This window comes from Lissotriton helveticus, chromosome 6, assembly GCF_964261635.1.
Source record: "Lissotriton helveticus chromosome 6, aLisHel1.1, whole genome shotgun sequence".
Classification (NCBI taxonomy): domain Eukaryota; kingdom Metazoa; phylum Chordata; class Amphibia; order Caudata; family Salamandridae; genus Lissotriton; species Lissotriton helveticus.
In genome coordinates this window covers 1956214449-1956286537 of record NC_136067.1, presented here as the reverse complement: position 1 = coordinate 1956286537, position 72089 = coordinate 1956214449, and positions in this window count along the sequence as shown.

Sequence of the window (72089 nt, the reverse complement as noted above, 5' to 3'; positions counted from 1 at the left end):
CCGTAACACGGCATTACATTTGCAACGTTTGCATGGTGTTCTCGCGAGGGCCCCGACGCTGCGTGAACCGGCCATCTTGGCGTCCTTGGATGCCACGATGGCCTTTGATACAATCGAGTGGTCTTATCTCTGGGCGGTGCTCGCCAAATTTGGATTCGGCGCTGGTTTTATTGGTTGGGTCAAACTCCTGTATGAAACGCCACTGGCACAGGTGGTGGTTAATGGCCGTGTCTCCGTGCCTTTTACTCTCGGGAGGGGCACGCGGCAGGGTTGTCGGTTGTCCCCGCTCCTCTTTGCTTTGGCATTGGAGCCACTCGCCGCTTGGCTACGGTGGGAACCTTCGATGAAGGGTATACGCTGGACACCGGAATTTGAAGATCGTATTTCTTTATACGCGGATGATATTTTATTGTACCTTACATCTCCCCAAAAATAGCTCAACGTATTGTTTGACGTACTTAACTCCTTCGGGAAGAACTCGGGCCTTATCATTAATTGGTCGAAATCCTACATTTATGTACTTGCGGGTGATGTCCCTCGTTTGCCGCGGGGCTGTCCCATCGAGTTGTCGCAGTCTGGCTTTAAGTACTTGGGTGTGTTTATCTCGTTGGATCCGGCGGTTCGCTATGAACGCAATTTACTCCCCCACACTCCAAAGGTTGCGCTCCGATGTAGCGCATTGGCGTAAATTACCATTATCTCCCCTAGGGCGTGCGGCCCTTTTTAAAATGATGTCCTTACCGCGGTTCCTATACGCGCTTCAGAATAGTTTTGATGTCATCCCGTCGAAATATTTTCGGGAAGTAGAATCGTTGCAGAGGCAATTAATATGGGACGGACGTTCACGCATCGCTCTTCCAAAATTGACACTTCCCTGGTATGATGGCGGTATAGCGCTCCCGGATATTCGTAGGTATTATTGGGCTCCCACCTTGCTGCCATCAACCACGGGATGTATGGCCCGGCGTTGAATCCAGCATTTGAAATGGATAAGTGGCTGCTCCCGGGTGGTGATTACTACAGGACGCTTTATTGGGGACCCTCGGGTTCACAACTCTCGGGACCTACCGCTATAGCCGTGCGGGTATGGCATAGCGCAACGGCGGCTATGGGCTGGAGTGATAAACTAACTGGTGCAACTCCGCTCTATGCCTCTGCGAAGTTAGGTGGCCTATGGAAGACGAAGGGATTTGATAAATGGGACACGATCGGTATTAGTAAAGTGCGTGATCTCTGGGTTAAAGGAGAGGTGAAGACCTTCTCGGATCTGCAAGTAGAGTATAAGCTGAGTGACAGGGAAAAATGTTGTTATGTCCAGGTACGCCATGCTCTGAACTCTGTGTTGCCAGTGGGTAGTGATATTCCGGACTCCTCCCCCCTCGAAGATCGTGTACTAGACGGTTATGTGCCAGACAGTACTATCTCATTGTTCTATAAGAAAATGATTAATGACCGATCGAGTCTGCTTGATCGCCTTCGTGAAGCTTGGATTGCTGATGGTATTGAACTGGATGATGAGGACTGGCAGTCTGCAATCTCCTCTCCCAGGGAGGTGGCGATTCCGGCCCACCTCCGTCTGGTCCAACTCAAGATCCTCCACAGGATCTATGTCACCGGTCCCCGTCTGATCCATATGGGCTACTCCACGGATGGCATGTGTAGGCATGGGTGTGGTCTCCTTGGCACCTATCTCCATATCATATGGGAATGCCCTGAGGTGGTGCGATTTTGGAAACGTATACATGAGGTGATGGATGAAGTAACGGGTGTTTGTGATGATGCCGGAAGCCCGACAATGTTTATTGAATGTGTGGGGTCCGAATGATTATGAAGTGTCGCAGCTTCGGTGGGTGACTCTTGCCAATATGGTTGCAAAGAGGGATATAGCACAGTTGTGAGGGTCCCCGAGGCCGCCTACAGTGACTGCTTGGAAAGAGAGCCTGGACTGGTGCATGTTCAGAGAGAAGACAGTGTATATGGCAAGAGGCAGACCCGAAAAATGGGGGAAGATTTGGAACCAGTGAAACTCATACCGTGGAGATATCTGTACGCCCCCACTCACTGCGATTCCTAGTCCTTCCCAGTCGCCCTGACCTACATTCCCTCTAGCTGTGGTATATGGTGCTGTTCATATGCAATTCTACCTTTGGCACCCTCCCCTCATCTGTATTCAAAAAATCTTTTCTGCTGTTGTCATATATCTCCCGTCCTCCTTGAGCACAGGCCTAATGGCTGTATTATTGCTGTATTGCCTTGATTGTATGTTTGATGTGTTGTTTCCTTTTGTTTTATATAATAAAAAGTTACCAAAAAAAAAAACAGCAAGGATGGCAAATTACTAGCCCATAATTGCTAACTGCCGTGAGTTTCGATCAGTTTTTCAGAGCGGCCTAATTAAAAGCGCAGAAAGTTCTGCACACCCAGACAGGAGAATGTGACCAGATGTTCTAATTTAATAGATCGGCTGGTGTCCCCATGTGTTCTGCCGGGACCCTGCATTGTCCCAGATTTTCCCCCTGTGACCACGTGCACCACGGAAGTTGTCTGTAAAGAAGAGGCCCGAGCCGCCTGAGATTGTTGCAAAAGGGATTAGAGGAAGCCGCTCCCTCGTGCAAGTTTAAGACTCTTCCACAGTGCTTGAGATTGACACAATAATTGCGAATTACTCCTTTGAATTTTTTTTTTTTAAATGTTCGTGGTGGCGTGGAGAAAACCATTAAAGACTCTTAACTGCGGAATTGTATCGTCAGGAAAGAAGACTTAATCACACGCCCGGAGACAGTTACAAAGAAACACCACCCCGCTTCAGTTTGCTTGATATAGCAGTGGGGCGGTGAGGGGAGAGCCGGGACGAACAATGTTCGAAGCCATACAGGGCTGCTGTATAAAAGTGCGGAGTGGAGAGTGGAGGTTTAAATCTATAGAGGAGGTAATTTAGCACATACGTGCATTGGGCGGCCTGGATGCGCACGCGGACGCTGTACTAAAAGCGTGCCATGTTGCCAAATAAAAACACAATTAATAGATAGCTATTTAACTTGCTTGCTGTTGCCGACCGCTCTTCATGCATCGCTGCTCCTGGGGTCGCTGTGTTCGGCGGCCTGTTTACGCATCCAATAATGAGGCTGATAACTAAAAAAAGCAACAACTTAATGAATCGCAAGCCACGAGAAAGTAAGAAGCAATGGGCGGAGTTTCAAAACCCATATGGATTACTAGATGTCTCGGAGAACCAGCGCATGTGCGCTGCCTAGGCCAAGACCTAAAAAGGCAAAAAAAAAAAAAAAAAATGAAATGCAGAATGGAGCAGTCAGGGCCAAGTGCAGCACACATCAACAACCCCCTCAAGCCACCCAACATCCAGGATGACCAGGATGAGAGCCCGGATGCCTCTCTGAACCTGCGCCTGGAGCCTGGGTGCCTCGCTGGACCTGCGTTTGGAGCCTGGATGCCTCGCTACACCTGCCTCTGGAGCCTGGATGGCTTGCTAGACCTGTGCCTGGAGCCGGGATGCCTCGCTGGACCTGCGCCTGGAGCCTGGATGGCTTGCTGGACCTGCTTCTGTAGCCTCGAGTGGGATGCAGAGTAGCTGTGGAGTCGTTGAGCCTTGGCGGTAGACATTGAGGCGCGGCGATCGCCCGTACCTGGTGGTGAAGTCTCGCAGGTTGCATGGAGACACATTGCTGACCTGTGTGAGAAGACCGCCTTGCGCCCCTTCGGGCTGTGAATGGTAGAGGTGCTCCTGCTTACCAACGCAGGGAGGTCTGTATTGCATACTACGATCCACCACTGCACTGGGGTGCACAGAGGGAATTGCCAACTGGGCGTCACCTCTCTGCATCAGAGGCCGGATGAGGTTGCACTGGCCGGACGATGTGGAGGGTGAGGCTCCTGAGCTTGTGTTGCGGGAGCGCTGCAAGTTCCTGCCTAAGGGGGCCCTGTTGCATCGACTGCATCTGGAGGTTCACCAGTGGACTTGGCTGCGACTGTTGTTCCCAGGCCTGGGAAATCCCACCTGGCTGAGGCTCCTGCTGGCCGAGTCACAGATTTGGAGAGAGTTTAGCGGATTGCGGCATGGAGTCAATGTCCAGTTAAGGAGTTGGGGAGTTGGTGGGACTCGTAGCGGAGGAGGATGGGATGTCGAGTTGCCCAAGTCTAGCACCTGTAGATGACGCACCCCCAGTGTCGGCTCATCCGGTATGGCAGAAGATCGTCACCCCACTGCTTTCAAGCAGTGCATGAAGAGAAACAATCATCACATGATGATAACTTCCTGATGTAATCGTGCCATGTTACCTTTGCAGGCGGGAGGGTGAGTAGGGCTGCTCCACTCACGGAGCTGGGCAGGGGCGGAGTGGCATGCCCACTCAAGTGCGCAGTGACTGTTTAGTCGGCCTGCTCAGGCCGCAAAAAGCAGTCATGTGCACTGTCATGTTCACAATGCAGGCTGCATTACAGCATGGAGACCATGCCCACACCTCCAGCCCCTGGCTGAACACCTCGTCCCGGTGCCAATGACCAATCACAATGCCGCATTGCAGCGTTGTGATTGGCTTAGGGGAGGGAGCCTGGCTGCCTAGTTCCTGTTCGTGGAAGCAGACTCAGGAGAGCAGGAGCAACGAAGACACAGGACCCGGCCTCGAGGTAAGATTTCTCTCATTTAAATATTTACAACACCCGCTCACACGCAACCCCCTCCATCCACGCCACAGCAAGTGTTCTTTTCCGGCGTTTCCCACCTCCCAGCTGTCCAGTCCCACCGCAGCACTTCTGAGTGGCCATGCACAGCGGGCATACCTCTGGTGTGCCAAAGGTATATATGGAGTTATGACGCATACCATTACATTGCATTCCATTACAAGGCATATTGCAACTGTAGGGAAGTTGTTGGATTGCAGAGATGTAAACATTACTATTCCCACTTCAATGAGTGCAGCCCTAAAACTAGCCTTTGCACCCCAAAGCAAATCCTGAAGCCTAAAATTCATCTTTGAGCCGCCAATACACACCATAAAAATCATATTTGACCCAAATGCACACCCCAATTTTCATATTTCATCCAAATGCACACCCCAAATTTGAAATTGTACCCCATAATACACCCCACACTTCATCTCCGTCACCCGAAATCCATACCCACCCTAAGAATGAAAAATACCCCATTACTGATCTCACAATGTGCTGTAATGGAATGTGATGTAAAGGCACCTGCGTTGTTAGATTTGCGTTGTAAAGACATTAAGATGTAATGTCTCCTTTCTAATGGACATCTCCGCCAAAGGCAAGCCATAGGCAAGCCTGTCTGAGTCTGTCTTTCCACGCTCAGCACCAAGGATCCTTTCTCTCGGACACTCCACCCCTATAGTGCCAGCACCCTCCTCGCCATCAACCCCAGATGCCACATCGCCTGTCAGGACCAACATCTGCTCCGGATCAGACATCGCCATCGCCATCACTGACGGCTACTGAATCACCCGCAAGTACCACCCCGACCATCCAGGAGGCGGCATTGCCATCACCTACAGAAGCACACTCCGACTGGCCACTCACTCTAATGACCCAACGGTGACCGTGGAACACCTCAACTTCCAGATCCGGACCAACCCCAAGCCCATCGTCTGCGGCACCCTAATCTGCAGGCCCCCCAGGGCCATGGATACCCATTCTCCGATACCATTGTAGACTTCATTGCACAGCAGGCTCTCCCATCCACCGACGACATCCTACTCGGCGAACTCAAGTTCCACTTGGACAACCCCGGTGACCAGAACACCACCCCCTCCCGGGGTAGCTCCCCAACATCAGACTCAAGCAGCTAGTAACCGTAGCAAGCCACATAGCAGGACACACGGTCGAGCATGTCTCCTCCGCCAGCGGTACCTTCAACTACAGCCACACCGCCAGACTCTCCTGGACCCACCATTACCATGCCCACCGTACACACCCGCCATTATCGCCCCCTCACAGCTGGATCAAGGCCACCGAAGGTCAACTCCCTCAGCACCCCCACTCCGCCAACCCGTACATACGATAACACCACAGCGTGCAACTGCCACCGATGGATCTCCAACTCCGCCGACACCCGGGCATCCCTCAAGAACGGCACTGCGTCAGTACCTTATGCCTGCATGATGGCAGGCATAAGGGGAACGCAGTGCCACAGGGAGAAGCTGGCCCCATGCATTGCTGGAGTTGCGCCATGGTTGTGACACGACTGCAGCAATGCGTAACTTTAGCGCAGACAGATACGTAAGGATTTCTGACGTATCTATAATTACTTGCATCATAGAGGGCTGTCGAGTGAATACATCGCATCAGTGGTGTCGCAAGAAGGGGGTAGTGAAAAGTGTTGCATCACTTTCTTTCTGCAGCGCTGCAACACTTTTCATGAGTGAGGCCCAGGAATGCACACTATCTTATTGATGGTGAGCAGTCCTGCCCTGTAGTTTTGTCGCAGGGCAGAGCAGCAACATTGCTTGTAGTGTGGTCCAGCACCAAAACCTGCTGAAATGAGGCCCCAAGTGTTATCTCCATTTTTAAGACCAACTATTTTCTGGTCTTGAAAAACTGCCTCTAACTGCAGTTAGAGGAAGTTTTTTTGGTCCCCCAGATGCAAACAATCCCCTTGTAAATATCGCGAAGCGGGGTTAGCGGCCGTTTTTACATGGGAACGCCTTCCTTGCATGTCATTATCGCTAACAGAAGTGGCGATCTTTATATTGGACGTTTTTGCTGGAAAACTGCCTCTAACAGAGGTTAGCTGCAGCTTGTAATTAAGGTGATAAAAATCTCACTGCAAAACCATCGGAGAAGTGCCGCTAATGCACCGTTAACTCCTTGTACATATGCCCCTTAGTATTTTACACCCATCTGTTGCTAGTGATGGGCAAATGTATCGGTTTCTTGTGTTGGATGGAAAGGTTGGTTAAACTACCTTTGATAGTCCTAGCTCAGCCATGATTCAGGCAGTTAGACCTGAACGGGAACCTGTTCCTGGGACAGATTTGCTAAATCTAGGACTATAAAATACTTACAATGGGTATTTGAAAGAATTCTGAGATCTTGTCTTTCCTTTGCGTAAATTCGTTAGCACATTCACAAAGCTAATGCAATAAGTCACTGGAAAAATAAATATTTGGATTAATCAATACAGAAATGTATTGTCTTTAGAAATTACTTTACCAATGGTAAAAAAAGATATCTTTCTCGTGCTGGCTGATAGTAGGATTTAAGTTATTTAATGATGAGGTTCGTCTCTTTAAATATAGAGTACCTGGGTCTTGAGGGATGTGATTAAACCCTGTGAAGTGACTCAAAGAATTCATTAAACTAATTAAAATAAATTAGAGATTTTATCTGTGTACAAAGAGCTGTAATTTCACAAAGTTACAGTTGATGCCTTACTGTCTGCTTTTCACAAGAAGATTTAATCTCTTCCCTTTGTTTTTAAACTATTATTCCCGTTCTTTTCAAGCACAATTGTTCTCTTGGGTGAATTTACTTTTCTAGATGTAGTAGTGCGTCATTTAAATAACGAATTGTAGTTAATTGCATTCATATGTGTTTTATTGTTTCTTTGCTCGTATTTTTATGGAATTGTGAAAGTTTTAAAGGCAGCTGACGTTTGAAACTTTAAACATTTGAACATTTTTATTTTATTGGGCACTATGTCCTGTGTGAGTTTGTTTCTGCATTTAAACACCATACAAACGCTCATAAAGGTTCATAGTTAGTTAGCAGCCTAAATGGCCGATTTATGGGCTATATACTGTAGAGCAAAAGTGGTAACCTCTGCATCGCCATCCAGACGTTTCCTTATTTTTGATACTTTGATTACCGAGTTTGACCTCACACCAGTATCTTAACAAGTAGATATTGAGGATGTCTGTTTCAATTTGCATCCGAAGTGCCCTACAGTGGAATCGATTGAAGAAAGAAGGGCCCATGTTCCCAAGTAAATAATGTCACCAGGCAGTTTAAGGGGGGATGTTCTCCTACGGTACAGACTCTTTTAGTACTGTTTGGGGGTGCAGGGCAGGCAACCTGCTGTAGAATGCACAGATGTCTAATATCCACCCTCTTTAAGTAAAATCCACATATTCTGCTCAATGAGGTTCATTTCCCTATCTTGGCTGTGTTAACCCGTATGAGTGGAAATGATTCACTATCTCTGTGCAGTCAAGATACGCTTTTTATGGGCAAAAATCGACTTTCTGCTCTCAACCTACCCTACAAAAGCCATAGCAACACCATGTCAGTTTCCACAAGGCATTTTAGAAGAACAGTAGCTACACTACAGACCACCAAGAACCATGGTTACGTAATGCATAAGCATCAGAGATTCACTGTGGAATAAATATTTTCAGTATATTAGGTTTGTACATCAATTTCATCAAAATCATGTTTCATATTAACAGTAACTACACAACCAATATTACAGTTTTCAAATGACACTAGCGTGCCAAGCAGGGGCGACTCCTCCACTAAGGCAGAAGAGCATCGCCCCACTGCACTCTAAGCAGGTGAAAAAGGTAAAATACTTTAAGTGTGCATAACAGACGGCCGCCAATAGAGTCCTGCGCACTTAGCATGTTCTACACCGGGCTGTGTGGCACAGCCCAGGCAGAGAACACGTCAGGCTCCCAGGCCCTCTCTGGGCGCCGAACCACAGTGCTCAGACGAATCACAAAGCTGCTATCAGCACCGTTGTGATTGGCTTGGGGAGTCTGGACGCCTGGGTGCTTCCTGTTCCTGCTTCGTGCCCCTGGAAGTGGACAAAGACGACCAAAAGGCGGCAGCTGACAGACAGCCGTTAAGTAGCAGCCGCCACTGATGACAAGCAGTCTTTTGAAAAATAATTACTCAGTTTATAGCAAAAGATATTGCAACATAAGTATGAGCGCTCAAGTGCTCACATGGAGAAATTGCTACATAACAAACGTGTAATTAAAAAAGAAACAGGCAAAAGAAAAATAGAAGAAGGGGACGATGAGGCCAATTTTATTGCACCCATCCAAAGGGTCTAGTCTAGACAGTAAATTATCTTATCTAATAGCAGACAGCCACAAAGCTGTTTCAGCCGCTCAATAAATGTTGGCTCATCCTCAGCACATTTAACATTTGAACATAAGCAACAGGAATCTAAAAGGATAAGAATATGGATATTTTAGGGAATTTCTGAATCGACATCTAAAAACTGTGAAATGTTTTCTGCATGGCCTGGTAAATCACATGTGAATTTCATGATGTAGGTAAACTATTTCTCTGTCATACGAACGATTTCCAAAGGTCACACAGATCAAAGGTCCTATGTAGGAATGAAAATTAGGTCTACCGAGCTATTCAGAAAGGTAAGTTACAATTGTGAGTCATTCACATGACCAACTTTATTATTACAATATTGAATAATTTTACTACTTTTGCTGACTCATAAAATCTGACTGTAGTTACTTAATACTGTAGACTGACACATCTGCATCCCCTGAAAAAGAGGGTAGAGCCTAATTTACAAGTGTAAATTACTACTAAACAATTAGTGCCACACATGGCCAACCCCTGGAACTGTAACTCCCTACCATAGAAAGCAATGAAGACAAGGACTTAAATGTAAGCCCTATTATAAATTATGTTAATTTAAACTGAATTATTTAAATAACTATAATTTAATGTTAAGAAACATGAACAATATTACATTTATTTAATGTAATTAAAAAATATTTTAATGCACTTTTTAATTTTAAATAATGAACAATAAATGATATTTAGAAATAATTACATTGCTTTTATTTAATTCTGTTCATCACATTTAGTAATTATTCATGTATCTTAAAAAATATATTTTTTACTTTCTTTTTTTATTTAAACTTGAGGAAAATAAGTTCAAAATAGTTTAATACATTTAGAATAATTAAAGATTTATTTCAAAATTGTTAGTAGTGCATGTCTTTAGCTCTAGATTTAAAATAAAGTATTACTTTACATTAATATATAACATAAAAATATTTTTACAAATGTTTTCCAACTTTAATAAACGTTTTTACTTTGCCCTATACTATATCTTATGGAGGTCTCCACTGCGACTGCAGAGTCTCCTTAGGGTAAAACAAAGGGGAAAGTAAAAAAGCTCTGAGTGGGAAACATTCAAATTTCAAACCTAGAGAGGTCTGCGGTTATTCACACCTTCACTTGGTCAATATTTCTTTATTTGGCCTTAATCACCTTTTTCGAGTCCAGAATATTCCAATAGGGCAAAGCTGCAGGCTATGTCTGGGAAGGTCCACTGAGCAGGTTTTTCGAGTAACAAAAACCTCCCCCATTACCGTCTGTCAGTTCAAATTATTTCCAAGTATCAGCTTTTCAGAGCTTATTGAAGAACAAGTCCAGCTAGACAGTCCCAAGAGTCCCGGGACGTCAGGGACAACACCTAAGGGTCAAAACTCACTCCAAGAGAAGTCACCAGTCAAGTCAAATCTAGGTCCATTTGCAACTGGTCAGATGGGCACTTCAGGAAAGAGGCCTCTTGGAGCTTGGTGGGTCTCTCTAGCCATGCACAAGGTCAACCAACTGACCCTGGGAGTCCACTTCTTTTCCTTGGGTACAAGTGGGAGGACGTCCAGCCCTTCAGGTCTCCTCTAAGGTCTCAAACTGCAGATACAGACATGCTTCCTTTCTTCCACAGGTCCAGAAAGTGTTCTCAGAAGCTTTGGGTGAGGTGCCAACTTTGTACGTAAAAGTAAAGTAAAGTCCACATTTGTAAAGCGCACAATCACCCGTAAGGGTCTCTAGGCGCTGGGGGGCCGTCGGGAAGATTAAGCGAGCTATTGCCCAGAGTCACATGGTGCTGGGCTGACCTGCCGCCGGAGCCGGGGATCGAACCGTGGTCCCCAGATTCCAGCGTCAGTCGCCCTGGCCGCGGCGCCACACCTCTTCCACAACGTTACACCATCCAGTGGATGGGGGTGACCCCTGAACTCTTACTAACCAAAGCGGTACAAGTTCCTGGGGGAAACCGTACCTACTTTAACAGCACATCATATTTGCCCTACTACAAACTATCCCAGAGTGCACAAGTCTAAAGGAAATCCAAGATGGCATAGCCTTCTGCCCTTTGAGGGAAGTTGTGTGCCAGGTTGGGCTGTGTTTAAGCAAGTGAGCATTGCCCTCCTAATTTACACCAATTTGGTTCTGGGGCCAGCTCTCCCTCCCAATGGATTGGTTCCCAACTGACTATCATGGGCATAAAGAACAAATACTTCCCCCTTTCTTGGGTTTCCCCTTACACTAAATTATGAATGGGGAGGTTTTGCCTCTGTGTAAGTTAATGAATTTCCTGGAACATCCCCAGCTGCTATTCCTGAGATGATGGGGATCACAAGTCCCACACCCAGCTCCTGTCACCAGGCCTAAGCCTTTGTTCTACTCTGGGGCATTTTTCACACCTCATTCAGGTCGAGCACTGGTAGGCAACTGCTATCAGACTAATTCAAATTATCCTCCAGGAGCTTCAGGCAGGGAAAGGTAACTTTCTAAAATGTAATTTCCCTAATATGTATTAAAAGTCTACCTTTATCATTACATTATTTTTAATGTATGTTAAAAATAATGGTTGAATCATTTCCCTGGCTGGTCCCAAACCTGAGACAGCAGAATTAATATTTTAATCTGTACTCTAGTTTTCTCGTAGGACAGCCAATGCCCTCCAATGTGAAAATAGGTTATGTGGGCTTGAGACTTCATGGACAGGATAGCATTAAATGTATAGATGTCCCACTTTTAAATACCATGCACCTTATCATGTGACCTACAAGACTCAAAGGTGAGTTCTTAATATTTAAAAGAGAGATATTTTGAATGTCAAAAGGGTTATTTTTACAGATTTGACTGCAGGTTGAAACTGCAGCAGTGAGGCTACAATGGTAGGCCTGAAGCTATGGTTTCCTTGTCACACTGGTGGATGGCACAATAATTGCTGTAATCCGTGGGTCATATTAATTTTCCATGCCATGGGTGTATTTTCTACACATATACTGTGCCCTTACCGGAGAATTAAATATTACAATCAGGGATTAGCCAATTCTTTACAGGTACGTACACTGGGCACTGGACGACAGTGGACCAGTGTGCAGAGTCTAAATACCAGCAGTATCATTCAGCAAAAAACTGTGGGGACCGCGCAAAAGGGGAATTTTCGCACAACAATTGGCAAAATTTTACCTGTGAAATTAAAAATATACTCACCATATGACTTTCTCAAGTTTGTATCAGGGCCAAGGCCACAATTGTTGACCTAGGAGTAAAGGAGCCCTCCCAGGCTATATCAGTCAATTGGTTCTAAAGCAAGGTGCAACACAGATGCTTATCCCATCCCACAAGCAGACACGTTTATTAATAAATCTTTGTGGCCTAGTTCCGGATCACCTTCTACTTGAGCTGTGGCTATTGACCAAATTCTGGGTCACAAAGTGAAGAACATAAGCTTGTGTCCTCCATCACCCAAGAGATTGACCTTTTTAACTTAAAAATGTAAATTGACATTTCCCAGAATATAGTGAACCATATTCTCACTGAACTGGACAATTTGACTCTTGCAACACATACTGATACAGGACCTTGTTGGCTCACTGAGTAATGCCACTACTGTGAAGACACTATGTGAATGCCTAGGCCCAAGGATGTTATCTGGACCGAGTAGTGTCTGAAGGCCTCTGCGATGTTGAGTCGAGCCCCCGGTGAAGCACCACTCTTGGAAGCACTAGAGCTGAGCCATCTGTTCACTGTACAGACATTGGTATCTGGGACTGGTGCAATGCTAGTCCAAATGAAGGATAAGGACCAAGAACACATACTTATCACAGATTGGGCCAAGAATAAAGAACTTTGTAGCCACTGAAAACATTATGATAGTGTTACAACCTTGAAACAGTTGTGTCCTTACCTATTTGGGATTGCTTTCGCATACACGATACACATAACACACTCTCGTGAGACATGTCTTTATCGTCAACAATCATAAGGCTTCTGCACCATCCCTTTGTTCAATTATATTTGGTTGGGCTTTGACCCTCATTGTGATAGTATACCCTCACTATATCACATATGATGTACTGCATGATACAAATATTACACCTACTACTTCGCCTAACACTACTTTGTTATGGGAAGTAGAGTGGAGTTGCATATAGTAAATAAGTGGCAATATAGCGTAAAACAATGTAATGGATTAAAGTTTAGGAAATGTAGGTCAATATTGTAGACCACACAATCGTGATATCCAAGCAGTATGACACCATTTACGAGCATTCCCCTGCGTAAGATTCGGTTTTATTTATGGTTGGTTGGTAAATTATTATTATGTTCAATGCTTTGATTTCTAAGTGAAGCGATAAATCGGTAGGAGAAACCCCAGATTTCCTCCACCCTACCATCTCCATGGCAGAGGAAATTCCACCAGTGTATATTTCTGGCGATTACTACAACTCCACCAAAGTAACCCTATTGTTGAGGAAAATCCACTGGTGGACTTTCCTTCAGATTTGTTCTTACCTCCAGAAAACTGAGGGTTTTTCCTAACAGCTCAACACTACCTTAGGTCATTAATCCAGAATGTTATTGGTGAATCTGCCACAGACTGTGAGCCAACATAAATCTGTCACCAGAGTGGCCAGTGTGCATAAGGAGGAGCCCTGTTGTCAACCTGGGGAGGCAAGAACCTCCCATGTCACGTGACAGTGGAGCCACCGCTGTTGCTGTGTGCAGCACTCAATGGGTTATTGCTTTAGTAGGCAGAGTAGCCTCCATTCTTATGAGAATATATCCTGGTCCCCCCTGGAAAGCCCCTGCCCCTACATGAGGCAGACAGGCCAACCATCGATTCAACTCCCAACCACAGCTCTCATTCTTGCCAACACGCGTCAGAGAAAAAAAGAGAACTAGCAATTAGTAACCTTTAGCATGACAGGCAACATTACCAGCCATTGACTGTTCGCGACCTGCTGGAGGAGGACAAGCCCGTGATATTTAATTATAAATAAGGACAAATGCAAATATACGTATTTTGAAATCTGCATACAATATTTTGTTTACACTTTTTTGTGATGAATATACTCATTTTCCTAACCCGTGAATTATGCGAAATATACCCGGCTTTTCGAAAACAAAGGGGACGCATTTGATTATGTTTGAACACTCTGAGCCAGGAAGTAATTGCAAGACGTCCCTGCATGCATAATCCATGAGGGGGGGGGGGGCAAACAATATACACTAACGAGCCGCGCTTATTTCCCTGGGCGCTGATCGCCGTGGGAAAAGAGTGGTAAGGCAGTGCCTGACTTGGAAGAAACAGCTCCGTTTCAAGGACTGTTTTTTTGTTGTTGTTTTTTTTTCTCCATTTTTATATAGCACGAACTCGACCCGAAGGTATTGGAGCGCTTCACATGAGCAGCAGTTACATTACACAAGGACACATTCGTCTCTGGTAGGCACTGGGAGATAAAGTGAAGTGCCCAGAATCACAGGAGACTCGAAGCTGGCTCCCCAGTTCCAACTTCGGCAGCTCTGGCCGTTATGTCACATCCTCTCCTCAGCTCAGCTGGAGGTGTGTAGGTAAAAGAAGGGAGCAGGTAAAGTGTTCCTAACGAGACAGGTAAATAAGGTTTGAATTATACCACGCATAATGGTAGCCTATATATTAACCTTGCATGTTAGTTTTGGGATAGTTAGATACATTTTATGTGTACATACTGAATATTATGATGTTTAAGGCATCTAGGGCCAGATGTAGGTAATTCATATTTACCGATTCGGTATTTAAGAGTCGGTAAATATGAAGGGGGGAGATGTAGGTATTACAGATTCTGTAAATACCGAATCGTTAAGATTCGGTATTTACCGAATCTGTAAATACCGAATCGGTATTGCCCATTGATTCCTATGGGCCTTGAAGCCCATAGGAATCAATGGGCAATACCGATTCTGTAATTACCGAATCTGTAAATACCGAATTTGGCAAGAGTGCAGGGGGTGTCACTTTGACACCCTCTGGCACCCCAAAAATAGGCATGTGCGCCATGTGGCACACAGACATGCCCTAAGGGCATGTCTGTCTGTCACATGGCTAGGTGTGCATGCACACATGTGCATGCACACCTGAATTCGGTATTTTAACACCCAATTGGATTGGGTGGTAAAATACCGAATTTGTAGGGCCTTTGGGACTCAGAAGAGTCCCACCTACATCTGGAAGGTACCGAATCGGTAAAAATACCGATTCGGTATTTTACAGATTCTGTAAATTTACCGATTCGGTAAATTTACAGAATCTGTCAAATCTGGCCCCCTACATCTCAAGATGCCAAATACCGGTCGGAAACGGCCGAATTCGGCCGTTTCCGACCGGTATTTGCCACCTACATCGGGCCCATGGTTATTTGAGAAACTCTACCTATATATATGATACAAGTGCATATGAGTGCAGAATCAATATGAAAATCTGTGGATTATTCGGAGTGTAGTGTTTTTTCTTTGTTGTAAATAGTTTTTAGATCTGGCTAGACAGTGCAGCTATGTACAAGGCTTGTTGTTCCCAAGTCTTTCAAATATATAGTTTGCTTTGACTTCACGCAGGGCTGTGTGAAGCTCTCATCTTCTACTATTGGCAATTTGGTGTATCATTCCACCTACCATGAAGTACTTCCATTGGACCACATGAGGGACTATTTTAAATCTGAAACATACACTAGGGCCCGAGTTCAATCTTGGCGAGCAGCCCGTTTCTTCATGAGGGCAACGGAGTAAATTACTCTGTTGCCATGACGGAGGTGCTGCCCGGTAAATTGAGAAATATGCGCCGGCCAGCAGACGTTTCTGGCATTGGTAGAAATCGTGATTCACAAAACAAGCGGGGAAAAAAACGATTCCGCTTGGTAAGGGGCCGAGAGGAACTCAAGAGGGGCGTACACCCTCCCGTGTCATAACACTATTTCACAACAAGTACTCCCCTGATTGCTTAACCGCTGTCAAGTGGTTAAGTTTCCTGGAACAACCTCTGAACTAAAAGTAGGTGGTGCGCCCTATGTGAAGCTATGAATATAACTCCACTACTGAGTGGGAAAGGAGGCACATCCTTTTGTTTTATGTTCCCTCACACTTCCTAGTTGTGTCATGCTTCATCATCGAGACACCCTGACGCCTAGAAGTCAGGGTGGGCTCGGCCATCTTTCAGGGAGCACTTAATGAGATATTTTTGGCTAGGGGGATAAAGATTTAAAAACCGCTATCAGATCCCAGTTTCCCTGTATTCTTGGCTCTGGCAGAGATGATAAAAACAGAGAAACAGGGGTCAGTAGGGATATTATGGTCCTAAGACCCTATTGCCAACATGTTTCAGTCCGCTGTTGCCCCATGAAGAGTGCTGGACTTTCTTTAGGGTGGGATACCCTCTGGAAGAAGGGTAGTAAGAGAATTTCCCTATACTGCTTTGGATAAGGGCAGATAGCTGCTCCTTAATTAACTTGGACTATTGTCTCTTGTAATCACTCCATCCCGTTCTGGGAGAGGTTTTACTTCACGTGGGACCTCACCGTGCACCGGGGTAGCCCAGTAGGAAAACAGCCATCAAGGGTCCTGCCCCGCGTATCGTCCTATTTGGAGGAGGTTCCCACCGCTTGGAACGTCCCTGCCGTCATAGTGGTTCCTGTCAATGCATTCATTGTAAGTTTGACGGACGGCTCCGTGACCATGACGGAGCTGCCCTGCAAATTTACACAGTTTGTTCTTATTTCATACAAGTAAACACCAAAACAGAATTTTCTTTTTGAAAATAGAAAACAGTGCCCCTCTCTCCTTGGGAGTTTCCTCCCATGATGAAGGGGGTATTGAGCATTTATTAATGCACCTCACCACCAGGTTTTTCCTGGGAGTGTTGGACATAGAAAATCATCTATATGTTTGCCCCTTTAAATTAGGTGGGTGGACATACAGCCAAACCTCCGATGGGACTTACTCCATTGGGCCATCAGAGGAGTGTGACCACAGCAGAGACGCACTAGTCTCTGCCACCATCAAACCTATGGTCCGCCAATTTCTAAACTGAACAAACCATCATTTTGGCTGGGAGGGACCACCATTGTCGTTGCGACTGAATTCCCGCTCTGCCAACATGTAAATCAGGCTCTAAGTCAGTCATCACTTGGTTTGTAACATTCAGTTGTTTATATCCTATGTACATTCTCTACTGAAAGCAATCCTTTGGGGCTACTTTAATCCCAGCATTGGCAAAACCAACAGGGCAGACTTTAATATGATAAGCAGCTTTGTACATGGATTGCATGTAGACAGTATTTGTGTTTTACTTCATATACATGTTAGCACATTAATGCTCATTTTACTGCCTTAGCCAATGCTTGTTATAAACATGGCTTCTTTTCCAACACACATTCTATCCAGTGGTAGAATGGAAATAGGTGCCACTCCTAGCAAAGTTTGGTGATGTTGCCCTAAAATTTGATTTAGGCTGGCCAGCTCACAGAGAAGCTGGATGCCTTCTCTCAGGTGAATATGGAGAAGCATCCCTGCTGCTGTTTTGTATTGCTGGCCTGCCGTCTTTGAGGGTGCAGTAGTATGCAATGTATGTTGGCAGAAGGAGGAAGCAAGATTTCAACTCTTGAGAGAGGTCCACGTCCAATGATGTCTCTTGGTTTGTAAGTGTCTGGCAATTTGGTGCAGGTGACCATAGGTGTCATTGGTCAAGCACCACAACCACTGGTACTCCCATAGAAAACATTGTAGGCAGTGAATTAAACATAATACCAATCCAATCCAAAAATTCTTTATTTCGGCCATTTGAGACCATAAAAGATTCATTAAAAAACATATATAACACATAAAACATACAATTTACAATAAAAACAAGGCAAGGTTCATCACACAGCTAATTCAATTTCCTGTAGGGTATAGGGCAAGAGGAGGCAATTAACTCTATTTCATTACAGTTCATTACACATTTAGCAGAAGATCAACCTTTTAATATTTTTCCCCTTATCTGCCACATGGCCATTAGGTACTTGGCAACTGCAAAAACTATATAGTGCATGGTACTTGTCTTCAAGATTCTGTATGAGTGTAAATAGTTCCTGATGCCCAAATTCCTACACAGCGGCACTAGCCAGTATTTCCTCGGTCTAGTATAGGCAGGGCAAAAAAACAGCATGTGTAGTTCATCCTCCTCATTCTTGCTGCACCCGGGACAGATTTTGTCATCCAACACTGTCCATTTGCTAGTAAAACTTGTACTCTGATTTTAAAAGTACCTGTTGTTGTATTGGGACCTGTGTGCACCCTGCACTCTTGCCGCCGCCATCAGCGGCGAGGCCGCTAGCCACGCCCACTTCTGAGGCCACGCCCCCCGCCCAATAGCTTTTAACAGCGCTGACTGCGAGCGCTCTGCAAAATCACTTCTCCTGAGGCGGAAAGCCGGGAGGAAGCTCTTCAGCATCTGCACACAAATTTTTTAACTTGTACTCTGATTTTAAAAGTACCTGTTGTTGTATTGGGACCTGTGTCCACCCTGCACTCTTGCCGCCGCCATCAGCGGCGAGGCCGCTAGCCACGCCCACTTCTGAGGCCACGCCCCTCCTTATCCACATCCTTCTTCCGGCACACATATATAAATGTGCAACCCTAGGAAGCGCAGTGGACGAGCGCAGCGGGCGCGCCGTTTGCGCGCCTAAGGCAAGCCCGTCTGCGCCCGTCCGCGACGGGCCGGGACTAGGGACGATGGCCCCTGGCCCTTTACTCCCAGGGCTAACCTATACTTACTCCAGGGAAACCCTCATCAGACTCATGCCTCCCCAGCATGACCACTGCACTACCCTGAATCCTCACTGCTCCCCTTGTGCCTGCTCTATCTGCTGGCTCCCTCTTACCTCCCTCCCCTCTATAACCAATATAGCCGCCTCGAACTTCCCTCCCTCACGCCCCAAAATTACAGTCACTGACCAGACCCCAACTAGGACACTGATCAGCCTAAACTGTAGATCTCTGGGCAAACATAAGAGAGAAAGTTATGATCTTCTAGTCTCTGAGAAACCTGCAGCTCTCTTTCTTACAGAGACATGGCTAAAAGACCACTCTGGCCCGGATATTGCCACCTCTCTCCCCGACAACTATACTTATGTTGGGAAAAATAGACCTAAGAAAGAAGGTGGAGGTATAGCTATAGTGTACAACAGATTATATTCCTGCAAATGGGAAGACTTTGTGTTACCCAACTGTGAGGCAGGTCTGTTCAAGCTTTCACTTTCTCCCAATTTTACTCTCTCTGGGCTGCTTATCTACCGCCCCCCGGGCCCAGCGAATTCTTGGGCAGCCTCCCTTCCGGAGTATATCGCACCGGTAATTCAGAGCTCTACAAATTTTTCCATTATCAGTGACCTCAACCTCCACCTGAATGACCCCTCATGTACTACCAGTAGCAATCTCTTACAAGATCTGGCTGCTTTAAATATTTTTTTACACAACTCTGGTCCTACACATAAAGCTGGGAACCTTTTGGACCCCATCTTCTCTAATCTTGAGGCCATTGACTGTAAGGCTCCGTCTCCCATTGTATGGTCCGACCACTACATGGTGCCCTTTATTATTAAACTAGGTCAGAAACTGTTCACCCCCTCTAACCCTACGGAACCTAGATTATCCAGAAATTGGAATAAATTGGACCTGAACAAATTTAATTCCTGTCTTGAGAAAACCAGACCTCTCATAGAAGATACCAGTACTGCAACTTCTGCCGCTATAAACATCTGGCTTGCACAGGCTGCCGACGCATGCCTACCCCTGCGCATGCAAACGCACAATTTTCATCATCCACCTGCACCCTGGTTTACCGAAGCCTTAAAAATAGAAAAAACCACCTGCAAAAGCCTGGAGCGCAAATGGCGCATAAAATATGACTCCTGCTCTAAGCAAACCTATAAAGCTGCATTAACAAAATATCACTCTCTATGTAAAACTGCCAAGGCTGAACATGTCAATCATACAATCCTGGAGGCAAAAAATCGTCCAAAGGCACTCTTCAAGGCAGTACAAAAACTCTCGGGTGTACTGTGTCAGCCCAAACCTCCCTGTCTTAACAAGGCACAATGCAACTCACTGGCTGAATCTTTTATCGCCAAAATTGATAACATCTATTCAAACTTTGAGAACTCATCTCCCCTCACCTCTCTGCCTAACTTACCTGCCACAATTTCATCTTTTGATCAAGGGACACCAGATGACAACAGCCCCATCCACTCTTCGTCGATCCCCCCCTCTCCACCCACGCCCCCCTGTGACATTAGGTTCCCATCTGATACCTGTCCTTCGGTCACTCAGCTGATCGAAACATGGGATCCGCTCAATATTGAGACCCTCTCCGACATCATCAGTAAAATCAAATCCGGTTCCCCACTGGACCCTATTCCCCCTCAAATTTTAAAAAAGTTGGACAAATCCTCCCTAGAACTTATCATGGACCTTCTAAATTCCTCCCTTAGAGAAGCTACTGTACCCTCCGCATGGAAACACACGATGATCATGCCTTTATTTAAAAAAGCTAATGCCGACCCCAGCATTCTAGCCAATTTCCGTCCCATCTCGCTTATACCGGTATTTTCTAAAATCTTAGAAAAACACATTAATTCTCAACTTTCCACCCACGTTGAGTTAAGGGGAATCTTACATCCGTCACAATCCGGCTTCAGATCAGGCTTTTCGACGGAATCCACTTTGCTGGGAGTCTCAGAAAACATCCGTCACCGAGTTGATAGGGGGGAAACCGTGGCACTCATTCTGCTGGACCTGAGCGCCGCATTTGACACGGTTTCCCACCCCATTCTTGTCAATGCCCTCCGATCATCTGGCATTACCGGTTCAGCTCTCAACTGGCTTGTCAGTTTCCTATCCGACAGCACATTCCAAGTCTTCTCTTCCTCATCCGCTTCCCAAAATTTTACATCTGCGTACGGAGTCCCACAGGGTTCCATCCTGAGCCCCTTGCTCTTCAACTTATACGTCAGACCTCTGGCGTCTGTTGCGGAGCAAGCTGGGCTCACCATTTACTCCTACGCAGATGATACCTAGATCATCTACTCTCTTTCCTCAGACTCTCAGGCCCCCTCATCTGCTCTATGTTCAGGATTGAGTAACATCGCAGCCTGGATGCTGGACAACCAACTGCAACTGAACGGGGGAAAAACAGAACTTCTGCTGTTTGGCCACAATACCACTCTATGGGGACCCCAACATTGGCCCACTCAAATGGGCCCTCTACCCACCCCATCTAAATCAGCACGCAACTTAGGCGTGATCTTTGACGACCAGTTGTCAATGAAAAACCATGTGGTCAAAACCTCCTCCACCTGCATCACAATCATCAAGTGGTTGCGCAAGATCATCTGGATGCTGCCTGTGGATACCCAGAAAACTGTAGTCCAGGCTCTAAACACTTCTAGACTGGACTACAGCAACATTCTTCTTCTGGGTGCCAGCAAAGAGGTGACCCGCAAATTGCAGACAGTCCAGAATATGGCAGCACGACTGCTCTGCAAACTCCCCAATACTTTTCCTACCTCTAACTCCCTTCGCTCACTACACTGGCTCCGCATCGAAAATCGCACGAAATTCAAGGCTCTCTGTTTCATGCACAAAATAAACACTGGCCTGGCCCCACCTTATCTGACGTCCTTGGTTCACCACCATTGCCCCCCCCCGCACTCTGCGTTCATCTAATCAACACCTTTTCTCAGTGCCCAGAATTTGAAAAGCCAGAATGGGAGGCCGCTCTTTTGCCTGGCTAGCACCTTCACTTTGGAATTCTCTTCCTCTTCAGTTACGAAAAGAGCCCAACTACCTTAGTTTTCGCAAACAGGTGAAAAACTGGTTATTCAATCAATCAATCAATCAATCAATCAATCATGCCATTTGTATAGCGCACTACTCACCCGGGAGGGTCTCAAGGCGCTTGGGGGGAGGGGTATGCTACTGCTCGAACAGCCAGGTCTTGAGTTGTTTCCTGAAGGCGAGATGGTCGTGGGTCAGCCGAAGGTGGATGGGGAGGGAGTTCCAAGTCTTGGCAGCCAGGTAAGAGAAGGATCTTCCTCCGGCGGTGGCTCTTCGGATGCGTGGTACGGCTGCGAGGGCGAGGCTGGTGGACCGTAGCTGGCGGGTGGGCGTGTAGAAGGTCAGGCGGTCGTTGAGGTACTTGGGGCCCAGGTCGTGGAGAGCCTTGTGTGCGTGGGTGAGGAGCCGGAACGTGATCCTCTTGTCGACGGGGAGCCAGTGCAGGTTCCTCAGGTGGCTGGAGATGTGGCTGCGTCGGGGGACATCCAGGATGAGTCGGGCGGAGGCGTTCTGGATGCGCTGGAGTCTTTTCTGTAGCTTGGCTGTGGTTCCGGCGTAGAGGGCGTTTCCGTAGTCCAGTTGGCTGGTGACGAGTGCCTGGGTGACAGTCTTCCTGGTCTCGGTCGGGATCCAGCGGAAGATCTTGCGAAGCATACGCAGGGTGTTGAAGCACGATGAGGAGACGGCGTTGACTTGTCTGGTCATCGAGAGGGAGGGGTCCAGGATGAAGCCCAGGTTGCGTGGTCGGTTGGCTTGGGTGCGGTGCCCAGGGCTGGGGGCCACCAGGAGTCGTCCCAGGCAGAGGGCGAAGATCCCAGGATGAGGACTTCCGTCTTATCCGAGTTCAGTTTCAGGCGGCTGTCCTTCATCCACTCGGCGACGTCTTTCATCCCTTCGTGTAGGCAGGTTCTGGCGGTGTCGGGGTCTCTGGTGAGGGAGAGGATCAGCTGGGTGTCGTCGGCGTCAGAAATGATGTTGAGGTTGTGCTGGCGTGCGATGGCTGCGAGAGGTTTCATGTAGATGTTGAAGAGGGTGGGGCTGAGTGAAGATCCTTGCGGGACGCCGCAGATGACTTCGGTGGCCTCGGAGCGAAACGGGGGGAGGCGGACTCTTTGTGTTCTACCGGCGAAGAACGAGATGATCCACTCCAGTGCCTTCTCTTGGATACCGATGTTGCTGAGGCGCTGGACTAGGGTGCGGTGGCAGACCGTGTCGAACGCAGCGGAGAGGTCCAGGAGGATGAGGGCCACTGTTTCCCCCTTGTCGAGCAGGGTCGGGATGTCGTCGGTGGCTGCGATGAGGGCGGTCTCGGTGCTGTGGTTGGCTCTGAAGCCGGACTGCGAGGGGTCGAGGGATCCGTTCATCTCGAGGAAGGCGGTCAGCTGTCTGTTGACGTTCTTCTCGAATACTTTAGCAGGAAAAGGGAGGAGCGAGATGGGGCAGAAGTTTTTGAGATCGGTGGGGTCCGCTGTAGGTTTCTTCAGGAGGGCGCTGATCTCGGCGTGCTTCCAGCTCTCCGGGAAGGTGGCGGTGTTGAAGGAGGCGTTGATGATGTTCCGGAGTTGGGGTGCGATGGTGGAGTCGGCCTTGTTGAAGACGTGGTGTGGGCAGGGGTCGGTCGGTGATCCGGAGTGGATGGTGTTCATCGTGCGGGCTGTGTCTTCGGTGGTCACCGTGGTCCCGGTGCGAAGGGTGGCGGTGGGGGGCGTTGGTTCGACGGTTGGGTGCGTGGGTGGGGCGCCGAAGCTGTTGTGGATGTCGGCGATCTTGCGGTGGAAGAACGAGGCGAGGGAGTCGCAGAGGTCTTGTGACGGAGTGATGTCGTTGGTGCCGGTGCTGGGGTTGGAGAACTCCTTGACGATAGTGAAGAGCTCTTTGCTGTCGTGGGCGTTGTTGTCCAGTCGTTCCTTCAGGGATTTCTTCTTGGTGGTGCGGATGAGCTGGTGGTGCTTGCGGGTAGCGTGTTTGAGGGCGGTCATGTTGTCGGTGGTCCGTTCAAGGAGCCAGGCTTTCTCGAGGGTGCGGCAGGTCTTCTTGGAGTCCTTGAGGTCGTCGGTGAACCAGGATGCCTTCTTGCTTCTGGGTCTGCTGGGAGGGTTCTTTAGTGGCGCGAGGTCGTCGGCGCAGGCGGTCAGCCACTGTGTGAAGTTGCGGACTGCTTCGTTGGGGTCCGTTGTGTTGGCGGGTGGGCTCTGGCTGAGGGAGGTGGTGAGCTGGTCTGCGGTGATCTTGCTCCAATTTGTGTGAGGTACCTGTTGCGGGTGGTGGTGGTGGGTCGTGGATCTTTTGAAGCTGAAGTGGACGCAGCTGTGGTTGGTCCAGTGGAGTCCGGTGGCGTGGCTGAAGGTGATGTACTTGCTGGAAGAGAAGACGGGATCAAGCGTGTGGCCGGCGTAGTGGGTGGGGGTGTTGACCAGTTGCTTGAGTCCGAGGTTGGCGAGGTTTTCCAGCAGGGCGGTGGTGTTGCGGTCCTTGTTGTTCTCCAGGTGGAAGTTGAGGTCCCCGAGGAGGATGTAGTCAGTGGAGGGGAGGGCGTGCGGGCTGATGAAGTCTATGATGTCTTCGCTGAATTGTGTGCGTGGTCCCGGGGGTCTGTAGACGAGGGTGCCTCTGAGGGTCGTCTTAGGGTCGGTGTGAATCTGGAAGTGGAGATGTTCGGCTGCGGCGAAGGAGTCGTTGGCGTCGGTCGTGATGCGGATGGTGTTCCTGTGGACGATGGCGATGCCACCTCCGGTCTGGTTGATGCGGTCCCTCCTGATGATCTTGTACCCGTCCGGGATGGCGTTGGCGATGTCGGGTGCAGAGGAGGCGTTCATCCAGGTTTCTGTGAGGAAGGCGACATCCGGTGATGTAGCGTCGAGGAGGTTCCAGAGTTCCACGGCGTGTCTGTGGATGGAGCGGGTGTTGATCAGGATGCACTTGAGGTGGTTGCTGCTGGTGTTTGTCTTGGCGGGTGCGGGGCAGGTTCAGAGGCAGGTGAACTTGCAGGTGCAGCAGGTGAAGGGTCCGTGGGTGCGTCTCGGGGTGGCTCGGCAGCAGGCGTGGGTCCGGCCTGCATTAAGTGCGTTGAGAGTGGCGGCGTCGTAGGTCAGTCGGGTCGTCTTGCCTCGGCGGGGAGGGCCAGGGGTCCTGGCGCTGGGCGCGGGCCAGGCGCGGACGGGCGCAGACGGGCTTACCTTTGGTGCACCTTCGGCGCTCAATCGGCGCTCCCGCTGCGCGCGTCCGCTGCACGGTCGCTCTGGGGGCGTCATAAGTAAGGAGCCGGGAGGGAGGAGCAGCTGGGTGGCGGGAGCGGGGCGGCAAATGGAATCACAGGGGGGCGGGGCCGCAGGGAGGCAGCGGCGGGAAATTCCAAGAAGCAGCGGGCAGCGGGAAATTCCCAGGAGCAGCGGGAAATTCCCAGGAGCAGCGGCAAATTCCCAGGAGCAGCGGGCAGCGAGCGAAGGAATCTGCAGGCAGGAGGCGGCAAAGGCAGGCAGGAGCGGCAGCAGTGAGTGGGGCGACCAAGCCCTGTGGAGGGCTGAGCGGTCACCATGTAGCCTCCTCCCCTCTGACCTCCCCTCTCTATTAGTTGGTTTTAGCACCGGGAAACCTTTGGGTAGCTGAGCGCTCTATAAAATTAATTTAAAAAAAAAAAGGGGCAGGGTGCCAAACCTCCATTGGATGAACAGTTTCCTTGCGCAAATAGGAAATATAATGTCCATAAAACCTTCAAAATGAAAATAATTTTTGGTGTCCAGAAATTGTTCAGTAAGGGTGCCGACTTTAGATGCACATACAAGCGAAACTATGCTTTTGTCCTTAAAGATCTTAACAAGCCTTTTGCGAACCACCCCAAGACAGCCTATTTCAGGAACCTCCCACAACTCAGGCAGTCCCAGGCGATAGAATTCCCGTTTGATATAAGCCAACCAGAGAATTCTGTCACGATGGTTAAGGTTCAAGACGTGCTTGAGATCTTCCCTGTAGTGGGAAAGTTCACCAGTAGTCCAGAGCCTGTGCCAATACCTCAATGGTTTTAGTGCCAATTCATCCCCTATTGAAGGGAGCCCCAGGTCTAATCTCAGAGGTAGCAAGGGTGTACCTTGGGGAAGAGCCAGCAGGCGTCTAAGGAAGTTATTTTCTACCTTGACAAGGTCTGTCCCCGCTTTATGCCCCCACAGCTCACCACCATAGGATGAGGCTGCTTTGGCTTGGGTTTTGTACATTTCCAGGGCTGGACTAATAGGTTTAAGGGTTGATGAGTTCGCGACCTTTAGAATCGCCCCCGCCATTTGGGATAGCTTTAAACAGGATGTAGCTATCTGTGGACCCCATGATAAATTTTCGTGTAAAGTTACATCCAAATACTGGCCTTTCAGATCCCAGGGTTGGATTAGGCCTCGTTGTTGTGGAGGGGTTGAATACCATGAATTTGGTTTTTTCTGCGTTGATCTCCAGGCCATGCGCCCTGCAGAAATCCCCAAACCCATCCAGTATCCGTTAGATCCCCATCGGGGATTTGGAAAGCAGGAGGGTATCATCGGCAAACATAATAGCCGGAACCCTCCTGCCTGCCAACCTAGGTGTGTCGTTGTCCCTAACATTATAAAGATGGAATATGACACTGTTGACAAAGAGGCAAAACAGGGTCGGCGCAAGAACGCCACCCTGTCTTACCCCTCTGAGAACTGGAAACCTAGAAGACAACGCTCCATCCCTCCCGCACCTAACCTGGGCGAAATTGCCGTCGTGGAGCCTGATTATGGCCTGTAGCAGTTGTGGAGGAACGCCCAACTCCTTAAGAACCACCCATAGTTTCTTGCGGGGTACCAAATCCAATGCGGACTTCAGGTCCACGAACACCATGTACAGACTCACCCCCTCGATCCGCACTGTTTTCCAGTAAAGAAGGACGAGGCGGAAAATCTGATCCATGGTGGACGTGTTTTTCCTGAAGCCCTCCTGGAGGGGACTGAGGATCGCATTGTCCTCCATCCAGTCAAGAAGATGGTCCAGGAGAAGGCGGGCAAAAAGTTTTTGGGTACATCTATAAGGCTGATCGGCCTGTAGTTGACTGGGAGCAGAGGAGAGCCCTTTTTGAAAATCGGTACTATCTCTGCCCCCAGCCAAGTACAGGGGATCTCCATCCCTCCCAAGATAGAATTAAATATAATTAAAAAGTACGGGCCCCAGCTCTCTGGATGGTATCTAAACAAATCTCCGAGGAGTTTGTCGAGTCCTGGGGCCTTCCCCAGCGCCAATCTCTCCATGGCATTTACTACCTCACCCAGAGTGAATTCTAATTTGTCTCCGGACTCAGATGGAATGTCGAGGGCTACCTCATTAGCAGTTTCAGGGATGTCTTGGTACAGTTCACTAAAATGGGATTCCCATGCGGAGGCAGCGATGTTTGGCTCCACTGCTGATTTTGGTTCACCTGTGCCAATATTGACTAGGGACCAGAATTTTCTTGAATCCCTGGTTTCCAGTGCCAGCGATAGGTCTTGCCATCTCTCCCAGTCCCAATCTGACTTTGCCTGGGTGATGGCTTTCGTATATTTGCGTCTCAGCTCAGCTTCCTTGACCTTGTTGGTACCAGACTTTATCATAAAAATCAGTTCGGTTTTTATCTTTTTACAAGTGGAATTGTACCAAGCTGAGGTCAATGGCCTCTTCTTCCTAGTCGCCACCTCAGGGTAAAAAACCTCTCCTAAACTTTCCACTAAATCTGTGTGGATTTGGGCAAATTTCTCATTAAAAATCAGTGGTTCTAGGTTTGTTAATTAGTTCGTCCATTTCAGCTAACTTTGGGAGTGCCAGTTCATAGATTTTTGTAATGCACTCTGTTGAACTTACTAATTTCCCCCATCTTACCCTGCGTCTATTATTCGATAAAACCAGATTCCCTGAGTCTTCACTTAGGTCTGTAGGTGACGACCCTGCTTCAGGGACAGGGTGAGCCATATGTAAACAGAGGGCATTATGATCACTATCTGATCTTTCAATTACCCTGAAGTCCTGGACCTTGGACCACATAGCTATATCAACAAAAATGTAGTCCAGGCGCGATTCGTGATCCTTCCTATTGAAGGTGCACAACGAAGGGGTATCGGATGGAGTACGCCCATTACAGGCCCTCAGGGCAAAATTCAAAGTTAGGGACGTAATTTGCACCGCTAGAGGGGACCATGATTTCGGATTAGGGGATTGGCAGGGGGGAATCCCCCAGTAATCATCTTCAGCAGTTAGGGTACCCTCCTTCAAACCTTTCAGTGGCTCGAAGTGGCAGTTGAAATCTCCGCCCATCAGTATCGTGCAGTCGGTGGGTAGTTGCCCCAAAAATGAAGATAAATCATCCGAAGTGGATGATTCCATGGACACACTGACTGGGCGCGAGTACACGTTAACAATCGCCAGGTTAAAGGCGTTTGGCCATTTGAGAAGAACACATTGGATGTCTTCCGAGAGAGTTGGTATTATCTCTGCTCTGCAGCCAATATGACTAGCCACCCAGATAGCGAGTCCTCCTGAAGGCCTCCCTTTACCATTCCACGTGGCATGGATGTAGAAGGTTGCGTAACCTGCCCTGAGAAAGGGTTCCCTAGCCCAAGTCTCCTGAAAGAGACAGATATCATTGCTGCCTACTAAAGAATCCCAATCATTAGAATCTAATTTGTTGGCGATGCCTGCAACATTCCAGGAAAGGACCTTCATGGATCCCGAGGGTGTCCTAGATGCCAGTCCCCTCGTCCTCTCAGCAGAATTATCTATAGTTGGTGATGCAGACCTATCCAGTACTACTCGCCCCGCACGGGGCTCCCAAATCACTTGGAACCTGGGATGTTAAATTACAATTAAATGATCTCGGGGATAGATTGGCGCGATAGCCCTGGGTACTATTGGTAGTTGAACTCTCCAATAGTGATACAACAGGGCTATAGTTAATATTAGAAATAGCAAGAGTCCCTGTCCCCAAAAAAGAGGTATGGGAAACTGCCCCTTCAATATCCCCTTGACATACATCCATCGGGAGTCAGTCAACCTGGTCAAGGCAGCTATATCTATTGGCATGAACATAGTTGCTATAGGCAGGAATATCATAGCGGGGGGCCTATACCTTGACCCATCAATAGCAAATCCCACCCTAGTCCAGCCATCGCCTTCCCCAAGTGCAAATCCCCGCCACTAGGGTAAAAAAGACGACAGCGGGACCAATTGTATGGAAGTATTCCCCGAACTCCTGAACCAATTGCAAATGTGGGGCACAATCTGGGAATTCCTAAAACTTACAAGGATACAATCTCCCGCTATTTTCTTAACAGTATACCCAACCCATGGGACCCTCCTGACCATCAGTACTTCTCCTCTCAGATTCGGTGGAAGGGGCCTGTGAACATTCAACCAGCTAATGACTTTGTTACGTAGGGAGTCAAAAGATTCCACCACATTGCTAGAAAGCTCAGGTACCCCAGTCAAGATTACAGTATGAGCCGCCGCCTCTGGAGGCAAGTTAACTACTTTTAGCCGGTTATGGCTATTACTAATCCGGTTAGGACGGTCTGCCATTACGTTGGGCATTTTTTCCTGCCTCATTGTGGTAGTCGAAGTGGGTAGCCTCGACTTCCTGACAAGAGGCACCGGAGGGAGTTGCCTAGGAAGAGGTAATGGGACGGGTTGGGATAGGGTAACTGAGGGGGCGTTCACCGTTAGAGAGGGAGTGGGCTGTGTAGGAGCCACAGCAGTAGAAGCACTAGGGGCAAGAGGGATCCCACTATTTGTCCCAATTACTCCATTTGTGCTGGATCGCAACCCTTGCTGGTCAGCCCTAACCCTGCTAGGTTTTTCTATGGCTAGAAGTCTAGCCTCAATACAATCGAGTTTAGCCAACAGGGGGTCCAACAAATTTTCAAGGATGTTAGTCAGAGAGCAAATAATATGGTCCGAGGTGTTAGAGGGTCCCTCACCAAATATGAACGGGCCAGTGTGCGGAGGCATATGGTTGTGTGCGGGTTGTAGAGGGCTCACAGTTTCGGTGACAGTCACGGCAGAAGATGTCCTGGGGCATCTGTGCTGTTACCAGCGGTGTCCGGAATGTAATCTACTTTAGCCCTCTTAGCACCCTTTGACTGCCTAGGTCTTTTCCTTTTCGGAACCGCACCCTCCCGAAGACCCCTATGATGTGATGCAGTAGAGACATCCCCCTCTTCCCGAGTTATAACTCTCTGAGATATCGGGGGAGACGTCGACTCATGAATGGTATGTACTGAGTCACGATCTCTTTGTGGGTTAGATGGTGTCCTCAGCTGCTGCAGCACTGACTCTATTGTTTGGTCGATGCTATCCATAAGGGATAAATGGGTAGCATCCAACAGTTCTAGAGATCTGGCATTCACAGATGAACCCGGGGAAACTAGCTGCGAGCTTTCCAACCCCTCTACTAATTGTTTTTCTAGGGCTGTGAGACCCTTATTTACCACAGTATTTGCCTTAACGAGGAAACTGTCCAGGGTACCTGTTACCAGGGTGACCGCTTTGCTCCTTTTTTCCCTCGTTGCCATGTTAAACAACACCTTATTTCGCAGAAACCAGTCAAGGTGTAGAAATAGGGTAACCTACTGGGCAAACACTTAGGGGGGTGGCCCGGTCCGGTCTCTCCCGTCCTCTAACGGCCTCAAACGGCCCGCCCTTTGCCCGGGCTTTGCCCGGCGCCGTCCCGCGTGCGTTCCGTAATGCGTGTCCGGGGGCGGAACTTGTATCCAATGACCCCGGGGGCGTGGTCAATCGGGGAGAGTCACCAGGTGCGGCTGGTAGGCACGCCGCTTGGAGTCCTGGGACTCACAGTCCCGCTGCTACGCCGAATCTTCCTCCGCCCACGCCAATCCAGGAGCCTCTAGGACACAGGTGAGGCACAGAACAACTTTCGCCACTCCACACAACTGCGAGCGGCGCCCGCGAAGCGGGGGTCGCGAGTCGTGGTCTTGAGCACCCGGGGGAGGGGGGGGGGCGGCCAATCGGGAAGAGTCACCAGGTGCGGCTGGTAGGCACGCCGCTTGGAGGCCTGGGACTCGCAGTCCCGCTGCTACGCCGAATCTTCCTCCGCCCACGCCAATCCAGGAGCCTCTAGGACACAGGTGAGGCACAGAACAACTTTCGCCACTCCACACAACTGCGAGCAGCGCCCGCGAAGCGGGGGCCGCGAGTCGTGGTCTTGAGCACCCGGGGGGGGGGGAGGGGGGCGCGGCCAATCGGGAAGAGTCACCAGGTGCGGCTGGTAGGCACGCCGCTTGAAGTCCTGGGACTCGCAGTCCCGCTGCTACGCGAATCTTCCTCCGCCCACGCCAATCCAGGAGCCTCTAGGACACAGGTGAGGCACAGAACAACTTTCGCCACTCCACACAACTGCGAGCGGCTCCCGCGAAGCGGGGGCCGCGAGTTGTGGTCTTGAGCACCCGGGGGGGTGGGGGGACGCGGCCAATCGGGAAGAGTCACCAGGTGCGGCTGGTAGGCACGCCGCTTGGAGTCCTGGGACTCGCAGTCCCGCTGCTACGCCGAATCTTCCTCCGCCCACGCCAATCGAGGAGCCTCTAGGACACAGGTGAGGCACAGAACAACTTTCGCCACTCCACACAACTGCGAGCGGCTCCCGCGAAGCGGGGGCCGTGAGTCGTGGTCTTGAGCACCCGGGGGGGGGGGCACGGCCAATCGGGAAGAGTCACCAGGTGCGGCTGGTAGGCACGCCGCTTGGAGTCCTGGGACTCGCAGTCCCGCTGCTACGCCGAATATTCCTCCGCCCACGCCAATCGAGGAGCCTCTAGGACACAGGTGAGGCACAGAACAACTTTCCCCACTCCACACAACTGCGAGCGGCTCCCGCGAAGCGGGGGCCGTGAGTCGTGGTCTTGAGCACCCGGGGGGGGGGGGGGCACGGCCAATCGGGAAGAGTCACCAGGTGCGGCTGGTAGGCACGCCGCTTGGAGTCCTGGGACTCGCAGTCCCGCTGCTACGCCGAATCTTCCTCCGCCCACGCCAATCGAGGAGCCTCTAGGACACAGGTGAGGCACAGAACAACTTTCGCCACTCCACACAACTGCGAGCGGCTCCCGCGAAGCGGGGGCCGCGAGTCGTGGTCTTGAGCACCCGGGGGGGGGGGGCGCGGCCAATCGGGAAAAGTCACCAGGTGCGGCTGATAGGCACGCCGCTTGGAGTCCTGGAACTCGCAGTCCCGCTGCTACGCCGAATCTTCCTCCGTCCACGCCAATCCAGGAGCCTCTAGGACACAGGTGAGGCACAGAACAACTTTCGCCACTCCACACAACTGCGAGCATAAGATAATACCTCATAGTAATTAATGCAAAATTAATTATATTATTTCAATATTTAAATTAATGAAACACATAACTTTTAAGCACGTTTGCTACACATTAAACAAAAAAAAATGAATGTAAGGCCAGGTAATTTCCTTTTTTATTATTTGTTTACAAAGTAATATATTTAAATGAAATTAATATATTTACATTATTTTATAATTTAATTAAAATGTAATTTGATGTTTACATGCGCTGTCACTTTTAATTGTATGTAGGTTTTAATTAATTAATTAAAATTATTTCTCTTGTATACATCATATTAGAATATATTTAAATATGTTGTTAAATACATGAAATGTATTAGATTTCCCTGTACTTTCCTATATGGCAATTTCTGTCCGGATGGCAGTGATCCCCAGGTGAAAAGTCACTTGTAGTAATTTTATGTTGTAAATTCCTTTGTAGGAGGCTCCATCCCTTCGCTGGAGTGTGTGACCACTTGTATGTCTACACTCCTCGGGAATGGTAAATTGTGAAAAAGTGGAGAGTTACACCTAGGTGTAGGAGTAGATCTACATGTGAGTGAATGTATGCATGCATAGTTACCTCTGTGAAGCAGGCTTTAGACTTTTCCACATGTCAAAACGCCATAGTGTTGCACTTATGAAAAAATGCTTTTTAAATCAGAAGTTCTTCTGATGTGATAGTAAACTCGTCCCTTTTAGTTTACTGGACCACGTACAGCTCCCAGGCAGCAGGGCCTATTGCAAAAATGCTCTTGCTTTTGTGAAACTCATACCTATTAATGCTTATTTCGACCAAGAGTTATTTACTCATCTACTTCAAGACAAATGTTGTCACTTAGGGCAGAGGGTTAATAGTAATTCAAACACTGAGAAAGTTACACAAACTTCCAGAACCTTTCTGAAGTCTGTGACACACCTGTAGTATCTCTCGGAAAACCTGTGCTGCGCCCAATGGGGCATATTAGCAAGAACCTCGTTAAAATTATCGCCGTTTTAACTAAAACGGCAATAATGGGCTTGCTAATATGGGTTATAGAATTCCAATAGAAGCCCAGGTTAGATGTCCTGCACATCTAACCTGGGCTTCTATTGGAATTGTATAACTCATATTACCAAGCCCATTATCGTCGTTTTAGCGGCAGTTTCCTGCCGCTAAAACAGGGATCATTTTAACAAGGTTCTTGCTAATATGCCCCAATGTCTTTTATTAATCTCCTGCTCCGACAAACCTTGTCGTGTGTTTGCTGTGCGAACAGTGGGCGGCATTTATCATTTTGTTATTTATGTGTTATTTTGCTATTTGTTGTGCAGACTCTAAATCTCATAATGCGTAGGGATTAACCCAAGCTCATGGATTTTTCCAATCTCTGCTCAATCCCTCCTTCAATGACAGGGGCCGTCCCTGTTCTCATGAAAGCTCGCGAAAGGATTAGAGATACAGGTGTTCAGCAAGCCCCCTCTTCAAATTACACCGCGTTTACGAGCTGGAAACCCCGGTGGAAACTCAGCGTCTCTTTGCACTAAACGTATTGCCTGCCGCTTTAATGGTGGCCTCTGATTTCCTGACTGGGAGTGGACATGTTGTAGTGGAGTGATGAGAAATTCAGAAAATAAAATTACAGAAATTATTAAGTAATAAATAGATTTCTGAGTGATTTAGATCATTGAGCTAATGTAACTCCTGGTAGGGGTACCTGAAAAACATGTAAGACCTCCAGGGTTTGCTGAGATAATAAATGAGGGATTACCAGGGAATCAACAATTCTGGTCACAGATCCCCTGGCTTTTCATCATTTCCTCTGCAGTTATCAGGTGGGGCCTTCAGTTACAGAGGACCGCTTAATTCTGATGTGGCCAGCATCTCCCATTACTGACTCCACTGGAATTACAGGGCAGCTGGTAATGAGGGCCTTTGTGTAACCTCAGTGGCCTGTGTTTCAGTCCTGGTAGAAAGGTATAATTCATGATACAATGAGCACCTTTGAGTAGGCAATAGACACACCTATTTCTTAGAGCACAAGGAAGCCACTGTCTGAGATTCCAAGCACTTTATAAAGAAGCATAGGTAATGTGAAACAGTCTAGCTTTGCCACAGTTTGTTTTTTGCTGATTTGTGCTTTCCAAATGTGACACAAGCATTACTGGTAGATTGGCAATTCATTATATTATTTCAATATTTGAATTAATGAAACACAACTTTTTAAGCATGTTAACTACACATTATATAAAAATAAATTTGTATGTAAAGGGAGGTAATTTAATTTTTCATTTGTTTTGAAACTAATATTTTTAAATTAAATTATTATATTTACATTATTTTATAATTTAATAAAAGGATGGCCGCCATGTTGTGTATAGTCACAACACAACAGTAATCTGTGAAGCACATAACTTAATGTTCGAACGTTGTTGAACATTCTTTTGTTTACTTTCGAGAAGGCCAGCCTGCTGCCACTATACGTGTTGCCAATGGTTGTACAATTGTATTGCAAACATTAGTAAACTCGGTATATGCATGCTATCATTTCTGAACACTATTTTCTATGCTTCACATTCCTTATCCTCCTTATCCTTTCCATCACACCCCTTCGGTGGTAACCGGGACATACAATCAGCCTGGCCATGCCCTGTACTTCCCCGGATTATGTTGGTTGTGAAAATGATTTCATTTTGCTTGAAAGTCTGGCCAACCTAGCAGTTACATTTCTCCCCCACCTGCCAAGAGCATATTTTCTAGTTTTCTGTGCAAATGTTGAATTTGCATGGAAATAGTTTGCAGCAATGCACGCGCCTACAACTTTATATCGTTCACTAAGTAATTCCTCTCACTGAAGGCCCCATTACGACGGTGGTGGGACCCCCACCCTCAGGTCATCATGGCGGTTCCACGGCCATCGGACCCTGCAGAACCGCCTGCCACATTACGATGGTGGGCGAATGGAGAGCGGGCAGAGAGACTGACCGTCATGCATCTGATGGGCTCAAGGAGTCGTCGGACTGTCGGAGGGACTGCAATCTCTACAACAGTGACAGTGCCTGATCAGGCACTGCTATAGGGATCTCAATGTCCCTTTCTCCTGCCGTTTCATGGCAGCTAACCTGCAATAAAAAGGCAGGCAGAAAGTGACTTGGGGGCCCGTAGCCGGCCGCTCTTCCCTCCTGGCCCTCTGATATGGGCCCTAGTGGGCACCTACGGTGCCCCGACAAGGTGCAGGAATATGTCAGCTGCGTATCTTTTGTACTGCAGTGTATGCACCTGCCACAATACAAAGTATACAGATTTCGACCTCCTTGAAGATCGGAATAATATAGGAGGGCTAGGGGTTCTGGAAGAGGCGGAAGGGCCGAGTGTTGACCTGTTCCTAGAGGATTTGATTCTTAACCTTAAACCAAAGTGAATCTCCAACTACTTTAATATAGAACGTGCACACAGAGCCTCACTCCCCAAGGCAAAACCGTGAGCACCGCCCAGGACGATTATAGCACAGATCCTTAACTACTGGGATAGATATGCTATACTGCAGGCAGCGTGCATGCATGCGCACCTTCAATACGAAAATACAGTCATTTGGTTCTTTCAGGACTTTACGCTTCAGGTTCAACGGCAGAGAATGACTTTCAAGGCTGTCAAGAGGGAACTGGTAACAAAGATATCAAATACATGATGTTATTCCCAGCAAAATTGAGGGACGTGGCAGAAGGGACAACCAGCACTTCAACACATCGGAGGAAGCGTGGGAGTGGCTGTAGAGCTGGTACTCAGTGGGACGAACCCCCCCCCCCAGCGTGACAGAAGACAGGGAATACTGAAGGGCCAACAGGAGGAGAAGACAGATGGGATGGCGCACAGCACCAACTGAGAAGCAACCGGCTGGTGTGATCGAAACACAAAGAAATCGTATACAAATGAGTCCATCCCCAGTGAATATTGTGACTTCTGGCATTCCTGGGTAAAACTGCCGAAGCCTAGTCTATATCCTTTTATGAACAATAGAAGTGGTGGGGGGACAAGTGACAGGAGGTTGAATTGCACCCAAGGGGAGAGTAGTTACTCAATAGATCTGAACGTTGTCAGCAGAAACTGTAACGTGATCGCTAGACTGGGGGATGAACAAGCGAACGAAGATGGTTCATTACACTAATCGGCATTTGCCTACCCCGTTCTAGTTACTAAGGCTAAAAGGGAGACAGAGTTGGGGAGGTGGGTGGTGTGTTAATCCACCTAGCAGGGTGGCAGGGAGGGGGATGTTACAAAGTTGGGGATTACAGTACTGTTCCTGATATTACTGGACTGTTTACAGTTTGTTAAAGAAACGTCAATTTGCAGAACAATTGAAGTGTCCAGCACATGGGGAGGTAATTATGACAGACAACTGGCTAAAAAGAGGGACATCGACTCCCAAACAGAAGCTCCCAACCTAAGTGCACACAGTCAAGGGTTGCGCAAGGGAAACAATAGCCTGAAAATCTTGTCATGGAACGTAAATGGATTGGGTAATCAAATAAAGCGCACAATAGTGCTACAATGTCTGCATTGACACCCCCCCCGACTTAATGCTACTTCAAGAAACCCACCTGAAGGGCAATAGATATAAAGCGCTGGTATATGGATATGGATACAAACTTATAGCAGTATACACTACGGGGTTGTCAGGGGTGGGGATAATACTTAGAACCGCCCACCCGTTGGAAGTGAGGAAATTTGGCATGACCCAATCGGGAGATACGTGGCACTAACTAGGTCAAGGGAGGGGCAGGTCCTAAATATAGCCTCAATCAGCCGCGGCCAGTAGTGGGAGTACCGGCCGGGCGGTAATGTGGGGAGGGAGAGGGGCAGGGTGGGGAGTAGTAATGTATGGATTATGGACCTTAACATGTAAGTAAACATATAAATAAATAAAACAAATTTCGTTGCGCGCACTGCATTACCAAATGCGATGCAGTGTGCACAAAAAAATTTGTTTTATTTATTTATATGTTTACTTACATGTTAAGGTCCATAATCCATACATTACTACCCCCACCCTGCCCCTCTCCCTCCCTACGTTACCGCCTGGCCTGTACTCCCACTACCGGCCGCGGCTGGCCTCAATATGTATACCACCAACTCTGCACACAAACACACTACTAGCACTGGCACTGGATGCCCTACTGGTCGACCTTCCGTTGGGTACCCTAATATTAGGACGGGACATGAAAGCAACCATGGTGCCATAGAGAGACAGGGAATCAAAAGCAAAGAGGGGAAAGGGGACAGAGCCGCTGAAGGCATTTGTGGAGGCCATGGGGCTGACGTATTGTTGGTGTTTACATAACTCCTGGGAAAGACAATACATTTACTACTGAGTGGTACATGGCAGTTACTCCCATCTAGACCATATTTTGACATACACGGAGAACGCTGGGTTGTTCCGAAATGTGACATTCAAAGCATGCAGTATATCAATTCACTTACCAGTGGAAGTGATACTCCATAAATGAGCCTTAGAACTGCATCACCGTGGGACTGCCAATACACATTCCTGCACTGCATGGACTGAGCAGTCCATGCCGTGCAGCAACAGGAGGGCATGCACAGAGGTAAGAGGGGGCTCTAGGGGCCCCCTTTGTTTCCCCACTGGCAGTCTTTTAATGGCGGTCTCAACTTACATGAAAAGGCTAGCAGTGGGGAAACCCGTACTATTGCTTCCGCAGAACAAAGCGGCATTGTCAATGATTGCAGATCCCTGTCGCTTGCGGTGGTCCCAAATCGCTCCGACAGCCATACTCGTAATACGCGGCCAGACTGCTGGTGCAGCGGTCCCTGACCGCCACCACACCTCCATCACGAGTAACTCATAATCAAGCCCATAATGCGCTCTATAATGTTTTTCTAGAACATATCTTTAAACATTCCTTTTAACTGAGACTACAACTGCATGTTAATGGCCAACATTACTCCTAATATTATTTATTACTGCATATCTCTATCATTCAGTAGTTTGTAGTATCTGACAATTTCACTGAAAATCTTACGATACTTATCATAGATCACTCTAGGTACTTGAATTACCCCAACAACTTGTTCAATGACATGATATTCAACTCATCCCTGAGCACACTTCCTACAATAATGTAAATTAATCTGTAATTAAGTTTAATTTCGTGGCCATTTTGGGTGACCACCTCAGTAAAGCTGCTCCCTCTTTACTGCAAGAAATCTCCTCTAGTTCTTCAATCATTGAAAGATAATTTTAGACATCCTTTCCCTCAAGTGATGTACCAATCATCAGAATATAACCAAACTGCAACAGATAAAGCATCCACAAATATTTTACAATGATGAAGGCTTTTACACAACCTCCTGTTACCCCCCTACAACCAGTACCATGTCACAATTGGAACAATCTTTACCCTCCGTTGTGTGACTATTGGGCATGCAACCCACACATGATGTGTTTGCATTTTTAAAGGCCTGGTAAAATGACTCTTGTCTATTTGTTGTAGGATTTTTAAATGTCGGGCAAAAACTATAACTTAACAGTTAAATTTGACTGGCATGTCTATGACAAGTATTTTCCTTATTCCATTTTGCTCCTTTCCCCTCTCCCCCTTTTCTCAAAAATAGTTTATCTGATAGGCTGTTTATCACAGTATTTCTCTAAAATATCACATACCTCACATTATTTTTAGAAAGTAATTATTCTATGGCACTGAAGTTGTTCAATACCTCTTGCTATAGTTATTGTTGCAAGAAAGAACATTTTTTTTAAATTTTTTTACTTGTTTGTAGAGCACATAACTCACTCAAAGGAGCCTGTAGGCACTAAAGAATATGCATTCTACTTACTGCAAGAGCCTTCAGATCAAGGTTGAATAGCCAGGTCTTATGTTTCTTACACAACAACGTTAAGCTGTTCTCTGACTGAATGACAGGAGGGATGTTTTAAGTCTTGGTCCCCTATTCGCAAAAAGCTTTTCCTAAGGATTTACCATCACTGCATGTTTTATACTTATTCTGTGTGCTCTTGATATTTTTTTTTACTTCTGGTGACCATTGAACTTGCTTGGAATTCTCCATCCACCCCGTGTATCTTACGTAAAAGTAACTCTTCCCCTCATGATAGTGAATGGACTGTACCCTGTTACTCCTGGTGTGATGGAATACATCCAAGCCATCTTCCTCACCTTCAATACCCCATCTTTACTTTTGCTACTAGCCATCTGCGAAGAAAACCTTAATCACGCGGCTGTATATCGACTTCACCATCCCCATCTGGATGATATACTGAAGTACATGTATATTCAACACCATTATGTTGAAAAAATGATTCAACCTCTGCAGCCTTACATTGTGCATCATTATCAGTTATTTCCTTCGTTGGCAAACCTTCCCTCTGAAATAACTCATCTGAATTTGCAAGCACTCTTTCTGCACTGGCAGTTTTCACAAAAGCCAACTCTAGCCACTTAGAAAAATAATCAACGACAACCAAAACATAATTACAGTTAGCAGTTGCATTCGCCACTGGGTCTATGATGCCCACTCCAATAGCTTCCCAAGCCACATTGAGACTTTCCACCAGAAATAGAGGTGATCTTAACATTACCTTAGATTTGTCTGCACAGTCACACTCCATGCATTCCCTCACTGCATGTTCCCCCTCACCATGCTTCCTAGGCCACCAGTACCTTTCCTTCACTCTTTTATTACTCTTAACAATACCCAAATGACCCTCATGGCACAATTCTACAATTGTATTCCTTATGTTTTGAGGTGGTACCATTTTTTCTCCCCTCAGCAGTGTATCCTCCCACACTGATAATTCCTCCCCTACTTCCCAGAATTTGCCACATTCTTCTTCCAAACATGAGCCGGGTGGTGGTGAGGAACTAAGGGGGCCCTCAGGCCCCCTGTTGCCTCTGGACCTGGGGTTACATGCAGGGGGGTACATGGTGTGCACCCCTGTCTACATGAACCCCCAGTTCAAGCACGCCATGGGCTTCACAGTCCATGCCATGCAGGAACATGCTTTGGCACTCCCATTGCAGTGCCTTTCTAAGGTTCGGATATGAGCCTTTGAAAGGCACCGCCGTGGGACCGCCAAAGCACCGCCTGCCACACCACGCATGAACTCATAATGTGGCGTGCGGTGTGCGGGCAAGTTTGGCAGTGTGGCAGAGGCTGCCAAACTGGTAATCAGGTCCATAGTCTTCAATGGATTCTGGTTTTGCCTTTGCCCTCATAAAAAATGTAAACATGTCTATGACAACACACACCGATAGTGAATAATAATCGCCAAGATCAGACAAAGCATTTTCAAAAATGTCTCCTTTGTCAAGATGTTTTTTTTTCTATTCTATTGTAAACCTTTAAGTTTTGTAGCACCGCTGTTATCCCGAAACCGGTCCCAGGATGCTTGTTTCTGGTCCAGGGAAGACATGGCTTGGCAGTTCGGGCTGGACTGTTCCCCAGCTGTGTCTGAACTGGGGTGGTCAAGTGAGCTAAAGAACGATGATGGATTCAACCCAGATCTGTGACTGGGGGTGAGTGAAAAGTTTCAGGGCTCGGTCCATCATCTACCTGTGTTTGCTTTGTTCGCCCTAAGTTGTCAGGGTATGCCCAGACGTGGGTCCCTTGCTCACTTTGTCACTGGATTCAAGCTAGCCTGGCTGATGAGGGCTGTTAGCCCGAAACCGGTCTCAGGATGCTTGTTTCCAGTCCAGGGAAGACATGGCTTGGCAGTTCCGGTTGGACTGTTCCCAAGAGGAACAGGGTCAAGATTGATTTGCATATAGCTGTGGGATACTGTGAACCCGGTGGCAGTGGGTTCTAGGCTAGTTGCATGTGTGTCGCTGTTGGCGGTTGAATTTTGACTGCACAAATCCTATTTTAAATTTTATCTTCACCATATTTTTATCTTGTGCTTTTTTGTCTGGCCCCCGCTCCCCTAGCCCCGGTCCGACACGGCTGAGTGCCGATTGATCGGAGGGCTGACGGGGTTGTCGGTCGCCATCTTGGGAGCCTTCTCCCAGGTCAGCGCTCTAGTCTCCTGCGCCTCTGACCTTCTTAAGCCCCCCTCATGCGCACGCGCAGCGGACGCTGTGAACCCGGTGGCAGTGGGTTCTAGGTTAGCTGCGTGTGTGTCGCTGTTGGCGGTTGACTTTTGGCTGCACAAATCCTATTTTAAATTTTATCTTCACCATATTTTTATCTTGTGCTTTTTTGTCTGGCCCCCGCTCCCCTAGCCCCGGTCCGACACGGCTGAGTGCCGATTGATCGGAGGGCTGACGGGGTTGTCGGTCGCCATCTTGGGAGCCTTCTCCCAGGTCAGCGCTCTAGTCTCCTGCGCCTCTGACCTTCTTAAGCCCCCCCTCATGTGCACGCGCAGCGCACGCACGCAGCGGGCGTGCCAGCGGCGCGCCAAAGGCAAGTCCGACTGCGCCCGTCCGCGGCCGGCCGGGGCTAGTGGCAACTCACTATGCCCGTTTTTTTTCCTACTCTGCCGCACTACTTTGTTCTTATCAGGCTCCCTGGCCACTTCAGCCAGCCTCCCTCACACGGGTCACAGAACTTGGCCTGGCTCGAGGTAGGCCTTCATGTGTTCTTCCTCCTTCTCTGTCTTTTCTCTCCCCCCCTCTCCTGTCCTTTCCCAAACTCCTCCCTCCTCCAACCCTACACCTACTATCTCGGCTTTCCTTCTGAACACCAGGTCGGCGGTCAAGCATCAGCTTGAACTGTTTAACCTCTTGGATTGTGATTAATCAAAGAGGACTAGCTTAAGTTGACCAAAGTGTTGCAGTACTCTAATTAGTTCTGTCACGGGCACCTTGTTGGTGTATTCATGAAGCCCTCACCCACCAACCTAGTTGGTGGCATGCTTCATCATCGGGCCCACCCAGTGACACCTAGTATGTCCCGGGTGTGCTACGACGTCTGATTACAGCGGAGCTGGTATATTGCTGAGAGTGCAGTGAGTGAGGTTGAGTGAGTTGTGATTTAAAACGGCTTGGTGGTGGTCCCAGTACCCGAGGGTAAATTAAATTTTAATAACTGGGCCGTCACCAGCGGTTAAAAGTAAGGCTACAGGACGCGTAAGGGTGGTGAGTTACTGCCCCCTGCATCCTTCAGATGGTCGACATGTTTCAGCCAGTGCCTTAGAGTATTCTGGCTTTCCTCAGGACCGTTTTTTAAAAGGTGTGGAGAAATAAAACAGACTTAGTGTTGTGGTACAGACTATGTGATACACTCACTAAGGCGTTTTTCTATATGTGAGAGGGGGATTCCCTTCTCATGCATACGCTTTGGGTTATTAGCCAAGGCTTCCTGGAGGGAAGCGGTAAGGGGATGACCAGTCTTTCTGGTCAGTGCCTGCCTTGTACCTGTTGTCCCGCCGTCGTCCTCTGGTAGGCCTTACTAGGTGTCACTGGGTGGGCCCGATGATGAAGCATGCCCCCAACTAGGTTGGTGGGTGAGGGCTTCATGAATACACCAACAAGGTGCCCGTGACAGAACTAATTAGAGTACTGCAACACTTTGGTCAACTTAAGCTAGTCCTCTTTGATTAATCACATATAAACCCTCGGGGACTCGGACTAGCTATCTAGTCCTCTCTCTCCCTCTTGTTACACGCATAACCTCTTGGATTCTCATAAACCAGACCTCTTGTTCCTGACGGAAACATGGTTTCGTACGGACTCACTACCCAGTGTACTAGCAGCTCTCCTCCCCCCTACTTCATCTCCGTGCCGATCGGCCGGAGGGGAAGACAGGGGGCGGGGTCACCCTGATTGCCCGAACCGGTTTCCATTTCCAGGTACTTCCTTCCCCTTCCATATCAGTGGTCGACTACCTAGTCGTGCGTTCCGCCTCTTTTCAGACCCCCATCACGTGTGTGTTAATCTATCGCCCACCCCAGCCCAGCCCATGTTTTATCCCAGCCATCCAAGACCTTCTGGCCGCATTGGTAGTTAACAATGCATCTGTTCTGGTTCTAGGGGACTTCAATTTCTGGCCCAATGACCCGGCGGAAGACGCCATGTCTATAGATTTTTATCCAGCTCCTTCTTAGTCTTAATTTTGCTCCTCAGGTTCACACCCCCACTCACTCCAGAGGCCACACTTTGGACCAAATTTGGACCCTCAATATCCCAGTCACTACCCCCACTGTCGCACCCTGTGCGTGGTCCGACCATTTCCTGATCTCTTTTTTCCGGGACCTCAGCCTCACAAAAAAACCTTTCCTCCCCAAAAACACCTGGGCCAGGAACTGGAGCAGAGTAGATATCCCTTCCCTCTGCGCCTCCTTGTCAGCCACCTGCCCTGATTCAGCAGGTCTCACTTTACCATCTCAAACAGCCACCCTGGACAGCTGGCTCTCGAGGGCCTGTGACCAAGCGGCCCCCGTGAAGCGTGTCACAATTAGAAGGGCCCATCAGGCTAACAAGTGGTTTACCCCCGACCTCAAAGCAAAAAAACTTGAAGTGCGCCAAGCAGAACGAGCCTGGAGGCTTGCCTACTGTCCTACCCTCAAGCTTCTTTATACTTCCACCCTTAATGAATATAAAAGAGATATCCTCCTCGCCAAGACCGAATACTTCTCGGGCAGGATTCTCGCAGCCGAGAGCCACCAAAAGAAATCTTCGCTACAGTTCACGAGCTGGCCTCCTCTGACAGGACATCTTCCAAAACCCCTCCCTCCCAGCTCCTCTGCGACTCCCTCAATGATTTTTTCATTGAGAAAGTCGCACTTATCAAGGCTAACATACCCCACCCCCTTCCCCTACCTTTTGTGACTTTCAGCCGTCACCTAACAAATCTGGCCTGACCTACATACCACCGCTGACCAAAGAAACCCTCCTCCCCTTGTTAGACAGTGTCAAGTCAGGTTCCCCTGCCGACCCTTGCCCGGCTCACGTTTTACGCAAGATCTTTTCAGATTGTTATCTGCCCCCCCTTACCCTTCTTAACGACTCCCTTAGACTGGGCACTGTCCCCGCCCCCTATAAAGCGGCCACCATTATTCCCATCCTAAAAAAGCCTGCTGCCGATCCCTCTTCCCCTTAAAACTATCGCCCTATCTCCCTCCTTCCCTTCTTGGGTAAGGTCCTTGAGTCCTGCGTCACCAAGGTGCTCAGCTCCTTCGTGGAAGACAGCGGCTACCTCGCACCGTGCCAGGAGGGTTTCCGCCCTCGGCACTCCACCGAGAAGGTGGTCGTCTCTGTCATAGACGAACTCAGGGAGGGGCTGGACTCCAACACCCCTCAGGCCCTCATTCTTTTAGACCTGTCCGCCGCCTTTGACACGGTTGATCATTCTATTCTTCTCTCCCGTGTCAGGGCGGCGGGCATAGGGGGCCCGGCGTTGGCCTGGCTCAGCTCCTTCTTGAGTGACCGCACCCAGGCCGTCCACCTTGCCGATTTTTCTGCTTCTCCGTGCAAGGTGCAGTGCGGCGTTCTTCAGGGATCGTCCCTTGCCCCCCTTATTGTTTAATCTGTACATCTTCCCCCTTATTTCTGCACTTCAGGAGATGGAGGTCACGGTGTACAACTATGCCGATGACCTCCAGCTCATTTTCAATCTTTCTCACTCCTCAACTACTGTTCATAATTTTCAATCTGTCATGTTGTTCATCAGGGACTGGATGAACTGCACCCATCTGAAATTAAACCCGGACAAGACAGAGCTAGTCCTTACCGGTGGCAGTCGCAGTCCCTGGTCCCCTACTTTCTGGCCTCCCTCCCTGGGTCCCCCCTCCTTCACCGTCGTCCTCTGTTAAAACACTTGAGATCACTCTAGATCAACACCTCACACTTCATTCCCAGATCAGCTCTGTAGTTTCCTCTTGTTTTTTTACCCTCCGCACTATTCGGAAAATCTCCCGATTTTTTCCCTTTTCTGCTCTGAAATTGATCCTAATGGCGATGGTTTTATCGCGATTGGACTACGGGAACATTGTGTATAACGGCGTTCCCGCCTACGCCCTTCGACGCCTCCAGCTAGTGCAAAATCAGGCTGCCCGCCTGATTCATGGGCTACCCAAATCCTACCACATTACTCCCATACTCAAATCACTACACTGGCTACCCATCAAAGAACGGGCTCTTTTTAAGCTGGGCTGTACGACTTTTCAGGCTCGGGCGGGGTCCGCCCCCACTTTCATTTCCTCCGCTATTAAGACCTACCGTCCTTGCAGAGAGCTACGCTCCTCTACCAAGCTGCTTCTCTCTGTACCCCGCTTCAAGAAAAGCAGGTCGGGAGGCTTGACATTTTCTGTCCTTACCCCCACTTTCTGGAACGCACTCCCCCCTGCAATCAGATCTGCCCCTTCTTACATGGAGTTCCGAAGGGCTCTTAAAACGTTCCTTTTCCTACAAGCCTTCCCATCCTAGTCCTATGTGCCCCCGCCCTTGGTTTTTCAGCATTTCTTCAGCGCCAAGAAACCGCTTGATAGACGTGCGCGTTACAAATTCCTTTAAATTCAAAATATAGCTGGGTCTGAACTGGGGTGGCGAAGTGAGCTAAAGAGCGATGATGGATTCAACCTGGATCTGTGACTGGGGGTTAGTGTCTGAAAAGAATCAGCGCTCTGTCCATCATCTCCTTGTTTTTGACCCATAGAATATGACAGAATTTTTTTTCTCTCCTTGAGACAATTCCTCATCCTGTATAGTGCCTAAATAATTCAAGAAATACTCCTTCCATATCCGCCACTTTAATGGGGGATCCCTTGGTATTGACAGTTGTGGGGGTGTCAGTGAGAAAGTCTGCAAAACACACATTTTGTAGATCCTGTACACGGACTATGCTTCTGCTTCAATGGCCGTTTTCACCAGCTCTGTTGCCCCACAAACAGTTATTACCTTTAAAAAATGTGCCCTTTCAAACATAATGATACCGACAAAAAAGTATGAAAAATGGGGTTGCTTCTTCCAAAAACAACTGTCACACAATGTCCTCACCGTAGATAAAGTGACAATTGGGTTCAGACTGAAGGTTTCATGTACAGCGGGAATCCTGCACCTGCCGAAGTTGTCCCGAAAGCTGAGGTATTCATTGAACGTCATGGGGCCATTTTGCGTGACCTCGTAGCATGTGTTTGCATAGCCGACACGTGAGATGCACGCTTCTGCACTGCGCACGTTCCTCTGCACAGCTGTTGAGCACACGATGCCCATGAGCTCGAGAGCTACAGCTCACACTCCTCTGCAAACCCAGAAGGTCAAGCTCGTGACCTTAATGTACTCACCACACCAAAGTTGAAAACGGGCATACAGGGCCAGATGCATCAACCAAAATAGCGCTCGCAACTGGTGCGAATTACCAATTGTGATCGCAAATGAAAGAAACGCCATTCATGACCTGAAAACCTAGCAAAAAGCGAATTCGCAAACGCAAAAATGTGAAATAGCAATAAAATCACAGAATCAAGGTAGAAGCCCCTTAGCGAATCTCAATTAGCGAGAACCCAAGGATACTGCGAAATATATAGCGAAATCGCAAGATCAAAATAGCGAATTCGCAATAAATTCGCTAATCCCATGCATGAAAACTCGCTAATTGCGATTACATATAAAATCGCTATTTAGCAATAGCAGTTTTAAGGGAATCACAATCAGGTGGTAAAAAAAATAAAAAATTCCACTCACCTGCTTTACATCAGAGGTGTATTTAAACAGACCCATGAGGCCATAGTGGCCTCCCACAATGGCAGGACTCTACATTTTCGCGAGGAGGAGGATACTTGCAGCAGGCCAGGCCAGAAGGAGAATCCAGGAGAGAATCTTCCGGCTGCGCATCACATTGTTGGGCCAGACTCGTGAGCAAATTTATGACAAGTACAGGATGAATGCAGCAATGATACTAGACTTAATAGATGAATTGGACCCACTATTGCAGCGCCAAACACGTAGGACCCAGGCAATCCCTACTCATGTCCAGGTGCTATGTAGCCTGCACCTGCTTGTGTCAGGTAGCTTCCAGGATATAGTGGCAGAAGCTGGAGGGGTATCACAGAGCTCCCTCTCACGGTTCTTCAAATCCTTCCTGGCCGCCATGATGTCTGTGATCAACAACCACATCACCTTCCCCACAACCCCACAGGAATTGAGCCAAACAAAACAGGACTTCTACCAAGTAGCACAGTTCCCACACGTGATCGGATGCATAGATTGCACCCACGTAGCCATATGTCCCCCTGCCGTAAATGAGTATATATTTCGCAACAGGAAAGCATATCACTCAATCAATGTCCAAGCAGTGTGCAATGCTGATAACATCATCACCGACCTCGTTGCACAATACCCTGGAAGCACTCACGATTCCTATATCTTCCGCCATAGTGGCTTGCACACACGTCTGCTCAGGGGTGATTTTGGCAATGGACACCTGCTAGGTAAGTTGAATACAATACTCATCACTGACTTAGGTAATGGCAATGCATACCTGACACTAACATATTGTTCGTAACTCTGTAGGTGACAGTGCATACGCGGTGAGGCATTACATCTTGACTCCATACCTGAACCCAGCGAGCCCACAACAACAGAGGTACAATGCAGCCCACATCAGGACACGTAATCTAATAGAATGGACATTTGGATTGCTCAAGAGTCGCTTCCGCATCCTGCATAAAACTGGAGGAGCAATGCTGTACCAACCGGAAACATGCTGCAGGATTATTGCGGCATGTGCAATGTTGCACAACATAGCAACAAGGAGAGGTATCCCTATTGAGGAATCTGACACAGAGGGCAACCAGCCCCCAGCACAACCACGCCGGGCACATCTTGGGAGTTCAGCCGAGGGACAAAGAAAACGTACAGACATCACCCTGCATTATTTCTAAGGTATGTAAAAATGACACACAACACTCATTTGCATTTGAAGGTGAACTATTTATTACCACGTCAGGCGGTAGGGGTGTGATATTGAACAGAGCTGGTGTCCATTAGCACATTAACTGCATGCACTGAAGGACACAAGAGACACACAACGGACTTGTAATGCAGTCACAGATATTGTCTTGTACATGGTTACGTCACCATGATGTATTACACCCCTCTGAATAGGTTTAGCGTCTCCTCCCTCTCACACCCAAATGTCTTTCTCCTGCATCTGCATCGGCATTCCCGGATGCAGCAGGAGGTTCTTGTCTACGGCTACTACTCCTCCTGACAGTGGTGACTGGCGCAGTGATGCTGCTGAGGCTGGATGCCTCACTACCCTCTTCCCCTGTCACATCGCCCTGACCACCAGTGCTAGACTGGATCAGTTCAACGGCAGTTGTAATTTGGCCGAGTGCCTTGGACACATCCCCACAACAATGGCCCATATCTATCTGCATTTCCACAGACTGACGTGACAGCTGTGCCATGCTTGCGCCGATCTTGTTGTTGGACCTGGTATAGCCACCCATGCATGTGATAAACTGGTGATGCCTCCTCCTCTGTGCGGTGTGTCCCTCCTGCATCACACGTGCCACCTCCAGCAGGGTGTTGTTGGATTCTCTGTGTGCTTCCACTAGTGCAGTAGTGAGCTCCCTCACACTCTCAGCCATTACAGATATGTTTGTGTTCATTTTCGTCATCTGCAGGTTGATGGCTCCCATGTGCCTCGCTTGCATGCACTGTACCCGCACCATCTGTGTCTCCACGCCACCCCACTCATTGGGAGTTCCTGCATCCTGTGCCCAAGTATGGGGCCTTGGCCTGCGTCTTGTTCCCGGACGGACATGTGCCTGCGGTGTAGTTGTGTGGCTCGCACTTGGACGGCTTGTACTGGGAGCGGTAACTGAATCCTGTTCTGACTCCATTGGCTGCAGTGGGGTAACTGTGGCCCTGCGTTTTGCTGGTGCCTTGGATTTGGGTGGTGGTGTCACAGGTTTTGACACGGCAGCCTCTTGGATGACCTGTGTGCTGTCTCCAATATCACTGTCATCAGTGTTTACTTCTGCTGCATCTGTCATGTGAAACATTGCAATGTTATTTAATGTTGTTGCATTAGTTGAGCAACATTAATAAATCAATACATTAATGTTCTCACTGTCTCTCATCAATGACTGTACTGCATTTTGGTAGCATTTGGGCTTACTATGTTGGATTCTGACAGGAAATTGGGTTCTACTGACTACAAGTCCCATGATGCATTAGTGTCCCTATGTAAAAAGTGTGCTGGAACATTTCTAATGTGAATTTGCAGGTTGATTTACATTTGGGCACTATCAGTATTTACATTGTTCTGTTGATTTTCATGCATCTTACCTTGTGTGCTACTGGCCGCCCCGGATGTGTCCAGCTGCGTTACTTCCACCACTGCTTCTGGCTCAAGTGTGCCCTCAACCATGTCCTCCTGGGCTGTGTTGTCTGGGACTGTTGGGCCTCCTCCTCCAGTCCCCTTCGCCTCCTTCAGCCTTTCCGCTACCCGCTCCTTGGCACGACTGCGCAGGTCGTACCAGCGTTTCTTTAGGTCATCTATGCTGCGATGTGTGACCCCCACAGCATTCACCTTGTCTTTAATCCGGTTCCAGATCCTTCTTTTATATGCCTCTGGCACTTTAAGGGAGAGCTTCCCAAATAGCTTTTCATGGTTGTTTGCAACCTCCTCAATGAGGAGGTCAAGTTCACTCTCACTAAACTTGATTTTTCGCTTCCTGCCCACTGCACCCTCCTCTGTAGCTGTTTGGGACATGGCTGTCTCCACCTGTGAGCAGACTGCAGTTTGTGTTCTTCTGCTCTCTCTCCCTGCACTCAGCTTCTGCCTCTGTGTTCCTCTGTGCACAGGTGGCAGCATGGGCTGATTGACTTCCTGGTTGTGATGTAATCAGCCTGCTCCCAATGCGACTCTGTAGTTTTCACGGTCCCGCAATTAGCGATATCGCTATTTGCGATATCGCTATTTGCGAAATCGCAAATAGCGGGATCGCTAAATGCGAGTTTCGAGTTTTTGAACAATAGCGATTCCTTAAAATGGAATCGCTATTGTATTTAACGATTTTTTGCGATTCCTTATTTCTTCGCTATCCTCATCATGCATAGCCAACAGCGAGTCCTTATTTGCGATTCCTTAATAATCGCTAATAAGGAATCGCTATTTCTTTGCATGATGCATCTGGCCCACAGTCTTTTGTGATCCGCCGCTTCCTCTCCGCCACTTGCCAGTGACTTTGGGCCAGATGCATCAAAACCATGTTTGGCGATTCCCTAATTGCGAATCCTTAAAGGAAAACGAACTGCCACATGAATCAACAGAAAGAATTGCGATTCCTAAATAGCGATTTTTAAGGAATCGCTATTTAGAAATCGCAAAAGCCTACGCATGTAGGAATCGCTATAAAAATAGCGATTCTTACATATTCCTTAATTGCTACTCGCAAATTGCTAGTCGCAGTTAAGGAATGCTGTCCCATTTATTCCTATGGGCCTCTAGGCCCTTAGGAATGAATTGGAGATTGCATGAGCAATTTGCGAGTACCAGTAGGTACTCGGAAATTGCTCATGCAATTTCAAGGGTACAAGGGTGTCAAAATGACACCCTGTTGCACCCCATAAATTGATCTGTGCGCATATGTTGCACACACACATGCCCTTAGGGCATGTGTGTGTGCAACATGAAACTTTAAAAAATGCACAAAAGTCAATTTTTCATAGTTTTTTGCAAATTACCATGAAGTTCAACTTTATGGTAATTTGCTACTCCTGTTAGCTAAATCGCTAATTTTTTAACTTTCATGCATTGCATTTAAGGAATCTCAATTTGGAGATTCCTTAAATTGCGATTTTTTGCATTTGGGAGGATGCATGCCAAATGCAAAAATACCGGTCGCAAAGGGGCAGATTCTGAGATTCTGCCCGTTTGCGACCGGTTTTTCCTTTGATGCATGGGCCTGAAATGCTTTACAAAAAGATAAATGTAAAGTTTTCTTTTTATATTTTTAAGAGCAGGCAGTTTTCCTTGGGACCACTGCCTGCTCTTAAAAATGCTTTTACATACATTCACAAAGGGGAAGGGGTCCCTTAGGGACCCCTTCCCATTTGTGAATCTCTTACCAGCTACTTGAAGTAGGTGGTAAAAAGTGAATGTTTTGCGACCTCATTCCCGGTCACAAAACATTCATGCATACTGTTATGATTCGCTATTTGGAAGGGACGCCCTAAACACGCCTCTTCCAAATAGCGAATCGCAAACCCATTTTGCAATTCGGTAACAGGTTACCAAATCGCAAAATTGGGTTTGATGCATCGCAGAAGCATTTTTTGCGATTGCAAACGGGACGATTTTGCGAATCTGCCTGTTTGCAAGAAGAAAAATACTTGATGCATCTGGCCGTTTGTTTCTATTTAGAGACCGCAATGCCTCCAGTGATCTGCAGCTATGTATGGACATTCTGCTTTCCATATAGGTTCTCTGCCGGGGCAGAATCTCATCGCCGGTTCTGTGGTGTAAAATTAAGTACTTCACCTCAAGTTCGCAAGTAAGTACTCTATTCCGCTGTGCTGGGGAGCAACCATACAGCCCAGTCACATCCTTTGCTTCCAGGCACAACTCCCAGCAACCCTCCAACACAATTCAAACCCTGCATTCCATTCACTAAAGAGACCAAGAACTGGAATCTCTTATCTAACACCAACACACACATACGCAGAGGAAGGAGGAGTGAAGGAATGAAGGGGGAAGAAACAACCAATTAATCAATCAGTACTTGTTAAGTGCGACTACTCACCCGTGAGGGTCTCAAGGAACTGGGGTGGTGGTCAGGTAGGGGGAGTGGGGGGGTTGCAGGTCCGAATGGGGGCTGAGGTTCAGTCGAAGAGCCAGGACTTGAGATCATCCCTGAATTGGGTCAGCAATGGGGATAGCCTGAGGTGGAGGGGCAGGGAGTTACAGGTTTTGGCTGTGAGGTACGAGAAGGATCTTCCTCCGGTCCTGATCATGTGGGTACATTGGCCAGGGCCAGTTGGGCGGAGCGAAGGTGTCTGGTGGGTACATGGAATGAGAGGCGGTGGTTCAGGTATGATGGCTCGGCATCGCGGAGGGCTTTGCAGGCACGTGTGAGGAGCTTGAAGGTGACTCTTTTGTTGACTGGGAGCCAGTGGAGTTCTCGTAGGTGTTTGGAGATGTGGCTGTGGCGGGGGATGTTGGGGACCAGTCTGGCAGTGGCGTTTTGAACTTTCTGTCATTTCCTGAAGAGTTTCTGGGTGACGCCTGCGTAGAGTGCGTTGCCGTTTTCGAGTCTGCTGCTGATGAGTGCGTGGGTGACCGTCTTATTGGCCTCTGTGAGGATCCATCTGAAGGTCTTTCAAAGCAAACGAATAGTGTGGAAGCATGATGAGGAGACAGCGTTGATCTGGTGGTTCATAGTGAGCAAGGAGCCCAGTATCATGCCGAGGTTTTGTGCATGGTCCATGGGTGTGGGGGGGGTTCCTACTGCAGGCCACCAGGAGTCTTCCTGAACTGAGGTGTTGGGCCCCAGGATGAGGACTTCGGTCTTGTCTAAGTTGAGCTTGAGGTAGCTGTCTCTCACCCAAGTGGCGACTTCATCCCGTTGTTGAAGTTGGTTCTGGCGATTGTGGGCTTGTTGGTGAGGAAGAGAATCAGCTAGCTGTCGCTGGCGTAGGAGACAATGTTGAGTCTGTGGTTCCTGATTATGGCAGCAAGTGAGGTCATGTAGACGTTGAAGAGGATGAGGCTCAGGAAAGAGCGGACGATCTCTATGGGATCTGAGAGGAACAGAGTAAGTCTGATTCGCTGTGTTCTACTGGTGAGTAAGGCGTCTTGGAGTTTTGTGCTTAGAGTGTGATGGGAGACGGTGTAGAAGGCGGCTGAGAGGACCAGGGGGATGAGGGCTAATGTTTCTCTCCAGTCGAGAATGTGATCGGTGGCAACAAGGAGGGTGTTCTTGGTGCTGTAGTTGACTTGTATGAACTCAGAGAGTTGCGCATTGAAGGCCTTCTTGATGACCTTGGCTAGGAAGTGGAGATGGGAGCTGCATCTGAAGCTCTTGAGGTCTGTCAGGTTGGCGGTTGGTTTCTTCAACAGGGGTTTTATCTCTGAGTGCTTCCAGTCATCGGGGAAGGTGGTGATCTCAATGGAGCAGTGCGGCGTAGTTCGGGGCGATGGTGGTGGGGGCTCTGTGGAAGATGTGGTGCAGGCAGGGGTCCGAGGGAGCTACGGAGTGAATGCTCTTCATGGTCTTGAGGGTGTCATCCATGGTGAGCGGGGTCCAGTTGAGCAGGATCTGTTGGGGGCCATCGTTGTCGGATGTGGTAGTGGCGGTCATGATGGGTGAGTCTTGTGTGTCAAAGCTGTCATAGATCTGCTTGATCTTGTGGTGTAAGAAGGTGCTGGGCTTGTTGCAGAGGTCTTGGGACGGTGGGACTTCTTTGCTTTTGCTGTTGGGTTTGGCGACCTCCTTGATGATGTCGCAGAGTTCTTTGCTGTTGTGCGTGCTGATTCTTTCTTTGATGTACGTTTGCTTTGTGGTTTTGAGGAGAATGTGGTGTGTGGTGACGGTGGCTTTGAAGGCTGCGTTGGCTTCCGGAATTTTGTTGTTCCTTCATCTCTTCTCAAGCCTTCTACAGTTGCGCCTGGACTCATGGAGGACGGAAATGAACCACCAGGCTTTCTTGGAGTGTTGCTTGCCGGGTGCTTTCTTGAGGGGCGCAAGTGCGCCGGAACAGTTAGAGATCCATCGGTGGAGGTTGCGTGATGATGTATTGGCAGGCATCTATGGATGTCGGAAATGTGATTGTACTTAGGGAGGTTGTGACATGTTCTTTGTGACCTTATTCCAGTTGCAGTCAGGGGGGCAGTGGGTACAGTGGTTTACGGTGGGTTTGTTGAAGGCGAAATAAACGCAGTAGTGGTCATTCCAGAAGAGTTTGGAGGTGTGGCTGTAGGTATGTTTTTGCTGGTGGAGAAGACGGGGTGGGGCATGTGTTCTGCTGCGTGGGTCGGAGAGGTGACTAGCTGCCTGAGTCCGATGTTGGTGAGGTTCTCCAGAAGGGATGCAGTGTTCTGGTCATTGGGGTTGTCCAGGTGGATTTTGAAGTCGCCGAGTAGGTTGTATTTGGTAGATGCCAGAGCTTGGGGTGCGATGTAGTCAAAGATGGCATCAGTGAAGGGTGGGCGGGATCCAGGAGGTCTGTAGACGAGGGTGCCGCAGAGATTGGTTGTGGGCCTGGAAGTGAAGATGTTCCATTGTTGTCGTTGGGTCGTCCGAGTGGGTGGTCAGGTGGAAGGATTTCTTGTAAACGATGGCGATCCTTCCTAAAGGTCAGATGGTGTGGTCCTTGCAGGTGATCTTGTAGCGATGAGGGAGGCCGAAGCACCAGGACAGAAGGCAGACCAGCAGCAGAGCACAGATGCTCCCCACTAGCCCACCAGGAATGAGGCGCCGGCAGTAGCCAAAGGGTTGGGGAGGACCTTGAACCACCAACCTGCAAGGGGCAGCAGCTGCCAGGCATAGCTGCACAGAGAGGGAGGCAGATAACTGACAAGAAACTAAGGAATTAACAGAGGACAACCAGCATAATTTGGGGAAGAAAAAGGTTAAAAGTGAGGACAACATAGACAAGGCGTACATGTAAACCTCCTTCGGGTCTCATTCCAAAATAAATAGTTTGTCCACTTCCATATCATACAAAGGAATAAGCAGGAATTTGACCTTGAAAAAACTAGAGGAATTCTGTAAAAACGTACATCTTTATAATATTCTGTTTACAAGTTTCTGTTTGCAGAGCTTTACTGAAATCCATTTTGGAACCAATCAAGTGGCTATGTCTTCTTGTGATAGTAGGGAAAGAGGTTTGCATACCAATAATAGTTATGATTATGGCTATCATTGGAAGACTGGATAAGCATCCATTGCACGTTCCTCATCAAAGGGTAGCCATAAGGTCTTCACTTTCTCTTTAACTTGAATGCAAACCTCATGAACTTAAGAGTCTTGCTTTTAACTCTTTCTACTCGGATTCTTCAAGTTCTTGGATGGCTGAAAAGATTCTGTACTGCTTTTCAGCTGTGTGCTGTAAGGGCTTGAGAAAAGTAAAAATTACCTGTATGTCATCTATGTAATTTTGAAATTTGACTTCCAGTGATTAGTTAAGATCTGATTTAAGATTTGCACACACATTAAAATGAGTGGAGAAAGACATGACCCAAGCTGCACCTTGATACACACTTTTATGGGCTTGACTGAATCCTCACCAACTTCTATTATGGGTTTAAAGTCTGACAGAAAAACTACTCATCCACTTTAAAGGGTCCAACACAACTCACCCCAATTCATATATTTGTTTTATTTTTATCCCACATACACAGAGTCCCAGTAATTTGACTTTCGGATATTGTCTTTGGGCTAGTCCATGTAGAGATGTCTGTTTAAACTCTCTAAAACATAGAGATGTTTGCGGCTCCCCTTGCTTTTCACAAAATCCCATATATTTCAATTTTCTATATGTTGATGCCTGTTTCAGCTCTCTAAAGCCTGTTAGGTCACAGGTACTTATACAGATCTGCTTGATATTAACCCCCTCTTTAGAGATATTCATACTGGAGTGCCCCAATACACAATGTGAAAATGAATACCCAAATATTGTTTCTGGACCATGTTAATAGTAGATGTCCTCTGGATCCTTTCAGGTATATTGTTTACAGTTGTATGTACAGATCCACATATTGTTTTCGCACAGAGGGCTTCCTTTGCATAACTATGGACTATTTGTGGAAGGGAGGTAAGATTAATGATGTATGTGTCTCCTTCACAGATTAGATTAATTCATTGTTCTTCAAAGTGTTATGCTTTTCTGTTAAGTTGTTCCCCTTTGTCCTGATGAAGACAGACCCGTGTTTGAGTTGTTGGATGGTTCAAAACACTGAAAGCTGAACTTGTTAAATATAAATTCCTTTAGGTGTCATCAAATTGAACATGCATTTTGATTATTTGGATTGAATTATTGATCCACATTGTCAACAATGACATTGGAATGTTGTTCTTATTAAGAAACACTAGCACACCTTTGCACTTTTGTTACCTATCACTTTCACTGCAGCATTTTTGGAGCACCTCTTGCTTCATCTTTTGCATTTTAGAATAGCTCTCTTCTATCCAAGCATCTATCCATTGATCCCTTCACCTTTCTATCCACCCACTGATATCCAACATTTCACCTTTATAATCTGTCATCCATTCACTCTTTGATCCATCATTCAGCCGTTCTCCATCCCATCTATCCATCATCCATCCATCCACCATTTCATTTATCCTTTCATCACCACATCCTTTCACCCATCCTACCAACCATTTACCAGCCTACGTATCATTTCACCCTTAAATCTTTCACCCTCTCACCCATCATTGTACCTATCCTCCTGCTCGCCGCCTCCAGCGGCCGCTCCCCCCGGCCACGCCCACTGCAACTGGCCACGCCTCCTACCTTTGCCATAAAGCATGTGCTTCTACCGTACGCGCAGCGGACGGGCGCAGCGGGCGCGCCGTTTGTGCGCCGAAGGCGCGCCTAAGGCAAGCCCGTCTGCGCCCGTCCGCGCCCAGACGGGCCCAGGGCCCTGGAATGCTGCCCAACCATTGGCATATTCATCTGCCGCACTTAAAAATCATCAGCAGCCTCCCAGTGCCCTTCCATCTACAACCTGGGACCGCCTGACTTCCCTTGGCATCGCGGCCGACACTGTCACTCCTAGACTCATTCGTGTACCTGAGCCACTTCCTGCGCCACCAGAAACTCGTATTCGTATATTTTACCTCAATACCCGATCTCTTCCCCAACATCACACTGATATCTTTCTCCTACTGACCGCGGAAAACCCAGACATCCTGTTGCTCACCGAAACCTGGCTGTCCGACCTTTCCCTTCCCGATATTTTGGCTGCCTTACCCCCCAATTATTACCTGTTGAATGCCAACCGACCGCATGGCCGCCGTGGCGGTGGGGTTGCAGCAATCATTCGGAAAGACCTTCCTTTCATCAAGTCTTCATCCTTTTGTCTCCCTGATGCTGAAAACTTGGTAATTAGCCTGCCAACCGTAGCTGGGGCCCTGACCCTTATTGTCTTATATCGCCCCCCTACCCCGATGCCTCTGTTTCCTGTCACCTTTTGTGAGCAGCTCACTGCCCTCATGACCTCTTCAGCCCGTGTGGCCATATTCGGCGACTTCAATTATTGGTTCAACCATGCTGATGCCGGCTCTCATGCCACCGAACTGTTTGAGGCACTTTCTAGCCTCAACCTGACGCAGCATGTCGCCTCTCCCACTCACATCGGGGGCAACATCCTAGACCACATCTGGACTCAGGGCATATCACTCCTTGACCTGACTATTTCCCCCTGTGTCTGGTCTGACCACCTACTGATTGAGTCCTCCATCCTTATAACGGGCCTGGTCAGGCCTCCCTCCCGGCCTGGAGGGTCTGCACGGAATTGGAAGTCTCTTGACTCGCCTGCCTTCCTCTCCCTACTTGCTAAATCCCAGCCCCTACCCCCCGAGTCCTCAGACATCGACATCAACATCTTGGACGCCAATATCTCTCACTGGTTAACGATGGCCAGCGACATTTGTGCACCCACCATTTGCTATTCTCGCACCCATCTCAATAAATCCCACAAATGGTATAACTCCATTCTAAAGCAACAGCATCTGGAGCTGCGCCGATTGGAGCGCAGATGGCGGCGCCACTACCATGCCCCCGACAGAGAAGCTTACGTGTCCGCACGCAAAGCCTACAAAACCGCTATCATTACCACCAAAACTACTTTTATTTCCAACAGGATCCTAACAGCTCCTAACAGATCCAAGGAGATCTTTAAAGTCCTCGGCGAATTGACATCAGACGCCAGGACACTCCCGACTCCACCCCCTTCCTTGGAATCCTGCACTGCCCTTAATCTTTTCTTTATTGATAAAATTACCTCCATTAAGAACTCTATCCCTCACTCGCCCCTTCTCGTCACATCCGATCCCCCCCGTGTCAACACACTCACTTTCTCTCATCTCCCGGCGCTCAATCCTGAATCTCTCGCCAGACTGGCTGTCCGTGTGAAATCCGGATCTCCCAGGGACTGCTGCCCTCCCTCCGTGCTTCGTGATATCTGCCATACCCTTCACCACTGCATCCTTCCTTTACTCAACTCCTCTCTCAACTCGGGCACCGTCCCCAGGTCATTCAAAGAGGCCACACTGGTGCCTCTTCTAAAAAAGCCTGGCGCCAATCCAGCAGTCCTAGCTAATTACCGTCCCATTTCCCTCTTACCCTTCCTATCCAAAATCCTTGAGGCTCATGTCACGACTTGCCTCTCAAACTTCATCGAGGAGTCCGGATACCTGGCATCCAATCAGGCTGGGTTTAGACCAGCTCACTCGACCGAGGCCGTGATTCTCGCTGTATTGGACAATCTCAGACGCAGCGAGGACAGAGGACAACCCCAGGCATTGGTGCTACTCGATCTTTCGGCGGCTTTCGACACGGTGGACCATAACATCTTAATCCACCGTGTCGAATCCGCCGGAATCTGTGGGCCCGCCCTATCCTGGGTCAAATCCTTCCTCGAGGAAAGGTCCCAGGCAGTCAGCTTGGGCCCTTTCTGCGCCACCAGCGTTCCTTCTTCTTGCGGAGTCCCCCAAGGATCCTCTTTGTCCCCTCTCCTTTTTAATTTGTATCTCCAACCCCTCCTTCACTCCCTGGGTAAATGGGACATCACCGTATTCAATTATGCGGATGATTTGCAGATTATTTTTCCCCTCTCTTCCCCTGATGCTGCCATTAATTTCCAGGCTGTCATGACACATATCCAGCTCTGGATGAATCAAAACCAACTTAAGCTCAATCCGAGCAAGACTGAGCTCCTCCTTCCGGGGAGAAGCGCCCTGCTCTGGGGCCCTCAGTACTGGCCGATTGAGCTGGGAACACCACCTTCCCCTGCTGGATGTGTGAAGAGTCTCGGAGTCTTGATTGACTCCGGGCTCACTCTCAAGGCACAGGTGAGCGCAGTAACATCCTCCTGTATGTTCCAACTCTACAGGATTCGGAAAGTCGCTCACCTCCTTTCATCTGAAGCCTTGCTGCAAGCACTGATAGCCCTGGTGCTGTCCAGGCTGGACTTCTCAAATTCCATCTACTACGGTCTCCCTAAAACTTTATTGTCAAGGTTGCAGATCGTCCAAAATCAAGCAGCCCGGCTGATCTTTAAAACTCCTAAATGGCAGTCTGCTCAACTTCTTCTACGTCACCTTCACTGGCTTCCAGTGAGCGAAAGAATCACCTTCAAGGTTCACTGTCTGGTGTTTAAGGCTCTCACTGGTCCTGCCCCTGCGTTCCTCAAGTCTCTCATCACTCCTTACTGTCCCCCTCGCACCTTGAGATCCACTCATCTTTCGCTCCTTGTCATTCCTCGTTTTTAAACTCTCGAGATCGGGCGGCCGCAGTTTTTCCTGTCTAGCCCCCAAGCTATGGAACTCTCTCCCTCTTGCACTTAAGTCATCTTGTTCCCTTCTTTCTTTCAGGAAATCCCTAAAAACTTTACTCTTTCCCCACTAAATTTCCCTCCCTCCCTGATCTTCCCCTCTTCTCCAGTCCAATCAGCGCCAGGAAACCTTTGGTGACAGTGCGCTCTAGAAATCTGTTATAACATAACATAACATAACATCCTTTCACCCACACACACATCCATCCTTTCAACTTTCCGATCCTCCTTTCACCCTTCTGCACAACCTTTCACGCATCCACCTTTCACTAAATCCTTTCCTCTATCCTTTCACCCACCCATGTTTCTGTTTCCTATCCTCTCATCACCCACACATTCTGTCACTCATCTTTTCACCCACACATCCTTTCACCCATGCATCCATTTCCATTTTTGCACGAACCTACCCACACATTCTTTCACTCACCTATACTTGTTTTCACACATCCTTTTCAGCCACCCAGCCTTTCACCCACCCACACATTGTTTCATTCATCCACCCTTTCACCCATCCTTCCTTTTCAGCATGCAGACAGAAAAGGCCCATAAAGGACTCACCCCAGCTGTGGCTGCTGTATCGGTGGGTTCATTATGCCCCTAACTATGGCATACAAGTGTTTAGAGAGGCCTAGAAGTTGATTTAAGGCTGGTTATTTCTTTTAGGGGTTTAAAAAAGTTTATAGTGGAGTTTGATATGTTTGTCAACTTCAGACATCAGCAGTCTTTCTTTGCCATACGAACAGCCGTTTTATACAACTTTCTAAAAGCTGCTAACCTATGTTTGTTTGCTTCATTTGAGTTGTTTTCAAGCTCAGCTCCAACGTCCATACTATGGTGCATATTCACAAACTGCATCTTGTAGTATGTTTGGTACTATTAACGTACCACAAACTACTATTCACTAATCTACATGTGAATGCCGGCATCGCTGCCTTTCCTATAATTTATGTGCAGAGATCTGTGCCCCGACTGCTGAGATTTCCACAGATGTAGGTATACGTTTTGGTAAGAAATATGGGAAGAACGGGGAAGCAACTGAAAATGGGGAATATTTGCTACCACATTGGAGGGGTTAAGGGAGGAGCAAGGAGGGGTTTAAGGAGGGGCAGGCACCCTCCCACAAAAGAATAAGCCTATTTATATTCACAAGCTAAACGTATACAGGTACTACTGCCAAAAAGGACCAAAAACAGCTGTAGATTTGCTCAACCTCAAAGGTCAAAGCTGGAGTAGGTCCAACACTACACATGGTCCAAGCACTGGTACTGCAACACCCTCCTATAGAAAATAATGGTGGCAGGTACTCCATCAGTGATATGTTGTTCTTAAACCAACCTACACCTAAGTGATCAGACTAATATCTGTGGCAGGTGGCTTTCTATACCAAAGGGCTCACAAACCTTTTCCTCAACTCCAAGATGTCTAGGAGCAGGTTAATTGTTGGCTATATTTTCTCTCACACCTACCCCAGAGGAGAGTCATATAATAAATATGTCCATATGGTGGTGCCATCATGCTAGGTTTAAAGCCGACTAGATCCCTCATCCAAGTAAAGAAAAAAGAATCTCCACAGGAAGGCTAATCTCTGGCTATACAAAGTTGAGACACTTCAAAGAATATACATTTATATACAGATATAGCCATTCAAGTCAAGTTCATATGTGGCAATAAGAAGTAGACCCGGCTGAATAAAATGCAATGTAGAATAATGATCTTGCCAAAATAATCAAAGAGTTTTAAATGTCCTTGAAAAAGACAGCATCGATTGCCATTTTACATGACCCCTGTGGCCCTTTACCCATATCTGGAGTCCTCTCAGAGCAGTTACCCATCTCCCGGTCTCTTGGTGGGCGGTGGTGCTAACGGACAAATTAATCAGTCAGCGCCTTTGTGGTAATCACATGTGTTACTTTGTTCAGTTAAAGTGCCTCCACCCTACCTTGGATCTTTCCAGTGTAGGCACATATATACCCCCAATCATAGTGGGGATGGCAGTGTAAAATGATCTTTATTTAAGACACTAAGACATAACACAAAAGCTGTGGAATTTGTCCTAAATTCCCCTCTGATCATTTTGTTGCCTACCTCCCTCTGAAAACGCTAAGATCTGCCTGTAATAATCTGGTATCTATCGGGACCTTCGGGTTACAAACCGGGGGGGGGGGGGCGGTGGGGAGGTGCAGATCTAAATCTGTTCTCGGGCAAAGGCATGGAACAACTTTCTTCTCACTCTAAAGCAAGTCACCAACCTTGCCACTGTCAGAAAGCTTCTGAAAACATGGCTGTTGACTCAATCATAAGAGTTTATTTTCTGGAGGTACATTTTTTTTGCTTTTTGTTTCAGTGTTTTTAGCAACGAGATGTCTCTTAAAGTGGTTGTTGCGCTTTACAAGTGCCAATTTAATTCATTTGAACATTCAATTTCATTCATGATCAATTGCTCAGAAAACCTGGAAGGAAAAGATGCTGGCTTCAGGAAATGAGCAGCAATTGATAAAAAAATTACAACTGAAATCATGATAAGGGAGTTACTCCAGCTGGAATGAGATGTCACAAAATAACCTCTCAGCAAGGATCACACACAATCACTAGATAACTCTTTAACCACAGATCTGTGCCCTGCTCAAAGTGCCCCCGCGTCTAACACCTTTATGTGGGAACACAACAGTCGACTTATATTTGGATGCTATCTGAGGGAAATGAAGTTGGGCTTCCACAGAGGTAAGGATTTTCTATGTGTTTAGGAGTAAGGATTTTCCATATGTTGGTCTCCTTGCTCCTATCTGGATAGTCTATTGATGATTTCTAACAGACCCTAAAAAGAAAGAAAGACAAAATGCGTTGACATAAGAGGTGTATTTAACGAAGTGGTGCTCATCCTGAGGACTTTCTATATAATGACAGTCATTTTATTGAACTCAGAAAAATCAAAGAAAAAAGTTTGGACTCCTAAAGACTTGAACCTGGGACCATGAGATCAAACATAGATATCCGTCATGGATGCTTTAGTTCCCTGATCCTTCACACTCATCTCAGGAAGAACAATGATGCAATGGATTTTGGGCAGTTTTTGAGAGTCCACGTGGTCTTTTTCAAAAGATAAGTCACTAATCATTTGGGATATTGACTTATGGCTACTTGGCATTGTATTAGCCTTTAAGTTCATGGGTGTCACTTTCTCCCTACAATTGAAGGTGCCTTTATTCTGAAGCCTTTTGTCCTCCTAATCACATTCATGAGGACTTTATTCATAGTTGCTGTGGGATTAGAGATTTAACCTGTCTCAAGCGGTGGAGGAACCCGGACCTCCTTTTCTAGGCATATCACAAACAACCACCCACCGACCTGCAGTCATACAGAAAAAAACAGCACACTGTAATTCCATTAGCCAGTGTAAAACTGCCCAAAACAGGGAATCTAAGAGCAACCTGTATGGGAAGAAACAAAAACAAAAATCCAAAATTTAAATACACCAAGATCTATGTCTCTGATTAACACTCAACTCTTAGAAACGGAGAAAACAGGAATCAGGTACCAAGGGGTTAACAAGGTTGAGTGGTAATGGTTGAGCCACACGTTCTTTTTTTGGAAGGTTGTGTGAGATGCACGCTGTGGGCACAATTGCCAGTGCCACATGTATATTTGGCACATCTGTCATTATGTCACTGTGTTCTTTCTACTGAGTATCTCTAAATACCTGTACGCCTCATTCTGTTACACTGGAACCATCTGTGCTATTGTAGAATATGCTGTATAAATCTTTACGGGGAAGGATTTGGACCATTTAGCAGTAATTTACATCCATGCCAAGTGGACAACTATTTAGCAACTGAATATGATTTGCCAACACGTATGCCAGTCTCCTGCTGTCCGGGATCCACTGTTTGTCGAAGCCCCGGATACGCAATGCCCGATAGATGTAGTGCCCAGTCCTTCTAGCCCAGAGGGACTCGAGCAGCATCAGCCTGAGGTGCACCTTGCTGTAGGACTTATGAAAAAGACTGTGAGGGTCCTTTAAGAAGATCTTCAGTTTCTTGCAATTGACACATTCATTTTTCCCTCAAACAGGCAGCATCTTGTATGCAGGATCTCCTTCAGGTGAATAATTACCATATTTGCTGATTTCCATCTTTGACCTCATGTCTAGGACATATTTCACTACACAGTCTTGCAAATTCAGAATGTCCCACATTCCACTCCTTTCAGAAGTAATTTAAGTCTCAACTTTTGCTTTGATGATCGTCCCTTGATCGGACTCTACCCTGCACTGACTTCCCATCAGATCAGCTATCGGAGAACCCTTGTGGCGGACACTGCACTACCCACCGTGAGGGTAAGTGGGCTTTATAGCGCAGAACCCAATAGCCAGTTAGGCACTAAGCACTGGGTATACTAACGCTCTGGTTGCAAAATGCAATCGCACTTTTCAACCCTAATTTCTGCTACCAGTAACGTATTTTGTAAATTGACTTATGTAGTAATAGATCAGTTTGCAAAATAAGATATTGGAGTGGGTCACAGTCCGACATATCTAATTAATATTCGTTAGTTAGGTTACAATTTGCAATTCACACCAATTGGTCACAATCACAAGGATGGTGGCGCGCAAGGGTCAGGGGGTCACCATGCCTGTGATTACTTTTAAATAAAGAACACTTTTTTTTTTAAAGCAGCCCAATTTCCTTAGAAGAAATGGCGCTGCTTTGAAAACGGCAGCATTTTTTAAAGACATTTTTGCACATTTTTTAAAAGATATATCATAGTTCAAAAAGGCAAAGGAGTCCAAAGCCGACCTTTTTACCAACTCCCCATCTTGGGAGTTGGTAACTTTTCACTGGTTTGCAACTGCTTGTACGACCATGAATCACTGATCCATATGAATAAGAAATCGCAGTTTGGAAGGAACGCCCACAACATGCCCCTTCATTTTGCTCCTCATAATCCTTTTCCAAACCCATTTTAGGAGTCGATGAAAGTATGCTGGCTCCAATAATGGGTTAGTGCATAGTACAAAACCTTTTAGTAGTTTCAAACCAAAATATTTAGCAAATCGCAGGGTTTGAAATTGAAAATAGGTTTGGTACACCTGGCCTCAGATGCCAGACACCTTTCACTTAGCAAAACCAAAGGGGGTGATGGACGGAGTGTTGAACATTGCAAGCACTCACCCCCAGTCAACTGATCTGGGTTTAATCCATCATCGTTCTTTAGCTCACTCCGCCACCCCAGTTCAGACATGGCCATATGCAAATCAGTCTGACCCACCCTCATGGGAACAGTCCAGCCCTAAATACACCTTTCACTAGCAGACCCACCCCGGCTGTTAGCTGACATTGTTCCAATGCATCCACGCTTGGGCAAGAGCCGGCCACTTGCGCCTGTCAGTAGCAGAAAGAGGGTGGGAGGCTGGGGCAGGTTAGGCCCACCCTCCTTAATGTGCTCCAGGCCATCTGTTTGATGATGATTTCCTTGACCGGCGCAAGTTACTTTACGTGTTTTAATATCATCTTTAATTTTTCTATTATCTGTTTTGCTGCTTTTTTCTGACGGGGTCTTTTTTTCTAAATTGCGTGCACCTACATGCTGTCTACTTATGCAATAACTCGAACAATGGGAAAAGCGTAGGAATTAAATACAGTGCAAATGAACTCTGAAAATTAAGGGAAAGTGTGATATTAGCCACTTAATTGAGAAAGTCGAGACTATCCTAAAAGCCAAGGATGTGAATTTTGTAGGTAAGATTGGCCTCGTGACTTTGCCTGACATGTTCAAGGGGGAGAAAACTAGGAAAGGCACCAACTGTAGCACGGAGGGAGGCTTCCGCGAGCTAACTCCGAGTCCAAACACCCGCGAGGATAACGTGGATTCCTATTGTGCCTCGTCGCCAAATGTGTACATCTGGCTCCTGACACCACCACCCTTCTTAATATTCCCTACTCATACCACACGCGCCCAGTCTATCCCCACAAACACCCCATACACCAATTTTGGACCATGCTGAACCATTTGATTTATAACTCATCAAGAACTGGTGAATCAACGGTACTGAAGTTGGTGGTTTGAATTCATTAAGATGTGAGTTGTAGGAAACGAAGTGCTCGATCGAGTTGGAAAGATTGACGAACTTGTAAAAATCCAGTCTAATGTTATTGCGAATTGTAATTGGAATTGTACCTGTGGAGCGGGGAATGCATCCTTAGGGAATCCCAGCGCAAGCATTAAGCAGGCTGAAGCAGGCCAGCCTGTGAGGCAGAGACGTTTTAAGGCATGGGCGAAGTGGGCTCTGGCCCAGGGCCCCAGACTTTCAGGGGGCCCCTGTGTTCTGCAGAGAGCCTTGCCCAGATGACCTTGAATAATTCTTAAACAGATTGTTGTAAATAGTGTTTTTTAATGTGTGAGAGTCTATTACAGACATTTTGTATGTTTCATGTGCACTCTCAGTGACCTGGCCAAAAAGGGCATGTTCTAACTGGGGCCCCCAGGATACGTTTGGCCCACTGCCCCCAAAATGCTTAAAATGTCCCTGCTGTGAGGCCTCTTGCTCGGGGGTCACTTCTTCACATGGCCGCGAGCTCTGTTGTCAGTCATCAAGTCGCGTCACCTAGTCTCAGCTCGCGAAGGAGGTGACGTCACAGAGGAGGGCTTGAAGGATGTCCCTGCACCTGGATAGGAATAACCCGCTCGCGAACTTTAACAGGTCATCAGCTCCCCCATCTCGGTCCAACCCTCCTGCCACTTACACGATAGATCGAGGTACTGTGAGGACTGAATCGACTTATTCTAAAAAGCAGCTCAAACTACCCGATTCACCCTGTCGATTCACCACTCTGGCCGACTATGACATCAGCTCTGGAAGGGTACTTTAGATTCAAGAAATCCAGGATGGAAGGCAGGCCCTTTGGCATAGCGGCCTCACGCCTTTGGATCGGCCAACCTCTGAGTATTAGACAAGTCACCTCCTAGTTATGCTTCAGAAAGAGTCTGAAAACCTGGCTATTCCCTAGGAATGAGAGTAATGCTTCCCACTGATAATTAGTCCCATTGCTTGTTGATGTCATCTGCTAAGTTACAGCGCCAGGATACCTGTTGGGTGACAGTTTGCACTATATAAGCATCACATACAATACAATACAATACAGTTTAACTGTCCCAAAACTTGACCCTGGGGCCCACAAACAAACCGAGTCCCAAATTAATAAGGTCATACATTGGATCAGCACCAAACGCAATTGCCTGTCACTAATAAGGTCTGATATTGTGTACGCCTTACGTTTCCATCAGGGGTCCACAAATTCAGATGACATTCTTGTGACATTGAACAATAAGGCACTGGTTTATGGCCTCATCCTTGAATTATGCACTTCCCATTTAGAAGGACCCTCCCATCCTGACATCAGACTGAGATTGAATTAGACAGTTCATTGTGGAGATTTAAATAACCCGGGAATAGATGACTGGCCAACAGATAGAAAGATCCCAGCCGTTTCAATGCAAAGGAGGTAATCCATCTACCAGTGGATTCACTGTGTGAGTGCAAAAGTACTGTTTTACGCCACCGGGGGTGTGGGTGACCTCATCTTGAGCTGTTTGGTGGGGGCCTGGAATGGGATTCTGTACATGACGTTTGCAGGTTCAGCAAAGATCAGGTGACATCCTGCAAAAAGCTGGTTTCCTCAAAAAAGCTGTCATTTCCATGATGTCTTAGAATTTGGCAGGCATAACATCTAAATTATGCAGCACTGAGACCTGGGCAGTTAACAAGGTGTTTATCAATAGCTTCACTTCTTATCATGTGGAAGATAGACCACCTGGGAAATTTGGGCCGGTTGTAGGAGGATTATTGATTCTCGTAAAAAATACTGTCCCTTGCAAACATAATATATTTAAGGTTGACTCGAGAGATTTAATGGAGGTCAGTCTTAAGTTTCCCTCTGGGCTGAAAATAGATCAATTTAATGCATATGTGAGATCTGCTCCTGCTAATACTGACCCATCTGTCTTGGTACTCCTTGATGAGCTTATTGAGCTGTACCAGAAGCAGTCCAACATTATTGCGACTGGAGATTTTAATGTCCCTATTGATCCTTCTCCGTATATCAGTGCTTTTACGGAGGTGGAAGACGAACAGTGGAGGATAACTCTCCTGACGGGTAACCATCGGGTCATTTCTCAAACGTAGTTCTCCAGTTATCCTCAATCGTTGCCGGTCGGGGCCAGAGAACCTGCAATGGCCACACTCGCTCTGATCAAGAAATAGCACCTATTGTCAGAAAGGGATCATATAAGAGCATTATTGATTATGTGTTTGTTGGTGTAAGGCTATGGCCATTTATTGACGATCTGAAGGTTATCGATTTTGCGGATAGTGACCACAATTCCTTGACTACATTCTTTCATGGGGATGTTTTTGGTGTGGTTTCATCCTTTCTTCATACAGAGGTACCGTTTCCTATGATAGCTGGTACCTATAGGTAGGTTTCGTGGCCTCAAGCTTTGTCTGACTGCAAGTTGCATTCAGAGGTTTATCTTTGGTTTGTAGTTTATTTGTCTGCTTTTGTGAGCTATCTTGATGAGGAAATTGCTATACTGGAAATTCACAGAAAGTTCTTTAACAAACTAAGTGAACTTTTTAATATGAAGGTGTACATAAGCGTCATTCTTTGTGAAAGCAAAAGCTTTGGTTATAAACTAGCCAAATGCTCATGAAAGATAGCCCTACGAAAGTGGTCACGCCAGGAGGCTGTAGTGTCCAGATGTGAATATAAAATGGCACTTGCAAAGGACAAGAATGATTGGGATGAAAAAAATTGGCAAGATTTGCTTTGTCCCGCTGAGTCAAATAATAATAAAGCTTTTTGGCACATAATCTCACCTGGCAGTCTGTATAGTATGAACTCTTTTCATCTTCATATTCAGCCTGAAAAGTGGGTTTCACTTGTCTCATCTCTGTATGCCCCGGCTGATCGCGAATGTGTTAATGTGTCTTTGTTCCCAAGTCCCGGACCTTCCATTACAGGTTCCACAAATGCAGGTTTACTGGAGGCTAGTGGAGTTATCTTCAGTTTATCTGACACCCTCTCCTTGATCAGTTAACTTAAACTTGCTAGGGCACTTGGCCCTAACAAGATACCTGGAGACCTGTACGAATCTGAGCCTCAAGTCTGATCCAGTTATATTGATCTTCTATCGAATGCTACTACAGCTGGTGGAGAAATCCTTGAATCCTGGAGAGGAGACGAAATTATCCCGATTCATAAAATGGGAAACGCTTGCAGCCCATGGAATTATCATCCTCTTAGCCTTCGCCTGCAGAAGTTTTTTTACCAGGCAAGTTCTTGATAAGTTGCTTAATTGGGCCTTATTGATCAGGTTTTTAGATTCACAATCTTGGATTGGAAATGTGTGTTGCTTAATAAGCATCATTTGTACTTTGTAGATCTGCATTTGACCTTTTCTTGCCAGACAGATATTGAGTGTGTTAGGCAAAATGGGTGTTCCTGCAAGTTTGGTTAATCCTTTTGCTCTACTGCATGAAAATAATTATGCACAGGTTGGCCCGGGAAGAAAAGCGAGAGCTCACCGAGCACATCCCAAATTTGCGAGGTGTTCATCATGGGTGTGTTTTAGCACCTACTTTGTTTTCTTTTTATATGAATGATGTGGCCAGAGATCTATTGCCATGTTTGAATGGCTCACCTACTTTAAATGGCAATAAGATTCCAATCTAGCTTTTTGCCGGCGATTCATTATTGATTTATAAGACACCTGCGGGTCTTCAAAACGTAATTGACAAATTTCTTGGGTTTTGTGATTCAAGCGGTCTTGAGCTGAATGCTTGGATGTAATGAATGACAACAGTGTATCGCAAACAGTTGTTTTACATATGTGATATGCATTGTGAAAAGTTGGAATTAATTCATTTTTTGGATTTGGTGGGAGTAAAAGCCACTGTATAAAGAAGTCACGGTGGCCTGTAGGACTTTGTGTATGTGTATGATGGTTGAATGAATGCAGAATGAATGAAAATTTGAATGCAACTGAGGGTTTGTTTGTAAGAATGTGATGTAATGTGAATTGTTTGTCATTTCGATTTTCCCAAAAATCTTTTCCCTGATCTGATTTGTACATATCCATTTTTTGATATTGAAATAAAGGCGATTGATAAGCCTACAGTTGCATTGCTTGACAGTCTTTGTAGACCTGGAATGAAGGATTGGAATTAATCATCTGCTTTCAACTTAGTCACCTCCAGGTGCTTACAAGGGGGCATAATTGAGTGCTCTGGACTTGAGGCTGAAGACAGTGCAGGTTTTTCACTGTGACTGTCATTGGGTCATAAAAAGTGTTCAGAACTCATGATCTTCCAATCCTTGGCCTCTCTCCAGAGTGCACAAAGCAATGATCACGTATTTTAGTTGCAATTGTGAGTCTGTGCAAATGTGTGGGAAGGAGGCCCACAGTGGTCAGGTCGGTGCTTTCAGGTGAGTGGGTGTGTTGTGTGTGGGAGGTGGTGAAGTGCAGGAGATGCGAGGAAGTGCATTAAGGAGAGCGCGAAAAGAGGGTGCTGAGAAGGAAAGAGATGAGGGGTAGGATAGGCTGATGGAGACGCGGAGAGAGTAAAGTTGTGCATATCTAACAGAGTAAACATACCAGGAGTGCTTGAGATACTCCGAAGAGCACTACCACTTCCACAGGCCTCATTCATGTTTAATTCTCAGTCTTATAATTTCAGAATTGAAACATTTTCAGTAATAATTATTTACAACAAACTCATTGTGGTTACTCATTTATCTTAAACAGCTAACAACCATTGAACACCAGTCTTGGCTTGTTTTAGGTGTATGTAAGTTGTTGTGTTATATATCTGGATTCAATAAATTAAAGCTCAGAGAGGAACCAAAATACTGACTGGGTGGCACACTAGGAAATCCAGAAATGTAGTTTACATGTTTAAGCCTGGAGCTTAATAGGCCACAAACCTGTTAGAATCCACCCCCACGTCGATGGAGAGATCTCCACGTCCACCACAGCCAGTTGTCTTCTTTTGGCCTCAGTGGTTTGTTTACGAAAATAAAGAAATACTACAAGGCAGGCCACCATGCTCCATTGGCCAGCCTGGCACTGGTTTCTGTTGAAAGACTCTGGTCTTTCTGACAGAAACATTGTTGCCAGGAATGAACGGCTGCAGAGGAGGTTGGGTCTAGGCAGGCGAGCGGTCTGCTGCAGGGAGGGCGGAGGCTAGGACCGCCCGCGACGACCTTGGTAAACTGCATGCTGGGGACTAAGTGGCCTCCCCAGAGTTGTGTGAGCCACTGCCTTGATTGCTCATCTAGTTTGACATTTTTAATTGTTAAGTAAAACATTTTACCTATGTATGTCCCAAGTGATAATAGTGATATAATATTTGTGTTATTCCTACTTCAACCGTTGCCTAGGCTTTAACTTACTTATCTCATGGGACTGCATTGCGTTTTGATTTTCCTGCACCCTAGCACCTCTGATATGAGGTAGATATCTTGCTCTTGCCATAATACTTAAGAGATAGCCACAGCTTTGGTATTCCTCTCTTTTTTGTCTATCTGCTTAAGATAACCCAGGGCAGAGGCGTAACAAAAGTTTAAGGGGCCCACTCTGGATTTAATCGGGAGGCTCAGGCCTGAGTACTGTGTTGAGGGGGCACCCTGCAGCTCGGCCCCCCCCCGCACCGCAGGACATGCAGGGGCCTGTGTTACGCCCCTGACCCAGGGGGCTATAGCAGACCCCTAACTAGTTTTTCTTTCAGGACTCCTTTCCAGATTTTTGTTCCTTTAGGTTTATCTATCTGAGCTTTGTGATATTCCATTTAACGATAGTTGCTATATGATGATGTATTTATTGCTATGAACTAGGATGAGTATTTTAGGGGCATATGTATCAAGCCCTTTTCCCGATTGCAAATGGGCCAATTCTCAGAATCTGCCTGTTTGCGAACGGGAAAAAGCCTTTTGGGATGTATCATCCCAAAAGGCCCTCACAAAATAGAGAATCGCAAAATTTGTGATTCCTTATTTTACTAATACATTTAGGGAATTGCAAATTGTGATTCCTTAAATGCAATGTATGAAGCACCCAATTGTGCGATTTTGGCTTAAGAAATAGCAAATTACCACCAACTTCATGTTGGTGGTAATTTGCAATTTCTATGAAAAATTCACTTTTTTGCGTTTTTCAAAGTGCCATGTGGCGCACATACATGCCTTTAGGGCATGTATGTGTGCCACATGTGCACACATACATATTTCCGGGGTGCTACAGGGTGTCCTTTTGTCACCCTTGCACCCTTGAAATTGCATTCGCAATTTGCGAGTACCTAATGAGTACTCGTAAATTGCAAATGTCTTCCCATTCATTCCCATGGGCTTCGTGGGAAGGTATTCCTTAATTATGAATCGCAATTTGCGATTC